The 53,012-nt window shown below is 44.5% G+C and overlaps 1 long non-coding RNA gene across 4 annotated transcripts, besides 4 other annotated features; it reads left to right on the top strand.

The window, feature by feature from the left end:
• Nucleotides 1–15,197: 15,197 nt before the first annotated feature.
• On the top strand, nucleotides 15,198–30,161 carry LOC105371985 (uncharacterized). Of its 4 annotated transcripts, XR_001753344.2 has the most exons (5): nucleotides 15,230–15,422; nucleotides 15,948–16,048; nucleotides 16,143–16,380; nucleotides 26,437–26,556; nucleotides 29,955–30,161. It is a non-coding gene; the product is annotated as an uncharacterized LOC105371985 (long non-coding RNA). The 4 variants fall into 4 exon arrangements; XR_001753346.2 differs by lacking the exon at nucleotides 15,948–16,048 and having other exon boundaries at nucleotides 15,198–15,422; XR_001753345.2 differs by lacking the exons at nucleotides 26,437–26,556; nucleotides 29,955–30,161 and adding an exon at nucleotides 17,058–17,804.
• Nucleotides 19,481–20,017: an enhancer, noted in NCBI's record as "OCT4-NANOG-H3K27ac hESC enhancer chr18:10318508-10319044 (GRCh37/hg19 assembly coordinates)". NCBI's record gives its function as "activates a minimal SCP1, AML or CMV promoter by ChIP-STARR-seq in naive H9 embryonic stem cells {active_cell/tissue: H9 hESC(naive)}" and the evidence as "EXISTENCE:reporter gene assay evidence [ECO:0000049][PMID:30033119]".
• Nucleotides 20,018–20,555: an enhancer, noted in NCBI's record as "OCT4-NANOG-H3K27ac hESC enhancer chr18:10317970-10318507 (GRCh37/hg19 assembly coordinates)". NCBI's record gives its function as "activates a minimal SCP1, AML or CMV promoter by ChIP-STARR-seq in primed H9 embryonic stem cells {active_cell/tissue: H9 hESC(primed)}" and the evidence as "EXISTENCE:reporter gene assay evidence [ECO:0000049][PMID:30033119]".
• Nucleotides 20,556–21,092: an enhancer, noted in NCBI's record as "H3K27ac-H3K4me1 hESC enhancer chr18:10317433-10317969 (GRCh37/hg19 assembly coordinates)". NCBI's record gives its function as "activates a minimal SCP1, AML or CMV promoter by ChIP-STARR-seq in primed H9 embryonic stem cells {active_cell/tissue: H9 hESC(primed)}" and the evidence as "EXISTENCE:reporter gene assay evidence [ECO:0000049][PMID:30033119]".
• Nucleotides 23,401–23,900: an enhancer, noted in NCBI's record as "H3K4me1 hESC enhancer chr18:10314625-10315124 (GRCh37/hg19 assembly coordinates)". NCBI's record gives its function as "activates a minimal SCP1, AML or CMV promoter by ChIP-STARR-seq in primed H9 embryonic stem cells {active_cell/tissue: H9 hESC(primed)}" and the evidence as "EXISTENCE:reporter gene assay evidence [ECO:0000049][PMID:30033119]".
• Nucleotides 30,162–53,012: the final 22,851 nt, after the last annotated feature.

Genomic DNA, 53,012 nt, shown 5'->3' with positions numbered 1-53,012 from the left:
GTGACAAAGTGAGACTCTATTAAAAAAAAAAAATCCACTTTTAAAAAGAATAAAACAAAGGAAAAAAATGGGACGACAGACATCCAGCCCAACAAGCCCTTTGCACAGGCATCCTGGCTGTTCTTACTCTTAGCCCATCTTCCCTTGGGGCCGCTCCTCACCCCCAGGCATCTCCTTGTGGGCCCCGCTCTGCCGTGTCCATCTATTCCAGGGTTCACTAATCTGGGGGCCTGGCTCCCATCCCTGTCAACACTTTCCCTACTTCATCTGGGCACGTGAGAAGGGATCCTGCTGTTGCCCACCCCAGTGGACAAGGAGAAGATACTGTGTGCAATGGGAGTGCTTTCTGAACATCCTTTTAATGGCCTACCTGCTTTCAATCATTAAGAAGCAAAAAACTAATCCTGGGAGTAGAAAATGATGTTTATCAAGTGCCTATTGCCTGCCAGGGCACACACTGGCACGCCTCACAAGCTAAGTCCTCTCAGCTCTACTTTACAAACGTGGAGACTGGAGACGGGAGAACATATTTTGCTCAAGATGCGCAAGATATTCTCTCCTCTTTCCATCTTCTTCAAACCCAGGTTCGCTGAGTTGGTCAGGGGAGGTGGGGCAGCTCCTGCTATTCCATTCACCTGGTGGACTCTGTCCCTCGTCTGTGATCTGGAGAAAAAGTCTCTAACGCAAGTACATTTTAAAGATTAACGCCCAAACAAAAATCAACTTAAAGACATTCTCACAGAACAGACATATTCTGCCACTACCACCATTCTCCTATCATCCCACTAGCCTTGCACCAAGGGCTTGAATCTGCTCTTTAGTGGAAAGAGCATAGCTCTCCATACTGGGTCCTTCTGTGACCTTTTTCAACTTGGAAACATCAAGAATTTTTCATGGAACTCTACAGGTTAAACCTGGGGAAATTAGGTAAATGTATTCTTCCCACCAGGGATGTTTTTCTTTTTAACTTTGTGGACTAATAGGCTTTAATTTCCATCACAGCAGCATTTCTTAAAAAGTGATACTCATATCATTATGCAGGTATATGAAATGATTTTAAAGGTTGTGTATATATTTGAACATATTGTAGCAGGTCTATTTTTCAGAATCACATCATCTTGGGTACAAAAACGCAATCTTCTATCTGTCTAATTGTGCTGAACTTTTATCTTGAGCCCTCATTCTGCCTAATACTGGAAAATGTAATCCAGTCAATTCCAGGTTTTAGAGTTGATTAAGAATATAAGGACTCTAGACATAATGTAGTGTTTATTTATGTTAATGTAGTGTTTATGTATGTAAATACTGTAACAAAAATACGTTTAGGTCAACTCTAGGGATGCAACAGAATATGTTTCCCTTCTGAGGGAGTTCTACATCATTCACATTTGAGAAGCACAGGGCTAGCAAGCATTAGCAAGCTGGGTAGTGCTAGTAATGGAAACGCCTTGCTCTTAATGTCTCAGGCTATTTTTGTTAAGTATTTTGAGGACACTTAATGACTATGCTCTTAAGATTTGGGGTGGGGAGCCTCCGAAGCCTGCGGGCTCTTGCTCCACACCCACATTCCTGCCCTCCAGGGACATGGCGTGTGCACACGTGCACTGCGTGTTTCGCGTGGCCTGCCTAGCAAGGGACCCTGGGCGGAGACCTTGGCCATGGAGCACAAAACCCAGCACAAGGGAATGGCGGGCGGGGCGCACCCCATGAGGACCTTTTGTTAGGTCACAGGAGGGGACACTAAGGACAAACAGTCCCCTCTCTAAGTGGTTCCCACGTCACATCTGCTTCTCCTCTTGCCAGCCTGGAAGGGTTGTTTTGCTCAGATTTATGTGTTCTGGGCTTTGCAAAATGTTTCTAATTGTTCAAATTTCTTGTGAAAACCCCTTATCGCCTGTGTGTGCCTCTCTGCCCAGCTGTTCCATAGATGTCTATGTTTACAGGTTGCTGCCATTGTGTCTTTACACACTTTATTTGTGTTGACCTTCTTTCTCTCTCTTTTTAAGGCCATAAGTCCCTTAAAGATCAGCTTCCCTCTTTTTCTTTTCTTTCTTTTTTTTTTTTTTTTGAGACAGGGTCTTGCTGTGTTGCCCAGGCTGGAGTGCAGTGGCATGATCATGGCTCACTGCAGCCTTGACTTCCTGGGCTCAGGTGATTCTCCCACCTCAGTCTCCTGAATAGCTGGGTCTACAGGTACAAGCAGGTGCCACCATGCCAGACTTTTTTTTTGGATTCTTTTTTCTTTTTTTTTGCAGAGACAGGGTTTTGTCATTTTGCCCAGACTGGTCTTAAACTCCTGGGCTCAAGCGATCCTCCTACCTCTTTTTTCTTTTTTTTTGTAGAGACAGGGTTTTGTCATTTTACCCAGACTGGTCTTAAACTCCTGGGCTCAAGCGATCCTCCTACCTCGGCCTCTCAGTGTTGGAATTACAGGATGAGCCACGGTGCCTGGTCCCACATTTTCCATTTTTAGAAAACTGCGTACTATAAGAGTTAAGCGATGTCTTAACACACTATTAAACAACCTATGTCTTAAGGGAAAACTATCATTATAACCTTCAAAGTATTTAAAACTTGGACATTCAAAAACTCCCTAGAATTAACAAACTCTAACATTGAAACAGATGGTTCAAGGGAGAGGGCGGGTCTGTTTCCATAACAATTACATACTTGGAGTAACCCACCGGCTTTTTGGACTTCCTGGCCTGTGGGTGGGGAAGAGGCCCCTGGGTTGGCCATCACCACCATTCTCCCCCAACCCCCAGCCATCCAGCACCACAGCTTCTTGCAGTTCTTCGGTGGAAAGGCACAGAGCATAGCCCTTCCTTCCTTTAGTGACATTTTTCACCTTAGAAATATCAATTATTTCTCGTGGAATCCTATAGGTTAAAAGTGTGGCTTTTTACAAAAATTTAAGTTCTCCCAGGTTGACATCACACTAAACAGATTAGAACCAGCTTTAATGTGTGATAAGGTAAGAGTGAGGCTTGAGAAGTTCAAGGGAGCCATATTCAGGAAGCGGCATAATTCTTTTCAAAAAATAGGGACTGAGCTCTTTACTGGATCATTTTTGTACAGGGCATTTCTAAGATGAACTATAACAGGGAACTTTTCTGGATGCTGACAATTTATGGGAGCTAGAAGAATATAAAAAACAATTTACAAAGCAATAAAGAATGAAATAAGTTCCACAAAGCAAGTCACATTACAAGAAGAGTTACGATGACAAGCCACCTTGCAGGTTGGGGGTCAGGACTCAAATAAGCTTAGGAAGTAGACAGCTCATTTTATGACAAAGTCTTATTCACAGATCATTTTTATCTTGAGCAACAAACCAAAATTTATCATTGTGTGGGAAGGGGGAATTTCTTATCAATCTAGAGTAGCAAAAATCGCAAAGATGTTTTAAGAACACGGAAAAGAAGGAAAGAGGCCTCAGGTGACCTATAAGGGTCTCATATGTGACACTGCAGCTCCATTCAGAGCACAGGTGGGTGCAGAAATGCCCGGGGAAGGTTATCACTCAGGAATGTGTCTGGCTGAGGTCCACACTAGGATGGCAGACCATTCAGACGATCATCTTAAAGTATTAAAAAGCAAATATTCCACATTTCTAGACAGTGAATGATTTCAGCACCTGTTTAAGTAAAGCACTATGCTGAATACTTCATGGGAAATCCAAAGAAACCGATAGTAAGGCTTGGATTCCCAGTGTCTTTGACTAAATCTAAAGAGTACTCCCAGACAGGGGACGGTATTACTCAACGGACTCTCCTTACGGCAGGACCGTAGGCAACTCAAATCATCTAGACTCTGGTCCTCAGCGTGGAGGACCCAGGAGCTAGCAGTTAGCAGCACCATCAGCAAAAGTCAGACTGCCGATGCTGGACTCACACTATCCCACCTCGAGAGAGAGACTGCTCTGCAGCCCAAACCAGCAAAGCATTAAGTTACTATGAGGAAGACTCTTCCTGTGGATTGGACTGTCATCCAAGGTGCACCTGCCGAGTAGGAAGGGACTGGGAGAGAAAAGCAGTGGTCAGAAGGTTGCTTAGAAACGGGGGTTTAAAGAAAGGAGAAAGTAGGTTGCCTTGAATATCTTGCAGCCAGGTAGCTGCTGGTCAGAGAGCTCCTGTCCTCCAGCGCTGCATCTCCCTTCCTGGAGAGCTGGTCCTCTCCATCTTTCCTATTTTCTCCATCCCATTGGCTTGTCTAATAAGAGAGTTTGTCTTTAGCTTGGTGCATACATTGGTTAATTAAACTAGAACTAGTTGCTAATCACATTGGCCTTGGAGATATTCATTTCCTTCATTTATTATTGATATGATTATTTTCCAGTTCCTGGCAAGGCAGCAGTAGGGGGAAGGGGGCGTGTAGGATATCTACTAACATCCTTATCATTATTATCGTTTTTTTTTTTTTTGAGATGGAGTTTCGCTCTTGTTGCCCAGGCTGGAGCGCAGTGGCGCGATCTCAGCTCACTGCAAAGTTCGTCTCCCGTGTTCAAGCGATTCTCCTGCCTCAGCTTCTCGAGTAGCCGGGATTACAGGCACCCACCACCACATCCAGCCAATTTTTTTGTATTTTTAGTTGAGACAGGGTTTCACCATGTTGGCCAGGCTGGTCTCGAACTCCTCACCTCAGGTGATCCACCCTCCTCGGCCTCCCAAAGTGTTGGGATTACAGGCGTGAGCCGCTGCGCCCAACTCTCACTAACATTCTTATAATTCATATACTTCTACAACCTCACTGGGGAAACAAGGTCTATGCAAGCATCATTTATACTCATATTATCTTCTTGAGAGTAAAAAGTCACTTGCACACACATTATCTCACGAATCCTCACAAAAACTTCGTAGACAATGAAGCTAACTGTTTTTTTCTTTTTTCTTTTTTTTTGGCCTGCTATGTATTGCTCTCTCAGTTGCTTTACATTTCTCATCTCATTTAACCCTTCTCCAATACTGCCAGGCCAATATCACTTTCCTAGTTTACATTTGGGAAAATGGAAGCAGTGGGGCTTGCCATGTCTTCACTAACATCAGACAAGTGGTAAAAAGCCTACGTTAAAGATGGATGGAATGCTCTCGACTCTAAGTCCAGGGATTTTTCAACTACTCTCATGAAAACAGATCTAATAAGTAACAATACAGGAACAATCATAAGACAATAGAGGAACAGGCCAAAAAGTGTGGGTCTTTATAGGAAGGGGCAGGAGCGCTTGGGACAGGGAAGGCAGGGGAGTCAAACTCTCAAAGTCAGCAAACAAATGCTGATGATAACAAAGTTACAAACGTGATGTCTGAGATTTTAATTTCCTATTACATCCTTTTTCCAAATAAGCATCTAGGAGGAGTTGAGATGCAAATGGTCATTTTGGATGTTGGATGAATTTGCCTGTTGCCTGTCGTTAGACAGTGAAATTGTCTTAGTTACTATTCTTTTTCCCCAGGGCTTATCTTTACTTAAGTTAGACAAAAACCAAATTGTACTTAGCAGGAAATGGCCCTTCCTTGTTTCTTTGTGCCCAAATTAATTTTGTCATTGGCCTGTGGTCCAATGTCCCGGAGGCCAGAGAGGCAACCTTTCTCCTTTCATCATCCCAGAGCATCGCAGAGGAGAGGAGCTGGTTTTGCTGGCGGGCGGGGCAGTGTCCAGGTGAGCAATGCACAGGTCTCAACTTTCCCTGAGTGCAGCAGACCCCTGCAGGTGGGGCCTTTCTCTAGAGTGCCACTTGGCAGGAGTCCCCTAGTCCACCAGCACCTAATGAGAATCCGGAGACTATGGGAAGCTTTTCGACTCTGTCCAGGGTTTGCAAGGACTGCTGATAGGACGGGTGAGTGACCCAGCGGACAGTTCAAGAGATGAAAGGCAGCCTTTCGGATTAAATAAGATTTAGGAAATAAAAGGATTAGCAGGGCACAAAAGCTAGATTTACGGGTTTATTTAGCCAGTGCAGCATGGCATGCTGGGGCTGAGGGCATCCAGAAAGAGATAAAAGGAACTAACTCAGGAGGTCGCAGGGCAGCAGAGACAGCAGAGTCCCCCACCTCCGAGCCGGCTAAATCTTCTGATAATTGAAAACAGGCCAGAAAGGGATATTCCCCACTATTAATTTTGACTCCTCCACCAAGCAATAAGAAGAGATACGATGACAAGCCACCTCTCAGGTTGGGGGTCAGGACTCAAATAAGCTTAGGAAGTAGACAGCTCATTTTATGACAAAGTCTTATTCACAGATCGTTTTTATCTTGAGCAACAAACTGAAGTTTATCATTGTGTGGGGTGGGGGAATTTAATAATTTAATATCATTCTTGGGTAGCAAAAATCACAAAGCTATCCTTCCGTATTGGTTATCTTTGCTCAGTATTTCTCTTCTCCCAAACTGTGGAACCAGAAACCCCAAGGCTTGAGGAAGGGCTGTTGGAGCGTATCTGGTCTAATGGGCCCTGTGAAGTGGGTGCCCTCGCCAAGGTTCTCTGACATACGCCAGGACCCTCGTGGTCAGGGGCAGGACAGCGTGCTCCAGAGACAAGCTACTCCACTGTAAGACAGAGGAAAGTTTCAGCACTTCCTCCTGAAATTATACCCAAATCTCCATCACACTGGTCCTTACTCTGCAACATGCAAAAGCTTAGAACAAATCTAGTCTCTCACTGACATGATTGCTATTGGAAAATCTGAAAATAGCTGGTATGATGTCCTTAAATATTCCCTTTCCCTGGTTGAGCTTCTCACTGTCCCCTGTAATTCCCACGGTCTGATGTCTCATTTCCTTTCTGGGACACTAAAAGGAGGGTGTATGTAGTTTTGGGCCTCCTTCCGCGTGGCTCTCCGTGCCTGGAATCACTTGTGAGGTTTCTCGTCCTAAGCAAGTGTCTTATGACCCCTGCATTACCATGTTTGATAAACACCCAATCTATCTACCCTCATCAAAGTCTCCTTCCTTTAGTATGAGACTACAAAAGCTGACACTAGAAACCTACTGTGAGAGCTATAATGAATGCACATTTCCACATCTCTGCATTCAGTATTGATCAGACATTCCTGAGCACCTGATAATTATCTAGTGTCTGCTCAGTGCAAGGGATAGGTGATTCCGATGTGGTCCCAGCCCTGGAGGAACTCAGAGTTTAGGAGAGGAAATACATACTTAAATAACTGTAATTACCTGTGATATAAATTATAAAGAGGTAGGCTCCAGAGATCACAGTATGGGATATCTGAATGTTCAATGGGTAAACAGTGAAGAAATAACTTCCTCAGCAAGAGGGAATATGCATATAGAGAGCTATGAAGGCAGATAGGAATTTGACATGTTCAGGAAACCACAAATTTGAAAGTCTTTCATTCCAGAGTGAACTGCTACGGTGAGAGATGATAGATAGATAGAGTGATCGATAGATAAAGAAAATGACCTCCTGCCCTACCCGGGTGATTTGATGGAGATGACAAGTTTAACTGAAACTCGAACTCAACGCAGGATGAAGAAAGGGTTTAGAATGGGTGGCAGGTGGGAGAGAATTTGTATATATACGTGTTGCTGTTAACAAAGATCAAAGTAACCCTTCATTTCACTACTTCATTGCTCTTATTTAGCCATATATTGAACTCATTTCCCTCTGGTCAGAGTTTTGAAGTTATAAAAGATATATATACACTTCCAAAGCAGGAGTGGACTGAGTCAAAATCTGTCGAAGGCGAAAGAAACTTTGGCAATTATTGAGTGAAGTGATTTTCAAAGCATGTGGCAGAAGTAACTTCTTTTTGGAAGTGGAAGCTCAACGCCTCTGGCAGGAGCAGGGGCAGCTTTGCTAGGGGCAGGGGAAGGCAAGTGTAGACTCCACCTGTTCACCCTCCCTTCTTTCTCCCAGCCTCTCACCTTTCCCAACCCTCCCATTGTCAGGAACAAAGCCTAAAGCTGACTTCGCAGATAAGGAAACTGAACTGAAGGGCAGAAACCAAGTGAAGAGAATCCTGGCAGGCCCATCAGCGGCATAGGCAGGGCCAGAAACACAGACTCAGCCTTGCAGAACTACATTGAGATGCAGGTGATGTCATTTTCTTTTAGGGTTAAGTTCGTTTATCACCTGTGAGGAGTTTGCCTCATGAAAGAGCAACAGATGGGTGAACAGTATAGAGGCCAGGTTACTCTGTGTCTTTTGTAATTGATGACAAATCTAAACTGCTACACGGGGCGACAAGAGCAAAACCAGAGGCGTCCCAATGAGGAAACGTAGAATGATAGGTTTTATTTTTTGCTGAAAACCATGCGATATGAAAAATATTATTTTTTAAACTAAAATCCAGGTTTTTAACAAGCATTTATCCTACACTTTTTGCTGTAGTGCTGTACTAGATACTAGGCATGCTTTGGAGAATCAAACAGACACAGCCTCCACGCACAGAGGTGCATAATTCAGCGGGAAGACAGACAAGAAATAGAGCTAACAACTTAGACTTTTTTTTTTTTTTTGAGACGGAGTCTCACTCTGTCGCCAGGCTGGAGTGCAGTGGCGTGATCTCAGCTCACTGCAACCTCCGCCTCCTGGGTTCAAGCAATTCTCCTGCCTCAGCCTCCCAAGTAGCTGGGACTACAGGCGAGCACCACCACGCCCGGCTAATTTTTGTACTTTTAGTAGAGATGGGGTTTCACCATGTTGGCCAGAATGGTCTCTAACTCTTGACCTCATGATCTGCCCGCCTTGGCCTCCCAAAGTGCTGGGATTGCAGGTGTGAGCCACCGTGCCCGGCCACAACTTAGACTTTTTAATGTGCTGTGTACGAGTTCATTTACCACTCACAACAACTCTACGAAGATGTTCCTCTCATTATCTGGGGGATGGGGCTGGCTGCAGAGCCCAGGCAGCCTGCTACAGGGTAATTGCTTGAACACAATGAGGGCGGCCCCATAATTATGACAGTGCCACCAAGGCCAGGGCAGGAAGCGAGGCACTCACTCGTTGTCTCTGCACCTCAACTACCAATATTTTTATTTTTGCCTATTTGTTTAGTTGTCTCCACACATGCCCTTCTGATGTTTACATAGTAGCAAAAATTGTATACACATAATGGACTGTATTATCCATAGCCTGCTCACCAAAGCCCCACTGGATATCTGTGACAGGCCCTACTAATCCCCACAAACTAATCCTAAAATAGCCAAAGCCTTATTAGTATGGCCTTCCAAGAGTACTCACTGGATGGATGACTCACCCCAGCTTCAGACTCAGCCCTCAGTATCATAAGATGAACAGTCTTCTCTCTCCTGAACTTGAGGTTTGGTCTCTGAAGCCCCCTGGGGCCAGATGAACTGGAGGCTTATGGGATGGGGTCGGGGGGTGGGGAGAGTACATCTCAGTGGTTGAAAATGAGTAATGTCAGTTTAAATTACTTTTACCAATGCTGCTGTCCGTCGGAAACATCGGCAGTTCTCTTGCTGGTCCCTCTTTCCCCTGAGCTGGAAGGTGGAGGCCTCTGCAGAGTCTGGTTTCTCCATCAGTTCAACTTCTGTCTTGAAACTGCCTCTCAAAAATTCTCCCAGTAGTACCATACTCACTCATTATGCTTTTTTGCTATGGATTTATTCTGCTCTTATAAACCTCACTTATTGCCATGGAATTTGGGCTGGAAGGAAAGGCAAACATATGCTCAAGCTTCACCTTGAACTTGAGCTCCTTGCGGATTTAAAAATTTTGTGCCATCACCTTTTCAGTTGCCACTGCTTCCTTCCATCACATCTTTTTTTTTTTTTTTTTTTTTTTTTTTTTTTTTTGAGACAGAGTGTCTCACACTGTTGCCCAGGCTTGAGTGCAATGGCACGATCTTGGCTCACTGCAACCTCTGCCCCCCAGGTTCAAACAATTCTCCTACCTTAGCCTCCCAAGTAGCTGGGATTATAGGTGCCCGCCACCATGCCCAGCTAATTTTTTGTATTTTTAATAGAGACAGGATTTCACCATGTTGGCCAGGCTGGTCTCGAACTCCTGACGTCAGGTGATCCGCCTGCCTTGGCTTCTTCCCAAAGTGCTGGGATTACAGACATGAGCCACCGTGCCCTGCTCCATCTCATCTTATATTTCAGCCTTTATCACTGTCTTCATGAAGTTCATGCTTCATTGAGATTTATTGAGAACATAATCTAATGTTTTTGAAAACTTTCTTGTATTTCTTGTGGTAAGGTGCTTCTTTTATATTTATTTATTTATTTATTTATTTATTTATTTTGAGTCAGGGTCTTGCTATGTAAACCAGGCTGGTCTTGAACTCCTGGACTCAAGCTATCCTCTCACCTCGGCCTCCCGAAGTGCTGGGATTACAGGTGTGAGCCACTGCACCCAGCTGATGCTTCTTCTGAATAGGACTTTTCTTTTCCTGTGGCTAGAAGTGTTTCATTGGCTTTGTTTTTTTCCCGTCTTGATTGAGGCAAGATCTATCCAGATACTCACAGATGGGACAGGTGACATCCTTGCATGCTAATGAATAGCCTAGTTTCTAGTGCTATTAGGGGGTTTCCTTTTCTTTGTAAAATTTTATAAATAATTTGTTAGGCAGTTGGGAGAGTAAATGAGATATATGCTTAAACACAGAATGATCAAAGGAACAGTCAACACAGATGACTAGACTCTCAAATGTCCTCAGTGAATCTTCTGCTGTGAAGGTCACAATCTTTAGAACTGATTTGGGGTTTTAATTTTGCACTCTGTTCTTTATTTCTGGCCCCACTGGCATCTATTGTAGGTTTACTTGCCCCTTTTTTCTCGACAAAATGTTAAAATACTTTTGAGAGTCTCCTTAAGATGATATGATTTCCATGAGAGTTTATTTCTAGGAAGATTGTGAACGTGGCTCACAAACCTTGCTTCCGGCTAAAAGACAGGGTTTTTTAAGGTGAAAATAATCAATATTCCCAACTCTTAAGACACACCAAAAATTCTTGGAGGAAAAATAGAGAATAATTTAAACCAGAGTGAATGAAGCTAATACTGATTGAAATCCAGAAAATGGGAATTCCAGCATTTTCTGTAGTCATGGTAAAATGCATTTTAACAGTCTGAATCCAGCCTTGATTGTCATCTAAGGGCAATGGAAGTAGTATTTCCAGCTCTGATCCACTGTATAGAAATGCAGACGACAAATGCATGTTGGAATTGGATGGTGGTGTGGTCCTTATGGGAAACATAGCTTGATTCACACGATCATTCGAATTCAATAGTTTTTCACAAAATCACAGAACTTTATTCTCTCATTTTACAGATAAACAGACTGAGGCCAACAAAGGTGAAGACAGTTGCCTAAATAACACAGCTTATTTGCAGAAGAGCTAACAAGCGTTGAGTCGATACTATTTTAGCTATATTGTGTGACTTTTTGTACCAGAGAACTTACAAAAATCATCAGGGCCAGATGGCCTGCAAGATATTGGATCATTAGGACATAAAAATTAGGTAGAATCAAGGTAAGCAGACATTTTCATCAAATTAACTTTTAATAAAAAATTAAAGGACTTTTAAGGTTGAGGAGAAATAAATATTCTCAATAGATTTTCAGAAAAATACGAGCTAAAATGTTGATTTAAGTAACTATTAAGTATTTGATGCTTTAAATTTTTCTGAAAAGAGATCAGGCTTTTATGGCCTAAATTCTTTGTTCAGAACAAATTAATCCGTGTAGTTGGGCTAAACACTTTACCTCTTGGTTATCAGCTTGATCTTTTGTAAAATGAGTGCTAAAGAGATGAGTAGTTTTCCATAGCCATGTTTTGCCATTCTACAAAACTTTATTGTTGACCATTGTTATGGGTCAAAATGGGTTCCCCTCCCCTCAAAATTCATACATTTCATTCTGAGTCGGTAGCTCAGAATGAAAGAGGTAATTATGTTAAAAGGAGGCCATTAGAGTGGATCATAATCTGGTATCACTGGTGTCCTTATAAGGGGAGGGATTAAGTATCAGAAAATGCATAAAAGAAAGACCACATGAGGGTAAGCAAGAAGACAGCCATCTAAAGCCAAGGAAAGAGGCCTCAGAAGAAACCAACCCTGCTGGAACCTTGATCTTGAACTTCTGGCTTCCAGAATGGTAGGAAAACAAAAATCTGTTGTTTAAGCACCTGGTGTGCAGCACATTGTTATGGCAGCCCTAGGAAACCAAAACAACTGTAAACTGAAAACAGCTATCATTTATTGTGTGCTGACTAGGTAAGACTGTACACATATTTCATTTAATCCTCTCACCATCTTCATGAAGTAGGTGCCATTACACACTCACTTCTCATATTAGGAGAGGGAGGTTTATCAGAATTCATCAGAACTCAGCTCAGCGCCGTGGCTCACGCCTGTAATCCCAGCACTTCGAGAGGCCAAGGCAGGCAGAACACCTGAGTTCGAGACCAGCCTGGCCAACGTGGTGAAACCCCGTCTCTACTAAAAATACAAAAAAAGTACCCAGGTGTGGTGGCAGGCAGAGGTTGCAGAGAGCGAGATCATGCCATTGCACTCCAGCCTGAGCAACAAGAACAAAACTCCATCTCAAAAAAAAAAAAAAAAAGAATGAAAACCACCACTATTCATACATTCCATATTGATTCAAAAACACTAAACATTCTAAAATATAAAAATGATTAGTCTGGTAGATGATAAGCTAATTGGTATCTTAAGCATAGCCCTTACATTCTGTTTTTGGTTTGTTGATTATAATATGAAAGTAGAATTAATATGAGGCTATTCAATCACTTCTCAGGTACCTGGTTTGACATATTTAATCTATAATTACATACATTTATTATCAAAATATCTGTATAGAAAATGTATTGAACTGTTTCTGGGTGGGCTGGTGAATATGATTGGCAGATGATCTAGTGTAAGAAATAGAATTAAACAAACTGGCAAGGCCAGATTGACATGCACACATTAGTTTGGTCATTGCCAACACTGTGCAGCATCCATCCCTCACAAATGCTTTCACGCTTAACTAAAGTTCTTGTATAATCTGTACAAGTGTATATTTTATTAAGGGCAATACATGACATAAAAATGTAACACTTCTCTTTAAAAAGAGAATAAGAATGCATTTATTACTTAATGTTGAATAAAGTTTGTTTACTTGGAAAGAAGATTTTTCAAAAGATTATTAGTTTATAGTCTTAAATGGACAATTCTTTAATATTTGGCTAAATATTCTTGGAAGAATGAATTGCAAAACTCCCATAGATGTGTCTTTTACTTAAGCTGAATCTTCAAGGAATGATGACTTGTCTTCAATTTTGGAGTTAAACTCACATATTTAAGAAAGTTAAAATGTTTTGAAATGCACAAAAAAAGTTCACTATGAGACGTCTCTTTGATTTTTCAAATTGCCGATATCACTGCACTTCAACAAAAATACTTTTCCTATGCCTGTAATTCCAGCACTCTGGGAGGCCGAAGCAGGTGAATCACTTGAGGTCAGGAGTTCGGGACCAGCCTAGCCAATATAGTGAAACCCTGTCTCTACTAAAAATACAAAAATTAGCCAGGTATGGTGGTGCGTGCCTGTAGTCCCAGCTATTCAGGAGGCTGAGGTGGAAGGATTGCTTGAACCCGGGAGGTGGAGGTTTGTAGTGAGCTGAGATCACGCCATTGCACTCCAGCCTGGGCAACACAGCGAGACTCCATCACAAAAAAAAAAAAAAAAGCAGCACAAATAATTTTCTGAATGCTTCAAAGTAATTTTTAAATTACTATTTCATAAGGGCTCTGGTTTGAAAATATGAAAATTATGAATCCATTCACAGATCATAAAACAATCATTGGAAAAACATTGAAGAAAAATAATTTAAGAATTATCACTAGAGGTAGTATTACAGTTAATTTTTAATTTAATTACAGTAATGCAGTTTTTCTTGAATGTCAAATCCAAGAAATTTTTTGTTACCTAACGAGGCAGCACATGCTATAGTCACATACTTAGCTAGAAAAATGTATGAGAAAGAATGAACATTTATCATTTATTACATTCTCCTAACGATGTTCACTATTAAACATTTTTGCAACTTTAAATATACATACAAATGTGTATTTACTTTTATTTTGCTGATAAAATAAAATGTTTTCACTTTCTTCTATTTTTGAAATTGTTTTATATATATATAACTGTATATAAAAGTGTTTATTTTCTTCTTTTTGAAGCTTATTATGACAATCCAATATGTGAAAGTCTACAGCAGAGAATTTAGAAATTTTAACTGTTTGTAACTGAATTTGTGCTAAGAGACACCATGCTAAAACTAAGGGGTTTTCATCACTAATATTTTATAACAGGTCCAAGAGCCAAATACAGCTAAATGTAAATTTTGTGCACTTGAGTTAGCCTAAGATACAGCAGAAACTAATCAGCTGGAAATGGTTTTTAGTATGACATAAATCAATTTTTATACAGCACTATTAAAAATTTCATTTTAAAATACTGATAATAGAAAAACCTCAATGTGATTACTGAAAAGTTAAGAGTAAATATTTTAAAAAGCATATCACTGGAAATTGTTCAAATCAATTTTATGTGCTTTACTCTTACAAATTTACTACCAGTAAAACAATGTCTTCTCTTGTCTTAATTACTGATTAACAGAGTTAGAAATTATGTTATCACACTTATTTCTTCAAAGAAAGAGAGTAGACAGAATAAACAGCAAAATGATGCTACACAGTTTCCTACAGTGAGGTGGGGAGAAAATTACCTTCTGGAACACAATGGTTAAAGATGTTAACATCCCCCTACTTTTTTTTTTTTTTGACACATATGATTCAAGCTTATGTAAAGTGGACCGACTTCTCCTCATTTACTTATCTACAGAACGTCGGTGCTCACCCAGTATGAGGATCATACGAATTGGTGGTTGGAAAAGCATTGAAATGTCACTGACTTTGACTGTCAGATGTGTGGGGTCAGGCAGGCATGTGTTTCTCGGATGCTCATTGTAGCTCTTGCTTATCCATTTTTATTAACTGATCCAGGTGGGTGTATAATGCTACAGGTAATGAACCCAGTGAACTCAAGATCTGCCTCCTCCAAGTGTGGTCAAATTCAATAATTTAGGATTAAGACAATTATTTATAATTAAAATCCCGAAGTAAACATTTACTAAGCACCTCCTAAATTCAGAACTGACACCTGTTGTTCGGGTGGCCAGTCAGGGTCTTCGAAGCAATTCACACACCACATTCCATGTTCTTCAGTGACTCACAAGGAAGTTGGCATTATTGTGTGTGGAACAGCAGCAGAGCTTACTAACATTCTCAGCTACAAAACAAAAAATAACGAACCAGAGACTTCAGCTCAGTTCTTGTGATTGGAGTTGTGTTTCCTCCAGAGTGACGAGCATGGTATAAGACGCCTCGCCCTGCACCCCATCACGGCTCTCCCCAGACAGCCCTGACAGAGGGTAGGTACAACAAACACACATTGCTCAGTCGCTGCCGTCACCTCTCCAAGCTTCTGTTCCATTCTCCACTCTCACATTATCCACTGTCATGAAACAAAAGGAGAAAAAGAAGAGAAAAACTACGTTCAAAATGTTTATTGTTACCATGATCATTACTGTTGTTATTTATTATACTGGTTTATTTTAGAAGGAAAATAATTTGGGTTTAGAGGTGCTTAGAGGTGGATTGTGGGAATTTATAGTGTAGTCGTGGGACTATAAGGATGAAGGAACCATTGCCCTTAAAAAAAATTAGGAACTTGGTTGGTTCGTTACAGTATTCATTGACATGAAAACATCCAGAAACTTACAGTCAGCAAGTGTGTATGTGAGTCACAACTCACATAATACTCATGTGAGTTGTGGTCAGAGACTAGCATCCCACGGGCCCTGGAACCAGACACACCTGGGTTTGATTTCTGACCACAGCTTATCACTATCTGCTCTTTGGCAGATGGCTTAACCAAGCTAACCTCTATTTTTCAGATCTGTGGAATGGGGATAATAATAGGACCTATCTGACAGGGTGGTTGGGATCATTGACTGAAATAACACATGAAAGAACTTAGCACAGTGCCTAGCAGGCAGTAAGTACTCAGGAAATGTCAGCTGCTGTCAAACTTTCTAGGAACAGAAAAGCAGAGCTGTATCTAATATAGCTTAAACTGGTATGCTCTGCAGGACAGGGAGGAGTCTCATTTTGCATCAAGAGCTTTCCATGGGTCATGTTATTTCACCCTGCACGATGCTGTGTGGTCTCATCACCACTGAACACACAAGACCCTGAGACTCTGAGAGGTAGACACTGCACTCTACAGCTGCGATTCACACCTGGATCTGCTGGCTCAAGGTCTGCACTCTTTCCACTGCACCACAGTAACCCACATGAATCAGCAATGAAAAGGCAAGACGGAGTAAGGTGAGGCCAATGGCGATGGGGAGCGCAATGGGATTTCGAGAAGGGGGCTCGTGTGAGCTGGGGCAGTCAGGAAGGGGGCCTGGCCCTCAGCTGAGTGGAAAAGGGCAAAAGGATTTGTTTAGACTAAGGGGAAGGGTGCACATTCTGGAAAGGTCAATTCCACCCCCTCAACCTTAGTCAAGACAGGATTTTATGCTCACCAGAGGCCAAGTCCTTCTTTGTCAGTTGATGTACCAACAGTCCTGGCTATGAGCTTGCTGCACAGTTCTCATCAGGACCAGAAAGGGGGCCTGGGTCAGCCTGTCCCTCTGGGGCCATCCATCACAGCTGCTTCTTACCCAGACTGGGGAAGCCCGGGACAACCTCTGAGTCCTGGTACCTGCAGCCAGGCTGTGACAGCATTTATCAGAGGGCTAGGGGCAGCCTGGTCCCTGCAGCTCTTGTATGCCTGCTGGGGAGGGCAGGACTGGCGGTAGAGAAGATGGGATCCAGCTGGGGTCTGCTGGCCTCAAAATGGTCTCAAGTAGTGAATGCAGGGGCTCCCACAGGACTAGAGCTTTGCATTTCTGGTTCTTCATCCAGTTCTGAAGCTTAGACATAGTGGATATAAAAATAATCTGGGGAGCTTGCTCACAATGCAGGTATTCCTGGCCTCACCCCAACTATTTTAATTTCAGGTAATTTGGGTGGGGTTCAGGAATCTTCATTTAAGAAAAATACCTCCAGTGACAGACAGATGGCCATCAACCACAATTTGAGGAAAAAAAAGCCTCAAGTTCATGCTATTGAGCTCAACCTTTGGGAAAAAATTCTTCTATCCTGTGTGAAAGAAAATGGTGTTTTTCTAAGTCCCAAGAAAACATCCTAAAGGGATGCAAGGAAGGATTCGATGGGCATTCCTTCCAAGGCATGAAAGGAGAGCGGATGGCTGTGTCTTGTACTCAGCCGCCCTCCACAGAGCCTGTGGCAGACCCGGGAATGTCCATGTGTCTCAGAGCTGAAGTGAGGTGCATAGGCCAAGTTCAAACCAGTGCCGCCTCCTTGCAGGGTGGTCAGAAAACACATGGACATTTGTCAAGAACTCTGGAGTAGCCCATGTCTGTGGTTACACAATGAAACATTCTTCCCCAGCAGCAACCCCCAGAAGGCTTCCAATATTTCGCGCCCACACACTGAACATGAAATAGTGATTCATGGTAAGAGGATGTGCATAGAAAAAGCTTAGAAGTGACCCCTTCTTATTTTGCAAATAACAAAAGGAAACACTCCTTTAGATCCCGTGTAATTCAGAAGCCGATTGGGTGGCGTGTGGGCTTTCAGAGAGAATGAAGACAGACATCTGGCAAGGACTTTTCTTGGTCATAATGACTTGCTTCTCATTCTGCTTCCGATGGCCTCCAAGAGGATGCAGTTATGGGGAGAAATGGGACGCAGGAGATCTGGGGTCAGGGGAATGTGGATCACAGGGGTGTGTCCAGATCCCTGGACCTGCCACGTTTGTGATCTCGGAAACATGATTCCATCTCTCCAGGTTTGTATTTCTCCATGTATGATTAATGGTGCCTCTACTGACATGTGGGCGTGATGATCATAAGATGATCAAAAAATGGTTATTGAGGCCAAAACTCTCAGCATCGTCGTGGACGCTTACACTGCACATCTGATCCATCGCAATACCTGCAGCTCTACTTGCCTTCTTGCGTCTCACCATTCCTCACCCTTGCCCCACTGCCACCCTGGCCAGAGGCTATCACTTCCCACCTGGGCTGTTGCAATGGCTTCCAAACTGGTCTCAAAGCTCCTCCCCTGGCACTTCAATCCAGATTCTTCCCCATCCAGTCAGAGCATGGCGCTCCTCTGCTGTTGCTCTACTCTGCCTTGCTTCTGCCCTCGGACTTGGTAGAATCTGCCTTACCTACAGAGCTATAAGGTCTTGCAAGTTTGATCTGCCTACATCCTCACCCATAGACAACTACCCTCCTCTCCTCCCACTTCCCCTCTTGCTTGCTTCTCTCAGCTCCCTGGCCTCTCTGCTAACCTTGGAAGGGACCAGACAAAGTTCTAGCTCAGCCCATTTGCACTTCCTGTCCCTTCTGCCTATGTCACTTTTTCTTTCTGATATCAGCATAGCTTATTCTCTCACCTTCTCAGTAAGCAATTTCCTGCCACCCTATTTAAAATCGTACACCACCCTTTACTCCATACCCTCTTTCCTGCATTTTTCTTTTGAACATAGCAGTTATCACCATCTATCATACTGTAAATATGACATGTCCATCTTGTTAGTTGCCTGTTACCTACCACATGATGACAAACCTGGCACATATTTATTGAAGGAACAAATAAACTATAATGATCAATTCAACTTCAAGTTGGCTAACTCATCAGCAAACATCTGTGGAATCCTTTAAGTAGAAGGATTTTGGAGAAGTGATTATTGTAAGTTGTTATGTTTTAGGTATGTTAGGACTATCACTACTTTCTTATTCTTTCCTCGTTTATTAGCAGAGCCAGGTAGGTGCAATTGCTACAAAGTGATTTGATGTGGCCTTTCTTACTTTTTTTAACCTGTTGCCATTAGACCTTCTATATTATTCAGCAGTTACTAGGTTATCCTGCAATAACAAATGCACTTTGAAATTCCCAAAACATACACTTAGATTTATTTCTCACCCATGCTACATGTCCAACTTGGGGCAAGGAGTTTTCTGCTCCACATCAGCACTCTGGGATCCAGGCTGACAGGGACTCCATCAAGAACATCTTTGACTGAAGAAAGGAAAGAGAGTGCAGACTCAGGTGGAGCAAAGGTGTCCAGATTTGACCAATTAAACGGCAGCCCAAGAGACCTGTGTCACTTCTAGGCTGAGGAAGAAAGTAAACCCCCGTGCAAGGACCTTGTAAAGTGCAGTTTCCCACATGCCCAGAAAAAGAAAAGGAGAAGCAACACTGCTGAGCCCTAGTATTACCCAGCATTCTTCAAGTGTAGAAATTGTTTAGTGCTGCAGCTAGAATTCAGAAGAAAAAAACACTGTCTGATCCATTCATGGCCCCAAAGTCAAATATTATGGGAAAAAAATATTAAAAAGAAATTGAGCAAAGATTAAAAATTATAATGGACAAAACTCCAATATCCTTATTGAGTCTAAAATGGTATTTTTCATGTATTCCTTTGTGGTCACTATAAACCAAACTTAGAATATTTTAAGATGTTTTTGTTCTTCATCATCTATTTAGCTTTACTGAGTGTTCTTCTGCTTCTGTAAAATGCCAGCTTCAAGAATCGTCCCCACTTATGTAGGAAATGGGCGAGGGCAGGGGGAACTGTGTTAGAATGCTCCAGGCTCTGTGGGAGGGATAAGGGATAAGGAGCACTCACATGCTGTGAACAATTCAAGCTGCACCGTGACTCTGAGGAGGTGATGTCACTCCTTGCTCAATGGCCCCAAAGAAGAAGGTTATGCCAGGATTAAAAATTGGGTGTTGAACTCCGAGAGCTCTGTCCCTTCCAGCATAACCCACTAGTACAGAACGCTGACTTTCAAAAGCTGGTGAGGCTCAGCCACTCCAGGGAATCAGAGCTCTAACATCAGAGTGGCTGAGCTGGGAGATACCCAAAAAGGACCATCTCAGTCAAATCCTTGTTTTATAGATAGTATTATTAATAATGTTTTCAAGTGCAGATTGGAGCTGGATATTTTTATATACATTAGCAGGGGTGCTTCCAGGTTATAGGTAGATTTAAAATTGTTCTGATTGGCAACTGGCTGAAAGAGTTATTATCAATAGAAAGGAATGTCTGAGCTGCCATAAGAGGTTTCAGAAACCAAAGTTTTATCATGCAGATGAAGCCTCCAGGTAGCAGGCTTCAGAGAGAATAGACTGTAAATGCTTCTTATCAGAGTTAAGATCTATGTTGATCTTAACGCTGGTCAGCTTGTCTTGAAATCAAAAAGGGAGGAGGTCATAATGAGGCTTGTCTAACACCTTCTTCCTGTCATGACCTGAGCCAGTATCTCAGGTTAATGTTGGAATGCCCTGGCCAAGAGGAGGGATCCATTCAGAGGATTTGGCGGAGGAACTCAGAATTTTATTTTTGGTTTACAAGGTGCTAGGAGGAAGGGTGAGACTATGTGAGCAGAAGAAGTCATGGAATTTTCAGTAGTCCCTTCACTGAATAACTGAGGAATGGCGGAAATGCTGACACCTGCAAGACAAAGCTGAAATTCTGAGGGTGGGCTGGAATCATTATGTGCGTGAGAGAAGGTGGCAGAATCTTACACCTGGAATTCTTTAGGGGACAACTCACTTCTATTTTGATATTTGCTGTGGCTTGAACCTCTGTCCTCCCCCATCCTTTCAGCCCAGGTTCCAGCACCCAAGCCAGTTGAGGTGGTGTATGCAGCTTATGCGACTCATGACAAAAAATGCAGATGGAGGGACTATGAAATTGACACCTCAGTCTTCTTACAAGGACAATCTTTGACAAGAAGACAAAGATCTGGAGGAATTTTTTGAGATGCACCCAGGCATTGCTGCTTAAGTGCACCTCGGGGGGAGAGAAGTCAGCGTGTGTGTCCCTTGGCCAGATAGCAAGTAAAGGAGATGGATTGGTGGGCAGGGGCTCTGGCTTAGAGTCCCCACTGGGGTCATGGTGGGGTAGGAGTCTGGAGTGGCCCTTCATGGAGTAAGCACTGGGACCCCGACAGCAGGACTGCGTTTGTGGTTTGCCTGCTCTGCTCCTGAGGGGCTTTCATGCTGGAGCAGGGTCTGCAGTCTGCAGGCAGAAGGAGAGGGCACAGGCATGGGCCTTGTATCCACCTGGTTTCCTGGGACCTTGCACATGGCTTTGTTTCTGCCATGCTGCTCTGTGGGTGATGCTTTGTCTTGTTGCGTTAAAGTGTGTGTGCTTGGGTGTTGCTTGAGACTGTGTGTGTTGGGAGCATCCAGAAGGGGGTAGTAAGCAGGACCGAGTCAGTGAGGAAACGCCTCAAGTGAGGCCCTCAACCCCAGACATCCTTAACACACACCTTTAAAACAAACTTGCTATGAACGTAGTTTAGAGTTACAGAAAAGGTGCAAAAGCCAGCCAAACAGTGTGCTGGTAACATCCTACCTAACCATAGCAGAATTATTGACAACAGGATCTTTGCTGTGACACAACGTTGCCTCAACCACAGACCCCATGGGAATTCAGCCGTCCCCATGGGTGTCCTCTGTCCCAGAACCCACTCTGCCTTTAGCTGTTTTCTCCTTAGTTCTCTCCAGCCTTCAATATTTCAGTCTCTTCCTGTCTTTTTTGATCTTGAAGGATTGTTATCTTTTAGATAAGAGATAACATGGCTGGGCGTGGTGGCTCACGCCTGTAATCCCAGCACTTTGGGAGGCCGAGGCAGGTGAATCACAAGGTCAGGAGATGGAGACCATCCTGGCTAACACGGTGAAACCCTATCTCTACTAAAAATACAAAAATTAGCCGGGCGTGGTGGCGGGTGCCTGTAGTCCCAGCTGCTGGGGAGGCTGAGGCAGGAGAATTGCTTGAACCCGGGAGGCGGAGCTTGCAGTGAGCCGAGATCGTGCCACTGCACTCCAGCCTGGGCGACAGAGTGAGACTCGTCTCAAAAAAAAAAAAAAAAAGAGATAACTTCTCTCTTAGCAATTTAACCCTTAGAAATAAATTCTCTCCCAATGAACTAGGACAGAATTCTCTGTTACCATTTAAATTATTTTCTGCTTCTGGATATACATTTCTTTCTCAGTGGGCAGATACTGTTGCCATACACTTCTCTGTTTCCCTGCCTCCTGTGGAGGAGTCACATTTTGTTTCAATGCTCAATTTACAAAAGAGAGATACCCGTTCTAGTTCTGGGTTACTCTTTTTTTTTTTTTTCCTCACTGTTCCCCAGGCTGGAGTGCAATGGCGTGATCTTGGCTCACTGCAACCTCTGCCTCCCAGGTTCAAGCAATTCTCCTGCCTCAGCCTCCCAAGTAGCTGGGATGATTACAGGCAACTACCACCATGCCTAGCTAATTTTTGTATTTTTAGTAGAGAGGGGGTTTTGCCATGTTGGCCAGGCTGGTCTCGAACTCCTGACCTTGTGATCCGCCCACCTCGGCCTCCCAAAGTGCTGGGTTTACAGGCGTGAGCCACTGTGCCTGACCTCTTGGTTACTCTTGACCTTTAAATGGTGTTGTCTAGTGATTTCTTCTGCAGAATGACAATTTCCTTTTCCACTCTTGAGTGATGCTGTACTCTACTTGATCATTTGTTCTCCCTACTGGCATTTTCTCTGCTGCTTCTCTCTCTCTTTATGGAGGTCCCAGTGATACTGTTGCTCCTTTGAAAGCCCTCTTTTTTTCTCTCTGCAAACTTCTAAGATTTTGTCTTTGGCCACCAGCAGGTTTCCTGTTATGGTTCCGGTCATAGTTCTCCTTTTTGTTTGCTCATATTTTTTTGTGAAGCCCACAGGAACTAAGATGTGCTAAGTGCATTTGACCATTATTACCTGAAATTTCAATCATAGGGAACAAGTGTCTTCTCCATGACTTGTCTCTATGGGAATGAGGAAACCCATTGCTGTGAATTTCACAGGGTTGTGAGAATGACTGCTCTCCCATCTCCCTCAGAGCAGAGATGGATGAAGGGGTTGATAGGCACAGGCTGGCTTCAAAGGCAGCAGGAGAGGCCCCGGTTCTCTGACTCCTGACTGCACTCCCTGCCCTCTCTGGGCTCCTGTTCTTCTGACAAAAAGAGCAGAGTGTCAGACTGGACTCGTCCACCTGCATGCATACCTTAGCGTGTACTGAGGTTCCAGGCTCAAACTCCTCCCCAGGTGACTGCATGGGAGAGGAGGGGGCTGAAGTCACAGACTGGGAGTTCACTCCTGGTGTGTAGGGAGCAGACTGCACACAGCTGAAAAGAAGTCATGAGTGCAGGCAGGGCCCAGGAGTGGGGAACAGAATGTATTTTCCTGTCACTCTACTTCACCAGAGCCAAGGAGGGAAAAAAAACGAGGAGGAGGTGAGGGAAGATGCGCGGCCATATGTTTCAAGGAGGCGGGAGAACTGACCCCTCAGTGCACACGGAGGATGTCTGACCCTCACAGAGGCCACCTGCACTGGAGCTTGGGTGGCAACAGTCAGGGAGGGCCACCTTTAGGACTCTGAGAGCAGGACACCAGAAAAAAAAAAAAGGAAAACATTTCATTTGAAAGACTGATGTTTATTACCGAACAACACTGAAAAATCATGTCCTGGGACACATCAGAAGTCCACTTTCTTTCCTCATGGCTTGGTCTTGTTTTTATTTTGACCTGGGGCAGTAGGGGAGGGGAGCCATAAGCTTTTCAGAACCAGGGCCTCTAGAAAGCCTTCCTCCAGTCCTGGCGACAGCTGTTGCCAACAGCAAGTGCTGCTTTGAGTCTGCATTTCCAGAGCCCCTCTTGGCTGTCCCCATGGTTGGCATTTGCAGGAACACAAGTGCCCCTCCCAGCTCCTCAGCAGAATCAACCCCAGCTCACCCACAACACAGCCAGGAGGAGGCACAGGGCCTAAAGGCCTCCACAGCCACACGGAGGTGCATCTTGGCCCTTAGCGCTGGGATATGCAAAGCGGGGTCCGCAAGGGGTGTGCCTATGGGGGCCCAGAAAGATCCACCCGCAGGCTTGTTTCACAGGAGAGGGGTGTCTCGTAAAAACTACACACCCATCCTAATTGCAACCAATTCTGTTCATTGAAAGTCAGTAAAAGGAGGATATCATAAAAAAGGATACATGTGTACTGTAAATATTTATTTTACCAAAAACACATGTTTGTGCGTTCACTCGCCAGGATTTTGATGGAGTACTGAGGCCTTCTTTTGGCTATGAGTTGCTCACTGAAGTTCTGTGTCTCCTTGCATAAACCGCTCCTATGAATCATTTGGGATTTCCATTTTGATTTCTTTAAAGTGAAGTGTGAAAATAAAGCCATTTGAGAAATAATCAAAATTCCAAAACTTCTGGAGTTTTATGATACGGTTGTCTCACCTACACTTAATTCAACAGCAATATGCTGAAAGACTTGCCTGTTTGCAGTCTTTTCAAAGCATTCAACTTACGTTTGTTTGTTTTGTTTGTTTGTTTGGGTTTTATTTATTTATTTATTTATTTATTTATTTATTTATTTAATGGAGTTTCACTCTTGTTGCCCAGGCTGGAGTACAGGGGTGTGATCTCGGCTCACTGCGACCTCTACCTACCAGGTTCAAATGATTCTCCTGCCTCAGCCGCCAAAGTAGCTGGGATTACAGGCGTGTGCCACCATGCCTGGCTAATTTTATATTCTCAGTAGAGACCAGGTTTCACCATGTTGACCAGGCTGGTCTTGAACTCCTGCCCTCAGGTGATCCACCCGCTTTGACCTCCCAAAGTGGTAGGATTACAGGCATGAGCCACCACGACTGGCCTGGACTTAGTTTTAAGAGAAACAATAAATATCCTTCTTTTTGTACTCATACTTCATTGGTTTCACACTATTTAATTAGATTATGTAATTGCAGTGACATGTGCAACTGGAATAAACAGGTTGGGAAAAAATATGTCCGATTTGTGGCAAGCATACATCTCTCCCCTGGGGGACACAGAAGAATGTGTGCACCCCAGAGAGCTGCTGCAGAGCTGATGATGTTCAGCTTGTGAGCATTCGTGACTGTCTTCCATGCAAGTAGTGTTGCTCGTAAACACAACACATGCATTTCTGTCGCACTGTCGGCTTTCATCAGTTTATGCTGCAGTGACATATAGCTCCAAAGCTTCATTGGCTTACAAGAACAAAGATTTGCTTCTCCTCCACATCAGGCACCCTTCCCATTTGGCTGGAGCTCCATGTCTCCCGCTCGTTGTTTCAGAATCCAGGTGAAAGGATCTGTCCCTATCTGGGGCATGCCAGTATCATGGTACAGGAAAAGGGATGTGGAACCATGCAATGGCCCTTACCACTTCCATGTGGACCTGGCACATGCCTTAACTTCACCTTGTACTAGCCAGAGCAAGTCACATGGTTGAGTCTTTCTTCAGGGAGGGGACAATATAATCTCCTGGGGCTGGACGGGGTGGTGGGGTGTGTGGTGGGGCACTGCAACTCTTGGACAAGCTTGATCTCAAAGGGAGAGGTCATGCAATCCTCTCCCAAAGGAGGTAGTGACTATCTGGAGCAAAGATATACTCTACAACATAGGCTAAGTAAAGACCAGTGAACAGAGACTCTATTGTATATGGTATGGCTTAATATGGGTCAATGAACTCAATGGTGTGTTACAGAATGGCTCTTGTTTAAAGGAGATGGCCCTCTGAAATTCCTATAGTTCAGCCTCTCAGAGCCATTGGAAACCTGAAATGTGAAGCTCCATCTACCACAGACTCTTCAAGAGCTGAGCCTAGGAACAGTACATACCATGCGTTCACTAAAAGCTTGTTAAATGAGTGAATGAGTTTGCCCACCTTCATCTTAGAGACAGTCCCAGCACTGGAGGGAAGCCACAGAGCTCTTCTTGGAATGAGAGAGAGGACTCTAGGGGACATGTCAGTAAAATGTTGTGGCTCAGGTCACATTCTTGGGAAGAGCATCATCACGGGGCTGAGTTCTGGATGCCAGAGGATATTGGTAGCCCACACTGGACCGGATCCTAGAAGAAGCAGACCTTGGGAAGAGCTGGAGAGACAGGGAGGGCTCCAGGGGAAATCTATGATGAACAATTGATGGTCAGCATGGCTTCCCACGGTCTGGGACCAAGCCCCTGAGCCCACAAACAGAGCTTGGGGATAAAGTAGACAGACGAAGGCAGCAGGTCAAGAATCCTCACCACCCTGGGGAATGTGTGTTAATCTAGTCTTATTATTTGAACAGGAAACAAAAAACTGATCAAATACTTCTGGGAACTCCTTCTGCAGGCTTGACTTTCTTAGCCATCAGGCACACTCAGGGTCCACAGCAAAACTCCAGCTGCTTCCTTAGGAGTAAATAATCTGATGTATAGAAAGTTCTTGACAAATATGTGTTCCTCATCTTTCATTGCAGCTTCAAGCACTGATGACCATCTGTTTTAGCCCGAGTTGCCTATGAAACAGAGCGTTATGCAGAAGCTGAAGTACTAATGCCTTGTTAGAGGATGCAAGCCCAGGGAAGCAAGAGTGAGAGGTAAAGAAAGAGATAAAGGAGGAACAACCAATGGACAGGGGTGCATTACCAAGATGGCCACTACTTCATTACAAAAAGAACTGATAGATCCATCCTGTGGCATGGCTCAGAGAGGCTACAGGAAACATGGCATCTCAGAGCATCATTTAGGAAAGGAAGGGTGAGCAGATTATCTGTGGAACTCCCCCTCGCTCCTGGTGTTATTTTGGACCCTGGCAGCATCCAGGAAATCCAACACCTCCATATGGTTGGCCACTGGGGAAGGTCTGGTTATGGTCAGCGGATCTGGTTTGGAGCATAAACTGAGCATGGTATTTATCCATAGTAAAATCCCTGTTTAGTGGGTCCCTTTATAGTATGCAGGATGGTACCTAGATCAAGTGGTTGTTATGAGGATTAAGTGAAATCATGAACACAACATCCTTAGCAAAAACCCAAGGACATGGTGAGTGTTCAGTACATGTAGCTGCATTGAACCCCAAGGCACAAGAGCTGTCATCACCGTGTGTGTGTGTGTGTGTGTGTGTGTGTGTGTGTGTTGGCCTGTTTGTGCACATGTAGAGGATGGCAGTGATGAGAAAGAAAGTAGTCAACATCTCTTACTCAAAGTCTGACACAGTCCACTAAACTGATCATTCACCTAATTTTCAATATTTTCCGTGTTCTAAGGACAGTGGTCTAATTGATTGTCTTTATAGTTTTTGAAGTGTAACATTGTATCCTTTCAGGCTGGACATAAAATCATCCCCATCCTAATTCTCTAGTCTCGATTCTAGGGCTATGGACTTGAGGAAGCCTTTCTAAGTACATGTGTTGAGACTGCCTGAGACCTGGCAAACTTCTTAAAGGAAATCCAATTTGCAAGGAAACCATTGCCCAACTGAAGTGAGACCGAACAAACATGATTTGATATTTCCATGAAGAAATTCATTAACGCGGCTTTTCATGATATGACCTTGCTGTGAACACCAAAATGAAGTTTGGTGAAAAGGTCTCTGGCAGGGAGCGTGAGGCTTCTCCTTAGATAGCCTGGAACAGGTATCACCCTGGTGAGGCCTGGTACAGCCGCAAGTGTGGAGCTGGCCCCTCATCAGTCACTCTTGAGAATCACCCAGTTCTGTGGGTAGAGAAGGGAGCTTTCCCTGTCCACTCATGATGGGAGAATCCACAGGCCCCCAGGTCCTGAAGGAGGAAAGTCCGCAGGAACTTCCCTGAGTCCTCAGCCCATCTTAGTCAGTTCCCTTTTGTCTCCAACTTCCAAAATGTACATTGCATTCATCCTCCCAACTCTTTATTTAAATAGTTCTACGAGGTTATAAATTGAAGAGTTCTTTAGAAACACAGCAGTGCACGCAGGCAGCATTCTGTTCCTAGGATTTGGTGTGGGAACTGTCCATTCCAACCCCTGTAGCACTTTCAGGCAGGAATGAGCCTTGGGGCTACATCCTCTAGAGGTTCCCCCCTCCCTGGGTTGATTCCCCATAGATGAGAATCTTGCCTTTGCAAGTCTATTAGGGGACACAATTCCATACAAAACAGTGCAGTCTAGGAGAAGGCAGCGAGCACAGCATGCGTCCTCACCCTCTTTAGACACTTGCATCCTAACGAACCCCTCTGGGCCTCAGTCTCATGCAACTGTTAAAAAATTGAGATAACGATAACTATAGTACCTCATGGGGTCGGGGATTAAATGAGGTGAAATTGATGAGCTCCTTATCAGTGTTTGTCACTAATCAGTCTTATGGCCCCAGGACTGAATGCAAGGACAGAGCTTATTGACACTGATTGTACCCATCTTCTACAAGGAGAAGTAGATACCATTTCTATATCTACTTACATACAACAAAGTATAAAGGCTACATAGTAGATTCATGTGTTAATCTCCAACTCCTCACTGAGAAACTGTTGATCACCCTTAGCAATCATGGCCAAGAGAATCATTCCGGATCCCATCTTTGTCTTCCAGGTCCTGGGGACTTTTTCTTCTTATGTCTGTACCTCATCAGTTAATTCTGGCTCCATACAGAATGCAAAAATATCTACTCGCTGCTCTAGGATCCCCTACTGTTAATCATAGAAAGCCAATTGCCGGGTATGAACTTGCAGAAAGCACAATCTTTAGGAACTGAGTGCTCCTTAATGCCTTTTCACAGAAGGAATTATTTCCCTCCAGTTGTCCCTGTGGTTTGTTTGCCATGGTGTCCTCACCTAAGCATTTGAGGAATAAAACAAAAGTGAATGAAAATGGTGGTTGTCTGATTGTTGTCATGGTTGCACGATACTGCAGCTTCCTAACTCTAGCCAGAGAGTTCTGTGTCCATTTTCTTGGTCTAATACGCACTCTACCAATTTGTGTACTCCATGTGCTATTAGAATGCAAAGGTCACTTGAAGCTCTAGCAGTCAAGGAACTGTCCCTCCTCCCCTCAATTACACAGCATGAGACCCTTCCTTTGTAATATTATAAAATCGATTCCCCCTTCAGTACATGTACCTAAGAGATTTTCTAATTGGTCCATTCATGTCCAATATCTACCTCAATGCTGTCCCTACACCAAAGGCTATATTGAAATATTTGTATTTTTCATAAAGCTCATCGTTTAAAAAAAGTATTAAGAAAAAATAAGAGGGAATGTGATCTTGGAGCCACATCATTACTGTTATCAAATTATCTTCATCCTCTAGCCAGCAAATCAACAACAGAGCCCAAGTCTATGCATCTCGTGCCAATGACACAGGTCTCTATGCCACCGCAGAATATAAATTAGTTTTCAAAGTGGCAATCTGGTTATCTAACTATATCTAAACTCCTTCAAGTCAACAACCCCAGAAAATGATCTAAGCTCTTCAGTACTCTTGATGTTAGTGTGATTGATGCCTTATGTTTGTTTTTTTATATAAACAGAAAAATGTAGCATCTATTAATATAAAACTTATTATGAGTCATCCAGGTTTAGAAGTTAGAGTTCAACCGCTTAGAGATATTTTTCAAATGCCATTGCATGAAAGTATTATCTTACCTTTTACTCCATTTTTAAAAGAGATATTCAGCCAAACACTCATACTCATATCCCCATACGCTTATAAGCAACTACCTGCTCAAAAGACTATGATTATGATTTTTAATAGGACTGCACTTCTTCCCAAATTTAGATAAAGTAATTTCTTATATGCCCAAGTAATTATTTAAAACATGAATTAAAATATAGAAAATGTTATACACATACTTATTAAAATTTGTTACTGTAGTAGGCGAACTCAAGAGGTCTGATGTCACAATACCTAGGTTAAATCTTGGCTACATCACTGTTATTAACTAGAATTAAGTTTAGCTGCCTATAAGAAAGAGTCTCTGAAGAACAAAGGCAGAAACAAGATAAGAGTTTATTTTTCTTTCAGAGAGAAACCCAAAGGAAGGCAGTTTAAGGCTTCACAAAGTCATTAACAAGCCAGACCACTTGCCACTCTCCATGACACTCTCTAAGATCCGACCTTCATCCTAAAGGCTGAAGATGGCTGCTAGAGCCCCAGCTACATCCACATTCCAGTCAGCGCAAAGGAGGAAACAGCAAAAAAGGCAAACACCTTCCCTTAGAAAGACTGCCTGTAAGTACCACACAATACTTCCTCCCACAGGTCATTGCCCAAATCTTAGTCATGTGGCCACATTTAGCTGTGAGGGAGGCTGGGAATCACATAATTTTAGCAGGAAACAATATAATTTAATACTTTGTGCAGAACAGTAACTCAGTAAATAAGTAATCTCTACAAGTAAGATTATATGCTAAGATTTTAGGAAGATGTCTTTGATTACATGGACTCAACACTTTAACTACAGATTGATTTGGAAGAGATGATACTAGCTACAATGAACTCTTGGAATCAGTGTGTATCCATGAGTGAACTTAATATGGAGCACGTTTTCTGGAAAGCAGTCAGCCTCTTCTGTCTCATCTCTCACTTTATGCTCCAGCCTCACTGGGCTGTTCTGATGTTTTTCAATGCACAGTAGAGTCTCATGCCTCTCCCTTTCTTCATTCACTCCTTCTTTTGAAGATGCACTTCTCCACTCCTAATTTCAACTCTACCTGCCCAAATTCATCTCTTTTTTTAAGATGCAATTCAAATACTTCCATTTTTGTGAAGACTTTTTGGGCCATATCAATATAAATAAATCTCTCACTCTTTCACACTCAGATTTCATTATATCTAGTTTCATTTCTCATATCACAGTTTTGTGTACCTGTCTTTCTCTTTTATTAGGTTTTATACCCTGTGAGGGCAAATACTATCTTACTCATATTTGTGTCCTCAGGATCTGGTACAAAAGATTAGTACATTGAAGGTGGTCATTAAAAATGCACTGAATAGACTAGCACTACATGAATGACTTAGTTCATTTCATGTTGCTGTAAAACAATACCACAGGCTGGGTAATTTATAATAAAAAGAAATTTGTTTCCTGTAGTTTGGAGGCTGAGAACTCCAAGGTAAAGGGACTGCATCTGGTGAGGGCCTTCTTGCTGTGTCATAACATGGCAGAAGTCACACCAGGGAGAGAAGAGTACATGAGAGAAAGCCAAACTGGCTTTTATAACAGATCCCCTCTCGGGATAGCTAACCCATTCCCATGATAACCCATTAATCCATTAACTTATGAATAGAATAATCCATTCATAAGGGCAAAACCCTCATAACCTAATCTCCTCTTAAAGTTTCCACCTTGTCCCACTTCTTAATAGCATCACAATAGCAATTAAATTCCAATGTGAATTTTGGAGGGAACATTCAAACCATAGCAATGAAATAATGAGGAAAGAGAGTGCATTTATTTACACAGCTAGGATAATTTTTTAATTTCATAAGATCAACTCTCAGATACTGCATATTGATACAACTCCCTGGCACGTAATTGCTACATTTCTACATATTGAATTTTGGTGCAGTTAGGCATTACTTTCCTGCTCACAGTTAGTTTCAGTTAATGGATTATCTCATGTGAATAAATATGTCAACCAAACAGGCAGCAGTGAAGGACAGCCTGAACTTCACAATCATATTTCCACTTCACCATCTCATTCACTAAGTTAGGCTTCTAGATTTCTACGGTGACAGACCAATGTAATAACTCTACCAGTCAAAGAAGCAGTTACTGTTTTACTTATATTGACCACAGGACTTGGAGAATCACAGACTCAGAAAAAAATGTCCCATTTAAATATAGAAAAGGGCAGTAAAGATTTGAAGCCTCAAAGGCTACTCAAATAAGAACAAAGAAATGTGTCCAGGTTTAATTTCTAGCACTAGGTATTCTGAAGGAAAACCTAAGAATCTGAGAAAGAAACCTAAGAAGGCAGACTAAAATAGGAATAAATATAGTAAAACAAATGCAAGATTTGTATACTCATTTGTACGTCATTGAAAGAAATTAAAGAAAACCTAAATAACTGGAAAGACATCTTTCCATGAATCTTTCCATGGATTGAAACAATATTGTTAAAATGGCAGTAGTCATCAAAGGGATCCACAGATTCAACAAGTCTCTATCAAAATACCAGCTGCTTTGTTTTTCTTTTGCAAAAATTGACAAATTGTAATTTTATAATACTAAAATTTACATGAAAACGTAAAGAAACCCAAATAGTCAAGGTAATTTGATGGGAAAAAGGGGATAACAAACTTAGAAGATACATACTTCTTGATTTCAAAACTTAATCCAAAGCTACAGTAATCAAGACTTGTGATATTGGTATAATGATAGACATGTAGATCAATGGAGTAGACTTGAGAGTTCAGAAAGACACCCTTACATTTATGGTCAGTTCATTTTTGACAATTCCATTAAATGAGATGATTCAATGGAAAAAGAATAGTCTTTATAACAACTCATGCTGGGACAAGTGAATATTGACATGCAAAAAAATGAAATTGAACCCCCAGTTTACACCATGTATAAAAATTAACTCAAAATGGATTATAGGCCTAAATTTAAAAGCTAAAATATATAACTCTTAGAAGAAAACATAGGAGTAAATTTTAATGTGCTTCGATTAGTGCCAAATTGCAAAAGGGAATTGAAAAAGCAGTACTGTTGGGGGAGAGGGTTTGTGACAGAAAGGAGTCACCAACCCTCTAGGTATCAGTTATATGGGTGTTTTCATGTGTGAAAACTCATCAGGTTGTACATTTATGAATTGGTCACTTTTCTTTGTTATCTCTCAAAAAGTTCACTTTAAAAAAACAAAGAAGGCATGCTACTACCTCAGATTTTTGCAGGACATTACTTTCTAGCAAGCAAATGGACATGTGAGTTTAATGTACCCAAGCTCAAGAGAAGCACTGGGCCACAGCCACTTGGGAAGATAAAGACTTTAAAGTACGAGTGGAGCAGAGGCTGCTAGGCAGGTAATCTTCAGGGACAGGAGATGGGAGGCAGTTCGAGGCCTCAGCACCAGGCTTTGGGGCCTGAGAGCCCTGAGCCATCCAACTGAGGGCTGTACATGATCAGAACAAAGGACCAGAATCAGGCTTCCCATAGGTTCTCTGCAAAATTACAAGTGCCAAGAAGGCAGGACGTGAGTTTTGTTCACCATTGCATCTGTAGTGCCTGTTCACAGTGGCTGCATCATAAATGAATTTTCGTTCAATGTACTCCAAATTCACAACACAGGTACTTTCTCCTTTCCTGTACTTTCTCATGGAAGAGGGAAGTGTGCTGTTCATGACATATGCTCATTGTGTGCCCCATCTGTTCCCCGTGGTTCAGGGCAGGATGGAGGCCCTGGAAGGCATTCAGGGTTACTTTTGCCTCTTGTGTGGAAAAGTGACTTTGTGTGCCCAGCCAGATGTTGCTTATGCAACATGCTCGCACGATGTGAAATGGCAAGCCATGTGAAAGACAGTAGACACAAAGGACATCAAACATTGCAAAATTAGTTCTTCTCATGTGCTGTGCCAAATTAGTCATGGACCATTTGTTGTAGGAATGAATCATGAGCACCAGCTCATACAAGCAGGACCCCTAGTCCTCTTTCCTTGGGTATCTGTGGTTCTGCATGAATTTCAAAGTTTGGGGGCTGGGCCCAGGGAGCCTGGGGGCTCCTTCCTGCTGGTTTTCCCTGGAACTTGCCACTGGGTGGAGAGCTCCCTGGGGACAGACAGCACAATCTGTGCTGGTCAAGCTCTTATATAAGAGTTGTTACTACAAGTTCACAGCAGCTTAAATGGGTCTTTCCTATGGATTTTAAGACCTTCAGAAACTAGAGCTTTGGGACTTGGACATCTTTTTATGATTTCTGTCTCATTGCATGGATTAGTCTTCATTTCCTCCCTGAAGCTATTTGCATTCTTAACTGAGCAACAGAGACTCATGAAAACTGGACTTTCTCATTTTAATTAACTCCCCAAAAGGTCAGTCCACTGGTCAGAGCAGAACAGAGGTGGGGGAACACTGAGTTTCAGCCATGACTCTCCTGTTGGTGCACGTGTGAGCTGGGCCAAATCATTTCCCTTCTCTGTAGCAGGCACCCTCAACCCTAGAAGATGAACAGGCCCCACTCTCCACTCTCCCTGTCAATTCTAGCCCTATGACCTTAAAGGACCTTGTAACCTGCCAGAATCCAAGCGATCAGACTCCAAACCTAAAGAGACTGAAGTTATGAGCTATGCTCAAATATTTGTAACAAAACATAGGACTATGCTTTATTTGCTTCAGGGGGAAGAACCAGAATGATTTGGTAGAAGCTACTCAGACAAAGATTTGAGCCAAACAAAAAAAAAGCTTTGCCTGAAAATAGACCTGCAAATCAGCCAATTTGACCTAGCAAACAGAGCATTCCTCATTAGAAGATGCGTACAAGGAGACCCTCAGGCATACAAAGAGACCTCATCAGAGATGCCTCACTAGGCTTTAGGGGACAGCAGGAGTCTGGAACTAGGTTCAAATCTTGGCTCTGATGCTTACACAAGCATGCAACTCCGGACAAGTCCTTCAACCTCTCTGATACTCAAGTATCTAGTATATCAAGTCAAAATGATGATAATCTTTATCTCAGGGGTTGTTGTAGGGGTCAAGTGAGATAGAGCACATGGAATGCTTAGTACTTGGTGCAGCAGAGAGAACGTAGTGAGAGCTCGGTCAATTCTACTTGCCCACACTACTATTTATATGTGAATTGGAAGGGGAGACTCTAGCAGCCTTTCTGGGGCTGAAAGAACATGTCGCTCTGCCTACATGGCTGGAAGGCTGAGAGTGGGTCTGCAGTGAGTGTAAAAGCGTGGTGTGAATTTAGGCAGGGCCAGATCATAAGAGACCACAGGCTTATTAAGGACTCCGGCTTTCCCTAAGAAGCCACAAGGAGCCCTAGAAGACTTTAAAGATGAAGATGGGCATGATCAGATGAGTCTTTGGAAAGTCTGCTCTGATTGCCTTGTGGAGACAGAATTAGAAGACTCAGGATAGATGCAGAGAGAGAACAGATGACACTCACTTCAGTGGTTTAGGTAGGGAACGATCAGTGGGGCTGCAGAAGTAGAGAGAAATGGGCAGATCTTAGAGACACTTAGAAGGAAAGTGGAGACTTTCTGGCATGTGCAATTGGATGTTGATGATGTCATTCAATAGTAAACACTGGAAGAGGTCTAGGCTGGCCATAGGGGAGAGGGGAGAGAATGGTGAATTTTGGTTATATCGAGTTGCAGGTGGCTACAGTGTTGATGTCAGATTGGATCCATGCATCTCAAATGCAAGTGAGAGGCCAGGTGGAGGTCTGAGTCATTGAAGGGGGCATAAACTGGTGGTCTCAGGGAGATAACATAGACTAAGATATTCTTCAAGAGGAAATTAATGCTTGAGAGGAAGGGGAGAGTCAGCAGAGGAGACTAAGACACAGCCAGAGAGATGAGAAGAACTGAGGGAGGGTGGAATCCAGAAGACCAGAGAAGAGCACGTCAACTATTAGTCAATAGTTGTGTCAATTCCTGCTGAGAGGTCAAATAAAATAATGGCCTGTGGAATTTAGTGCTCTTGGCCTTCACCAAGGCACTTTCAGCAGAATGATGGGGTGACAGGTGGACTGGAGGGGGCTGGGAGAAGGGGAGGTAAGAAAAGGCAGACAGTGGGCAGATGCACAACTCCTTCGAGAAACTGGCTCTGATCTGTGGGAGTTGCACTTTCCGCTTGGAGGGGAAAGTCTCATCAATGAGTTTGGTTGGTTGGTTGGTTGGTTGGTTGGTTTTAAGAAGGGAAGGCTTAAACCTTTGCTAATCTAATGGGAAGAACTTGGTCATCAGGGAGCTATTCTGAGGGGAAGGAGCCAGGCGGTTTTGGTCAGGGGTAGTGGAGTACCCCCAGCCCTCCACCTTGGCTCTGCCTGGCACCCCTTCTGCAACTACCACCACCCATCATGGGGGTCTGCCCCCAAGCATGTTTGCAGTTGAGATGGGAATTGCACAATGGACTGAGTACTGGGGCTTCTGAATATCCTTGTGTTTTTATTCAACAAAAGCCATGTTGTTTTTCCATGAACCATCATTTGTTTGTGAGAAAGAATATGTCAGTTGCAAGCCCACTTTGTTTGATACTGATAGAAACATGGTGTAAGATTCAAAAACCAAAAAAGATCAAACTACAAGTAAACTAAGCATCCCCTGGCCCAGCCACCTCGTCCCTGAGGAGAGAGCAGGACCTGTGGTCCAAAAAACCCAGCTGAGCCCTGACTCATCACTCACTGGCTGGATGGTCTTGGCCAAAGTGTGCATTAGGTTTTATTCCTTCATTTATTAAATAACCATAGCAGGTGCCTGCATTAGAACACACAATACACTCAGCTCAGGGATACCGAGATGAGTAAAACCAGCAGCTGTCACAGCTTCGACTCCTCTTCTCCAAATGAGCTCCATGGTCCTTGTACCATCTGCCCTTAGTGAGGACCAAACAAGAGCAGAAGTGCTTTAGCTCATAAGGCACTGTACACGTGACAGCTAGCCCCATCTTGACGAGTCACTTAGAAGATCTTATCCTGCTTTCAATAAGTACACAGTCAGACTGGAATATGAGGTGTGTACACATTAAAACAAACAAAACAACTAACAAAAAGGCAATGCACAGCAAATGCAAAATGAGTAGAAACTTTCCAGGTACAAAAAGTCCAAAACAGTGAAGGGAGATCACTGTGTTTTGGAGAAAATGGAGAATTCCAAGGTCTCAAAATAGAATGTGGTGAAAAGAAGGAGAGGCGAAAACTCAGAGAGGGAGAATGGTGAAGGCAAGACTATGGATATAAAAGGGCAGTATTTCTAGTATCCAAAATTAGCAGAGTCATATTCAAATCCTTGCCCATTTCCATATGAAGAGTCCCTTGAAGCCACCTGGGCTGTTGCTAACCATCTCAGTGGCTTTATATTTCACCTTCCTGAACCCAAGATGCTGTTCACTGTGGCCACCTCATTCCCAGGTTTCAGGGCCTGGAGAACAACAAGAACCAGTTGCACTTACAGTTTGCAGTGTTTTGTCTTAGACTTAGATGTTTTCCTGTTGCAAAACACACACGACGTTTTAGAATCACAAGATCCTAGAAGGGACTTAGGAGTAAGAAGATCTTGGTTCCAGTCAATGATCTGCCTCTTAACAGCCTGCTGCCTGGGTGAGCCACTCAAGCCTCTGAGCCCCTCTCCTCACCGGGACATGGAGATACTGATGCCAGCCCCACCACCCACTTCCCAGGGTCCCCGTGAACATGAACCGATCTGCACAAGAAATGAATGCAACATAGATATTATTATTAGCTAGTTCACTGATTCTCAGACTCTCCTGATCCCTGGAGTGCCTTGCGGGCCATCTCAGGGGTGAAGGAGCCAAACGGTTGAGCTGTCCTACAGCCCACAACCCCAGAAGCCGAGCTTTGATCTGCTGTCCATAAGGGTCCTCTATTTATGTGTTGAATGAGGTTTAGCCTAAAGCTGCCTCTCTACATATTTTAAGTTCAGTCCAAAGGTTTCTCTGTGCACAGTGAAAAGCAACCTAACTGGAAAGGTAAATAGATGTAACCTACTCTGTGCCAATCATCGAGTTTCAGCCAATCAGATGTGGCCAACTGTGCAAACTGTGTTCAAATCAGGCAAACGCGGAGCTGTAATCAACATGGCTGTTTCTGCGCCTCCCCCTGTTTTCTGCACCTCACTTTCCTTTTTCTAGCATAAATCCTCTTCAACCATGTGGCAGTGCTAGAGTCGTTCTGAACCTATTCCAACTGGGGGAGCTGCCTAATTTACAAATCATTCATTGTCCAATTAAGCTTTGTTAAAATTATTTATCTAAATTTAATTTTCTTTTTTTTTCTTTTTTTGTGTGTGTGTATGACAGGTTCAGTGAGAACCTGTTGCCCAGGCTGGAGTGCAGTGACAGGATCATAGCTCACTGCAGCCTGTACCTCCTGGACTCAGGTGATCCTCCCACCTCACACCTCAGTCTCCTGAGAAACCGCAGGTTCCTATCACCATGCCTGGTTAATTTTTATACTTTTTGTAGAGACGGGGTTTCGTCATGTTGCCCAGGCTAGTCTCGAACTCCTGGGTTCAAGTGATCCTCCTGCCTTGGCCTCCCAAAGTGCTGGGATGACAGGTGTGAAATTTTTTCTTTGTACATATGAAACATGTTTTCTTTTAACATATGAAACACTTAACATTTATAATTCATTTTAAAGAATCTCCTTCACTTAAAGGAGTGTTTTTAAAAATCACTGATATTTCATCTTCTCATTTTACAGACAGGAAAAGTGAGGCCCAGAAAGGTTAAGCCATCTGCCCCAGGGACACACAATGGCAGAGCTGCGGAGGCTATTTCTGATATTCTTGCTTCAGTGCTCTGTCCACCCCTTTGTTGTTGGTCAGGCAGATGCTGGAATGTTCCACAAATATAACCAAGAGAAAACAACTCAAGTTCCTACCCTGCAGTGTAGATACACCCCTTGCAAAGGAAGAGCCATGTGGTTTGTAAACCACAGTTTGCCCCCAGGACTGTGGAGTGAGTCTGGAAGGCGTGGGGGTGGTGCTGCGGGGCTCACATGGTGGCCATGTGGGGAAGCCTAGACAGACACATGGCAAGGACACGCTGTCCATCATGCCAGCTCCCATCTCCGCGGCGCACACACCAGCTGCCTTGCAAACAAACTGTACAAATAACCCCCTCCCCACACCATCTCTTGCATACTTCAGGCCTTGATTCAAGCAGATGTGTTTCCTCTTTTAAAAATAAAAGAGGCATTAATTTTCACCAGCCTTCTCCCTCCCCTCCTCCATTCCCCAAGGACTCAAATTCCTCCTTCCAGCAAACTCGGCTACCCTCAGTTCAAAATTGCAGTTCAAACTTCAGATTATCATTTGGTAGAACATTTGGAAAATCACCTCATTCAGAAACAATTAAGGTTTTATAAGATAATGTGTGTTGTTGAAAACATCCCATTATTTTTAAGTAGGGAAAATTCCAGAAATTCTATCTATTCATCTCTCCTATCCAATAGTTCTTGTTTTCTATGTGAGGAAAAGTCTTCTTCTTGGAATATTTAAGAGAAAATATGCATGAGAAATATGTCAAGTCATTGCATGGATATCTACCAATGTCTGAGAAATGGCCCTTGACCTAGAGTTGCTTCCATGTTTGTTGGTGAGGTATGGTACAATACAAAGCTGGATATTTCTGTAAGTCTTTCATGCATGTACATTATACGTATGTGTATGTGTCTGTGCATTTGATGTGTGCCTGTGCATATGTATATGTGAGCATACTTGCATATGCGTGTATATGTATGTATACGTGTGTGGGTGTGCATGTGCGTGTGTGGACATGAGTGTGTGTGTGTGTGTGTGTACCATGTGTATACCATAAGTTCTGATTGCTGCTAAGGACCAGAGGCCGTCACTGGCTAGAACAGAAGGAAGAGTGTGGCCCTGAGAGGCAATGGCACCTGGGGGTAGATGGGGAAGTACAGACAAGGGTGTCCCTTGACAAGGAAATAAGTGAACTGAGGCACAAAGGCAGGAGGACCAAGAGGCTGCAGGATCCAGGGGAGATCACATGTGAATTAATCTACAACAGATTCCTGCATCCAAACCGGAACTAGGGCTTTGGGTAACGTCAGCCATAGGCTGAATAGTAGAAAAACATTGAGAATCACAGCTACACACAGGGGATTGGCATTACCAGAGAGCCTGTCTTCACTGCCCAGTAACATGCACGTGATTTACCACCTGTGCAGATGAGGCAGGGCCCACTGCTGCCACCTCCAAAGTTCCCAAAAAGAGCCCCCCACCCTCCAGTCATGTGAAGTGGGACTGCATCAGCTGAATAGGCACAGGCTGATCCCATTTAAATAATGATATGATTGTACCTCCCATTCTGCAGAGGAGGAAGCGAGGCTCGGAGAGGGGAAATAACTTGAGCCCGAGGTCACTCAGCTATAACAGATACTGAAGCAAGCCCCCGCAGCCTGTGCTGAGGGCATCTGTTTTGTGTTCTCCCTCTGCCCTGGGTCAGTGCCCATCCAGCCCTCAGCACAGCCTGGAACACCGGTGTCAGCTCTTAGTAGTTTCTCTTGGCTAAAGCGAACCCTAGAGGTGCACCACACGTAGCTCATTTTTATAAGCTCTGTAAATACCCTCTCCATTGTCTGAATATATATGGGTTTGAAAGATTTTAATTCCATGAGTACATGTTGCATTCTCTGGAACATTTCTTCACAGCATGATATGCTGGAGCTCCAGAGAAAAGGTAGGGATCAGGCCTCAGGGCCTCTCTTTCCTCCTCCTCTAGTGAGTGGTGTGCTAAGGAGGCAAACAGAGATGGAGGGAGTAGAGTGGGGAGAGTGGATGGTGTGGAGGGTCACCCACCGAAAGAACCGAGGTTCAGGCAGGGCCAGGAACTCTGCATACCAGTGCCGTGCTGACCAGTGCACCCTGAGGGTCACTGCAGAAACACACAGCAGGGCACCCTGGGGAGTGAGGCTGGGTCTTTCTCAGGAAACAGCAGGCCCCAGAGCCACAGGTTGTTTCCTGGGAACCCGCTCCTAAGTGGACTGCCCTTCGCTCCTGCCAGGCCTGGCTCCCTGACAAGTGGATTGCTGTAAAGAAACTTATTAGAAATGAGGGTGAAAATCCACTAAGGATCATCAGGGCTGCTTCCCCCTCACAGGTCTCCAGCATGCACAGAAAGTAAAGGTCTGATGCTTGGCCACTGCCAAAGGTGATCAAGTGGGACCAGGTGTCCAGAGGCCTCCTAGAACAGCTTCTGGAGGGGGAGAAGCAGGAAGGAGGGATGGGGCAGCCCCTGCCCAGCAGGGCATCTCAGCCCAACCGCAAGGACTTGCCTCTTCTTACCTTTTAATCTTAAAGATCCTTGAAAGAGATTTTCAATTTTCCTTCCTCAACCCAACAGACATGGAATGACAGTCTGAAGCTGCTTAAATTAAAAAAAAAAAAAACACATGGGAGGTAGGGTGGGGGCAGGGAGGTGCCAGGCACAGCCAGCTGCCTCAGTAGCTCCTTTGTTCTGCAAGGAGCCTTAGGGGTTGCAAAGGGCCCCACATCACCGAGGGCCCAGGCTGAGACAGAGACGGAGCCCCCACACACCACGGCACTGGCTGTGCACAGCCGCCCTCCTTTGATCACAGGTGTGTGCTCTGACTGTCATTCCACTTCAGTGACCACATAGAGCCTCTCTAGGAAGGGGACTCGACTCAGGGACTGTGACAAAGGACTGAGTGTCAGAGCCAGCTTTGTGGCCCAACACTGAAGGGATCCTCTTTCTCATTGGGAGGATTGCTTTCCTTTGCCATTCATCAGGACGATGAAGACGTGCGTGGTTGAAAGGACGCATGTGGAGCTCTGAGATGGGACTCACCGTGGGGGCCCGCTGGCTGGTGCTAGGAGGGCATTGGGAGCTCCGGTGCATTTGGATGCTCTTCAGCTGGGCACATCATTACTTCTTTTTTTTTTTTTTGAGACGGAGTCTCGCTCTTGCCGCCCAGGCTGGAGTGCAGTGGCACAATCTCAGCTCACTGCAATCTCTGCCTCCCGGGTTCAAGCGATTCTCCTGCCTCAGCCTCCTGAATAATTGGGATTACAGACATGCGCCACCACGCCCAGCTAATTTTTTTGTGTATTTTTAGTAGAGACAGGGTTTCACCATGTGGGCCACGCTGCTCTCAAACTCCTGACCTCAGGTAATCCACCCGCGTCGGCCTCCTAAAGTGCTGGGATTACAGGCGTGAGTCACCACGCACAGCCACATCATGACTTCTGAAACTGTTCCAGAAGAGAGGGCCCAAGCGGTCTGTTCATTACTCAGAATTATATCTGGAGCAAATAACAGAACCCCCCGCCTCCGCCCCCGCCCCCAAGTAACTGTGACTTAAAATGGAGACAGGTAGACATCTTTGATGTTTACAACCCAGTGTTCTGTGAGACTTGGGGCCCCTGGCTCCCTTCAGCTCACACTTCCGCATCCCTGAGGCACAGTGGTCACCCTGAGCTCAGGACGGTGTCAGCAGCAGGAGAAAGGGGTGCATGGAGATGGGGCACAGGCAGGCGCTGGTTGTCTCCTAAGGAAAACACCCCGCAACCTCCCGCAACTCTTCTGCTTAAATATATTATTGGCTGGAATTCAGTTTCATGACTTCAACTGCCTTCAAGAGAGGCTACAAAACACAGTCATTATTTTATTTTGAGACCCATCGTTCTGGCTAAATATCTAGCACCCTGGAAGAAATGGAGAAATACCAGCAAGCTCCATCACAGCCTCCTTCACCAGAAGTTTGTGCTTGTCACAAATCCTGTCCACAAATACAGCATCCTGCAACGGCTGCTGAGTTTCTTATCTCTACCAGAATTATCTTCCTAAAGCAATTGACTCATGTTCCTCCATGCTTTGAACCCTTCTGTGACTCTCCACTTTGGGAAGGAAGAATTGGAAGTTCCTATCCTGCCTCACAATGGCACAGAAGATTCAGATTGTGTGTTGAAGCTGCCCCACTTCCCCAAGCCACACTCACCCATTTCCTTCTCAGTGAGGCTCCGGCATTTTGCACCTACTACCACCATGGCTCTCATGAGATTATATCACATTGTTAAATTCCAGCAGCAAGTGGCTACTTGAACAAAATACAGACTCACAAGTAAGAAAGACACTGGCTGCCTTGGCTGTAAGACTACTGCATCCTAGAGGTAGATTGTCACAGCTGACCCTGGACCAACAATGTCCGCCTCCCCTCTTCCCAGCATCCTACTGCCCTTGTGTTACCTTGCTCTCTGGAAGGCAAAGTGGGTGAATTACACAGGCAGCAGGTGGCTAAGTCCTGTGTGCACAGTGTTAATGGATCTGGCAGGTTGATACAGCAGATGCCTGCACAGCCTGGGGACCAGGAAAAAGGAGTTTGCATCCTGACAGTTAGGAAACCATGGTTATCCTGCTGAGACAAAGGAGGAGGGTCCATGTTTTCAGAAAAGGGGCATTTCTGGCAATTGCGTAGCTTTGCTTCTGCATGAATAAGGGTTCTAAAAGCAGATTTTGTCCTCAGATGCAAAAGAACATGGAAGAAAGGACCTCATAGTATAGACCAGAGTTCAGACAGGGCATTGCTTCCATAAGCACCGCAGGTCAGTCATGGTCCTTTCTCTTCTGATGACAAGGTGAGTGTGGCACCTAGTGCCCCACGTTATTCCCAGAACATGGAACACTTTCCTTCCATGAGGCTGACTTGGGTTGCCGCAGGTTCTGCAGCATGTGTTCACACTGCTGCTGCGGGGCCCTGCCTCGAAAGCAAGTCAAGCTGGACTTAACTGGACTGGCTTGGGCTCAAAACACAACGTTGACAAACGGAAAGCTCTAAAACTCATGGCTATTAGCTTTCCCTCCACCCCAGAGCCATCCTTTCCCAGAGCCACTTCCTGAGATTCTTAACGTGAGTCACAGTCCTGTTCTGGTCCCTGCTCAGCAAGTGTCTGGGGACAGACTTCTTCCCATCAGAGGCCTGCCTAGGCTCTGAGGATACAGTGGTGAACGGAATACGGGAACTTCTCACATGGGGATCCTCATGGAGGAGCCTCATCCATGTCTTTGCAGATGACGGGCCCAAAACTGAGCCTCCAGCAAATCCTAGAGACAGAAAGTGGACTCAGGGCTGCCTGGACTTGGGAGCCGAGTGTGAGTGTGAGGACAGAGGGTGTGGCTGTTAATGGGGATGGGATTTTCCTTCAGGGATACACAAATGTTTTAAAATTGGATCTTGGAGGTGGTCACACAACTCTATGAATTTACTAAAAATCACTTCAAATGGGTGAATTACGTGGTATGTGAGTTATATTTCAACTAAACTTTTTTTTTAAGAAAGCCTAACCTAGTTTCTTGACTACTACGTCTTCATTCACACGCCCTTCAATCATCCACACTTTTGTGTATGTGGGACGTTGTCAGAACCCCAAACTGCTGGACCTCGCATCCTGACACTGCAATCTTGACAGGTGACATCCCATCTGCTCATGACAACAGCTCATCCAGACTTCAGGGTAGGCCCCTGGCTCAGTCCTCCATCCAACCCTCGCTCCCTCACCCAGACTGAAAGCCCAAGCAGATTTTTGCCAGCGGCCCTGCCAGCGGCCCTAAACACCCCGGTAGCCTCTCTACCTCCACTTCTCCTTCACTTCTTCTCCCCTCCCTCCACATCCCTCTTAGAGCGTGTGGTTTGCAGGATGCTATTGATCTGCGGTTTCTTGCAAGGGCCACACTGTTTCTCTGTTTCCTATCTCTGCCCTGACTCACCAGGGTACCTCTGCCGGGATAGCCTTCTCCCACACCACCTTGTCTGAATTGTTCACCTCTTCTTCAAAGACTTCCCCTCTCTCACAAGCGCAGCCTCTCCTGACAAAAAGTGCTGAGCCCTGGAGCCCTGGGAATCTGTAGCCTCTATAGATCCCGGGATCTCTCTAAAGTCTCCGTCTGCAGGAACGCCGGCTCCAGGGGAAGGAGAGCTGATGAGTTCTGTCCCCTGGTGGGAGGGGCAGGAAGTGGGGAAGGTTGGGGTCTTCCACACCAAATTGTAGTTTGTTTTCTTCCAAAGTGTTGAGAATCAAGCACATCTTTTACCTCAAAAATTAATTTCCTTCTGAAAACCCCCATCTAGTCTGAATAAGACAGTCTTAGTCTTCCTATATAACTAACTTTGACTTTACTTCTTGTGAGCTAATCATCCTGGTCCCAACAGGCTCCTCGCCTGGATTCCATTTCAAAGCTCTCCCACATTAACCAACAATGATGTTTTCCCCAATTATCTCTCCCTAATCTCTAGGATTCTGCCCTGGCCATAGTGTGGGATATAATGGGCTTTCTCTTCAAACAATCCGATCATCTTTTATTCTTTCATTCATAGTACCTCCCCTTTTCTTCTTTTTCTCCTTTTTGCTTTTTGCCTTTGTTAGATGCCTAGGCACGCCTCAGTACCAACCGTTATCAGTACCAACTTACATTCCTTTCCTTACTAAAAAAAAAACAAAAAAGTAATTTTCGAGCTCATTACAGACACCCCTTCCCCTTTCTTATCACTTTCTTTTTCTTTTATGTACCCACCTTATCTAAAAATATCAAATGTTTAGCCAACCGAGATTAGTTTAGATTGTACGACCCAACCCCAGCCAATGAAAAAAGGGTACAGGGGCAGAACTTGTGTCAAAAATAATGGCTCTCGTGCCCTTTGTTCAAGTGTACTCTCATGGCAACTGGCCAAAGAGACACCCCTCTGTGCAAAAACAAAATTGCTTTACTAAAAATCTTTTGTTCAAGTGTTCAATTTCCTTAAGATTTTAAGCATTATTCCTAACAATAGGAAAGGATGGTGGTAGTGCCAATATCTTCATATACAAGGAGGGAAGGAAGGAAGATACTAAGGAAGGGCAGGAGAGAAGTAGACAGGGTGGAGATTTCACCTCTATGATGTTCATACTTGCTCCTCAAGCCTGTACTTTGGGGTGTTCTTAGTCATAAAAACTCACAGGCTCATTCCTCCATTCTATGGGATGAACAGACAGCGTGAAATCTCAGCTTACGCTCAACGATAATTGCACTTTGAACTTTTCCTTCTAGATAAAATTTGCATTTCAGCAAAGGCCTGCAAGGACTCCACTAAAAGACATGACTAATTAACATTCTGTAATGATAACGGGACCACTGGAGAGGGGGTAGATAGATCTTTCACAGAAAGATCCTTCTCAAATCACAGCATTTGAGGTAACCTATGAGAGCATTGGCCATAATGCTTGGCACATAGATGTTCTCAAGAAAGCGTTGTTTTCTGTGTTTTATATTATCTGACTTATTAATCAAGTGTTTCCTAGTAAGCACATCTGCAGTTACATTGTTTATCCAATTAATGAAATTGGAAGTAGGTCTTGGAGAGTACTGAGGGGTTGGGGGAGTGGAGGGAAGGCCCTCTCCTGTGCCGAGGTGCTCACAGATCGTCCATGGGTCTTGAGGCCCCTGCTTCAGATGGTGGTAAGATCTGTATACAATCTGCAGAGAAAGTTTCACCCTGGGGAGTTCCCAAAAACATTTGAAAAACTCTATGGGCTCGTGTTTTTCTTTGCAAATGCCCCCGTAGGAAAATAATAATAATAGTTAAAGTGGAGGCCTCACATAGCACATGCCAGGTGGTATACTAAGAGATTCATTTTGATTATGTTGCTTTGGTAAGTACATTATTATCCCTATTTTACAGATGAGGAAATTGAAACTTAGAAAAATAAAATACATTTCCCAAAGTCCCCAGCCCTAGTGAGCGGTAGAGGACCATTTGGGCTTTCCCTCCACTCCCCACGGAGCAGGATGTGGGGAGCAGAGTGAGGGGCTTCCAGGGTGCACCGCAGATGGGACAGTGGGAAGCAGCGGTATAAACACATGAAGGAAATGGGGTTATAGGACATATCTATAACTCTATGAGAGAATTCCCATAAAAATCACATGAGAACGTGGCTGGGGGCTGTGTGGAGGCTACGTTTAAACGAAGCAAGCTGTGCAGTCCGTGAGCCGAGCCGCGCTGGTTTGTCTGCTCTGCCCAGCAGGGTGGAGCTCAGAAACAGGCCCGAGAGCTCAGAAATCACAGAGCACAATACACATTGAGTCAGGCTCTTCTTAGCCTTAATGCTTCAACATACGATTTCTTTTCCAGGCAAAGCTGAGCTGTGTCTGGGCTGATTCATTTGTGAAGTCAAAGGGCATTGTGCTTGGAGCTGGCAAAGGACTCTGTCCTGGATCTCTGAAGGCCGGCTTCCTCCAGTGGCCAGGAGGCGTCCCTTTCCCAACAGTGGGTGGGATCCAGGGTCAGCTCCTATCCAGCAGAATGAGGCCGGGTAGCTGGGCCCACGAGGGTCTGCTCTCGAGCCTTTCTGCGAGAACCTGGGCCTGGTGTCACCAAGAGGACAGCAGCCCCTTGATGGAAGGTCCACTGTGGTCCATATTAATGGCATCATCCCCAGCTTTAACTTACGTCCAACAAGCATCTTAAAATACTGAGATTGCACAGGAAACTAGGAATTTATGATAAAAATAAAAATCGTTTACAGTATCTCTAAATATTGCCTAAAGATGTTTCCCACCTGGGATGGTGGTATTCATAAAGTTGCTCCGACCCCAAGGAGGTTATGAAGTGTTCGTGAATGTAGCTTCCTGCTTCAGTATGGAAATCTTCAGGCTGACATGAAGATCGGGGGGATGATTCAGGCCCCAATTTCCAAATCTCCAGGTGAGGTGAGGTGCAACTTCCAGGCTCAGGGAAGAGTGTCTCTCAGTGTCGTCCTGCCCAGGCGGCTCACCCGGACAGCAGCGCAGGCACCGATCACGTGGGCCAGTCAGCTGGCCACTGCTCCCTCTGAGCTCATGGCTTCCCAGTGAAAGCCACACCACATTGAGGGCCCTGACTCATGGCTGGGAGAGGAACTCCATCCACGATCATTTTAGGGATACAGGGCTGTTCTTTTGCGTTCTGGGAGCTTCATGGGGCCGTTACAATGTGACTTAGCACTTTGTTTCAGAAATGACCAATTAGTTCCTTTTAAGTCCCCTGTAAGGAGGCCAGTGACATGTTCTTGGAAATGTAAATTCATTGGTTTGTGAAGCTAACTTATGAGAAACCACCAGGTTAGCCCATTGTGTCATGCCCACCAACGAAGATGTCCCTTTATGGCTATGGGACCTGGCCTGAATATGGGCCTGGCTCAGGACTGTCCTCTGGGAAGCCCAGCACTGAAGCACTTGGCCACTGGACATCCCCAGACAGAGGCCTGAGCTTCTGAGAGCCAGCAGGCAAGGAGGAAGATGTACTGCTGCCCCTGATATCCAAGGAGGGCTGGGTGTCCCATGCTCGCAATCTGCTAGAGTGGAGGGAAGAGAGAGGCCTTGAGCCTGCCCAGGCTTTCCTCCCTCCCCCTGTTCTTCCACTTCTGCACATTCATCCTTCCCAGCATCTGCCTTGTAGAAGTGTCGGGGGCTTGCACAGGGTGATTTCCTGCTGACCAGTGCTCATTTCCTTAGGAGGAATGACTTGCATTCTCTTGTTTCATCAGACGAGTAATTAATCCAACAAACATTTGCAAACAGCCTGCTCTGTACCAAACAGTATAGCAAGTTCTGGGGCCACTGAGCACCCTGCTCCTAGCTAGGGGTGCTCAAGTGAAGCTGCAAGGAGAAGGCATTCTGAAAACATCTCTGTGTCATTTGAGAGGCATAAGCTGGTGAGTGGAAACACCGCCAGGAGAAAACTGGGCAAAATGACCAGCTCTGTGTTTCTGGGGCAGAAAGTCCCTTTTGCACCAGACCTGCGTCGTGGCTTGAGGCCCTGCCCTAGGAGGGAGGCTGGGGAGAACAGGGAGATGCATTTCCAGCCTGCCCCTGGACGCCAGGCCCACCCCACAGGGCAGGACAGGCTGGGCAAATGGGTGAGTCCTGTGAATTTGAACCAAATGCATCAAGCAAATGGGATTCCAGTAGCCAGAGTCCTTTGTATCCTCTTTGTTGGTTTAATTCAGTAAACATTGCCTTGACCCCTAAAATGAGGCAAGTTCTGAGGTTATCAAAAATAAGTAAGATCCATTTCTTGCCCTTAAGGAGTTTATAGAAGAAACAGACATAAGTATATTTAATTTCACAGCAAGTGAAATCTCTGTTCATATTTTAGATGTACAAGAAATATTATTTCTTACTTTTTTCTATAACTAAATTTAAGTAATATTTTAAATGCCCAGTTTTGCAGAGTGGTAGCACACCAATCCCAATACATTTGTTCTTTTCCCTGTTACTCCTGCGGTTGGGGATAAGTGCTGGGGGCTTTGTATGGTGCCAAGAAATTGAGCAAGGAGACATCCATACCTTATCTCTCTCCACTCACGTCTTCTGAGCCAACCATCATTCTTGCCAGGTCTTCACAACTGGCCCAGCTGTGTCACCATAACTTGTCCCTTGTTCATGAAGTCCCTTAGGGGCCAGTGCATTGCTTCATTCCTTCTCTGCCTCTCTCGGACATTCGGGTGTCACTGCTGTTCCCATCCCATACTGGGTGTGGGAAATTCCAAGAAATTATCTAAGGCTCTGTCTACTTATGTTTTTAACTGAAACTGCTGGCATCTCTCCACCAACCACAACACTGTCTATGGTGGCAATGGGCATATCAAGTTGACATTTCAGAAAACATCCTGAATCTTCCCAGAGGGAAAAATAAAACACGCCTCACATAAAAGCTTGGAGAACAGAATGTCATACAGCTTCTCAATTGCTACACCATGAAGCAATGCTTTCAGAATCAAGGCAAAATGACTTCCAGCCTAGAATTCTATACCTAGCTAACCTGTCAATGAAGCGTGAGCATGGAGTTGTGGATCTTCATGTGCGGAAGCCTTGGGATGCTTCTTCCCAGGCATTCTTCCTCAGGAAGGCCTCAGGAAACATGCAGTTGAGTGCAATCATAAGCTAGAGGAGTGGAGGACAAGAAATAAGAGCACAGGGAATCAGGATGGGAGAAGGAGGACATGAATTCAGAATCATGGAGGCCTTGGGTGAGAGCTGAGCCACAGGCTTCGGGAACAGCCTAGCCCAGGTGGCAGCAGGGCACCCAAGGAACCACAAGAGTAACAGCACTGATGACAATAACAGCAACAGGCTACATACAACTGACCAAGCATAGAATGTGCACGGACTTCTTCCAAGGAAATGTTCATTTCTGTGGAAGATTTTGGGAAGGAATTCGTGATAGGTATTTAGAAAGCTAAGCAAACAACAAGAAAGAGGCAATTATTAATTCAAAGCAGGAAAACTTGTACAAAAGGAAAAGCAATCATATTATACTATGACTCAACTGCGAATAAAAGTAACACAGTTCAAATAACGTAAATGAGGAATACTGACTCCATCCAAAATGGCGACATCATGATGTTGAACTGAGAGGAAGAGGCGTAGAGGTAAGGAGGAAGGGGTGGGAGGAGTTGAGAGAAAGGGAACTCCCCATCAATGATCCCAGCTCACATGGAAAACCAAGACATCGCCTGGGTCATCTGTAGACTCAAATGCAGGGAGATCCAGGCAAGGCAGGTAAGAGACGCTGCCAAGCCAGGTGAGAGACGCTGCCACCAGAGAGCAGGAATCAGCAGTGGGGCTGTGAGGTGGGGAGCCATTGTTCTTTTTCATTGGAAGCCTGGGAGTGCTATTGACATCTTACGCTATGAATATGCATACCTTTGACTTTCTGAAAAGAAAAGCCACATTGTGCCAAAGGGAGAGGCAAGATTTGCTGAGAGTATTCTGTTGAGAGGGGATTTCTATGCCAGGTTCGGGGCAGAAGAGATCACACACCCATCACTCACACCAGGATCAGTGTCTCCTGTCCCACCCAGGGGGTGGCATTTCTGTAGCTTCTCCCTGCTGAAGCAGCGTCTGCAGACAAACGCCTGCTGGGCAGTCAGAGCCAGGAAGTCAGGTCCTCCCATCCTCCACATGGACCCACCTGAGGCACTCTGGGCCTCTCCTGCTCTCACATGGTGCCTCAAATATCCACGTTAAAGATCCACGCCTTTGAAGCAGGATCCCTCCCAAAATACAGAGGTGACCTCCTTCAAAGTGGGCACAGACAAATGCTTAGGATATCAATTTTGTTCACCCCCCACACACTCACATGCACACATGCACATATACCATCATGCTTGCCAACCACAAGAAGATGGGGCAAACTTTGCTGCAGACTTCCACATTAGACAATTACAAATCCAGACGTGGTTCCCCAGTCCCTGTCCATTCCAGGGGAGGAGGAGCCAATGCCACCCTGACCATGGGGCACAACAGTCCCATAGCCTGAGGGTCCGACAGCTCACCCTGAGATGAATGTGTAGCAGGGTGTGCACACCTGTTATGACACTGTCTCTGAAGGTTGTCCCTGACAGGCTGCTCGGGCAGGCCCAGCACAAATGCCACCTACCACTGGGCTGTGATGTTCGACTCCACAGCTCATGTTATTTCCAGGACTCCAAGCTCCCCTCAAGACAATTTTTCCAACAATTTGGAACCAGCTCCCACCTTAATCCAAAGTTCTGTGAAACCCCACCTCAGTCTAGTGTAATGTGGAGGAGAAACACTTACTCCCCACCAGCCTGTTCAGGGAAAGCCATCAGCGTGCTCGCTGGAGTAGCGGTGACTGCAGCAGTATCTCCTGTCAAAGGAAGAACAAACCCCATTTCAGAATGGGGTCTGGTACCCGCTGGGGAACCCCTTGGCCAAGATGCCGAGTGACAGCAGGAAAGCTCCATGGATACGTGTATGACATCTCCTGGGTGAGTCCTAAAATATTCAGGAAGAACACAATCTTGCCACAGGGGAATTTCTTGAGAGCAAGTAGGGGCTTAGTGCGAGAGAGAGTTGCATGTTTAGGCTAATAACAAAAGCATGTAGATACTTATTGACTGGAGAAATCCTGGGACAGCTGGTTCTAGAATTTGAGAGTAAGGCCATACAGAGGGCTTAGAATAAAACCTCATTTTGGGCTATTTTTGGCCAGAGTGCAGAGGGGAGCATCAGCGCAGGTACCCAGGATGCTTCAGGAAGAGGCCTCACCCAGTGCCTTCGGGACAAAACCACAGGGATGGAACTGAGAGCAGATGCCAGAGCTTCTCCCTGCCCAGAGGAGCTTCTGAGAAATGCAGCCCCACCCAGACCCACTGAACTCGCATTTGCATTTTTACAAGATCCAGGTGACTCCTTTGAGAAGTGGGCTCATCAGCTGCCGGGTAAAGTCATTGCAGGGATAGACAGGAGCGCCCAAGGGGCTTAGGGCTCCAGTAACTCGGATCCTTTTAAACTCCAAGACTTTCTGCCCCAGGCCTCTCCTAAGCAGTCTGTGCTGAACCAGGTAATTCTCATTCTCATAACTGAAGCCATTGAGAAAGGAAAATATCTTGAGCCCCCAAAATCACTAAGCTAAAGGGATAAGTCAAGCTGGGAACTGCTTAGGGCAAACCTGCCTCCCATTCTATTCAAAGTCACCCCTCTGCTCACTGAGATAAATGCATATCTGATTGCCTTTTTTTGGAGAGGCGAATCAGAAACTCAACAGAATGCAAAAGTTTGTCTCATATCTATCTATGGACCAAGAAGCTCCCTCCCAGACCCACCTTTCTGTGTGGTCCCCGAACCAATGTTCGTTTTCCATATGTTGATTGATGTCTCATGTCTCCCTAAAATGTATAAAACCAAACTGTGCTCTGACCACCTTGGGCACATGTTGTTGGGATATCCTGAGGCTGTGTCAAGCGTGTGTCCTCAACCTTGGCAAAATAAACTTTCTAAATTAACTGAGACCTGTCTCAGATTTTCTGGGTTCACACCATGGAGCCCAGTATTGTCCCTCAGGTGTTGTGGTGTGTTTTGTTGTTGTGGCTGCATGATGAATGGTAATCATTGAACACTTTACACAACAGCTCCTCTGTTTGCAATTTAAAAGCCCTGGTGCCATTTTCTTCCTTCTGCCTTCTGGATAAGGACCACAGCAACTGATACCCCACAGTTGCAGTGAAGAAAAACAAGGGGGGCCCTGCTGAAATAATCCCAATGCAAAATTTACATTTGAGGGAACGCTGCTAATAAATGTACATTTGGAGAGCACTTATAGGAAAGTGTACATTTCAAATCAGAGTGGATCTGTGCTACAAACCCAGTTCGCAAGCATCTGGGAATGTCAACCCAGCGATGTTCCTTGGAAATGGCTCATTGTCATAAGTTCTTCAAACAGGTTAACACAAAGCTAGGAGAACAATAAAAGCAAGGCTAAATTTTATTTTTAGAAAGTGCCATAGCTGAACTGATTTTTAAGAGAGTATATAAAAGAAAGAATCTAGATCTTGGGAACTGGTAGAACCAAGTTATTTACCATTTTTACTGTTCAA

The sequence above is a fragment of the Homo sapiens genome, chromosome 18 (genome assembly GCF_000001405.40).
Source record: "Homo sapiens chromosome 18, GRCh38.p14 Primary Assembly".
NCBI lineage: Eukaryota > Metazoa > Chordata > Mammalia > Primates > Hominidae > Homo > Homo sapiens.
Note: the sequence above shows the minus strand (reverse complement) of the source record. Positions and strands in the feature narration are given on the sequence as shown.